Source organism: Panulirus ornatus, chromosome 6, assembly GCF_036320965.1.
Source record: "Panulirus ornatus isolate Po-2019 chromosome 6, ASM3632096v1, whole genome shotgun sequence".
NCBI lineage: Eukaryota > Metazoa > Arthropoda > Malacostraca > Decapoda > Palinuridae > Panulirus > Panulirus ornatus.
In genome coordinates, this window is record NC_092229.1 from 22460789 (window position 1) to 22532877 (window position 72089).

Below are 72089 nucleotides of genomic sequence, written 5' to 3' on the forward strand. Positions count from 1 at the left end.
AGGGCCAGACGCGTCAGGGTACGGAGGCTGCGGCCAGGGCCAGACGCGTCAGGTCACGGAGGCTGCGGCCAGGGCCAGACGCGTCAGGGCACGGAGGCTGCGGCCAGGGCCAGGGTCTACGCTATTCATCAGATCGATACAATGACGCAAAGCTGCTGCCGCTCCTACTACTGTACTTCTGTCTCGACGGCTCCTACCGTAGCATATTCTGTCTACCTCCCACAGTGTCTCTCCTCAATACAATACCTCACACTCTTTCTCCCTACAACATCTACTCTCACTGTCTCTCATAACAGCATCTCTCACTGGCTCTCAGTCCAGAATCTCTCACTCTCCCTACAGCAGATCTTTCAGTCTCTTTCCACAGCATCTCTCACTATATCATTTCAGTATCTTCCTACAGTACTTTCATCTTTAACCAGAGTATCTCTTAGTCTCTCATAACAGTATCTCAGTATCCCATTACAACCCCTATTACTCTCTCACAACAGCAACTCCCTCTGTCCCACGTTATAAAACCCTCTCACTTCATCTTCTCTTACTGTCTGACTGCAATATCTCACTCTTTCTCACCCCTGTATCTCCTACCACTGTCTCGCTTGAGTATCTCTAATCACACTGCCTCCTCACACAGCATCTCCCACTCCCTGCTCCGCCTCCGGGTGTCTCCCATGTACCCGACATCATTCACCCACCTTTCATCCCCCTGCGTCGGACCCCACCGTAACCCCCCCCCCCCCTCCGTACTGCTGACCCCGACCTTCCACCTTTTTACTTCTTTCCTGCTGGGTTCCGCTGGTGCCCCAGGCTCGTCGTGGTCGTCAGCACTCACCCCCAATTATCCTTCCATGATCATCTGAGGCCACTGTGGTCATCAGGTCGTCAGCAACTCCCTCTGCCTGCCTCCTATAGTTCCCTGGGGCCACCGTCGTCACCAGGTCACCAGCAGCCACCCCCGCCAGCCTCCCATGGTGCCCTGGGGTCACTGTGGTCACCAGGTCACCAGCAGCCACCCCCGCCAGCCTCCCATGGTGCCCTGGGGTCACTGTGGTCATCAGGTCACCAGCAGCCACCCCCGCCAGCCTCCCATGGTGCCCTGGGGTCACTGTGGTCACCAGGTCACCAGCAGCCACCCCCGCCAGCCTCCCATGGTGCCCTGGGGTCACTGTGGTCATCAGGTCACCAGCAGCCACCCCCGCCAGCCTCCCATGGTGCCCTGGGGTCACTGTGGTCACCAGGTCACCAGCAGCCACCCCCGCCAGCCTCCCATGGTGCCCTGGGGTCACTGCGGTCATCAGGTCACCAGCAGCCACCCCCGCCAGCCTCCCATGGTGCCCTGGGGTCACTGTGGTCACAAGGTCACCAGCAGCCACCCCCGCCAGTCTCCCATAGTAATTATGATAATCAGACGTCCAGCCACCAGACAGGAAGATGTTTACGATGGGATATTACCTAACATACATCTGACGAGGTTATTGTAATTATACATTAATTTCCAAGTTCATTTCCCAGTGATCCATATTCACTTTCCCTGTGATCCGTGTTCACTTTCCCTGTGATCCGTGTTCACTTTCACGGTGATCCGTGTTCACTTTCCCTGTGATCCGTGTTCACTTTCCCTGTGATCCGTGTTCACTTTCACGGTGATCCGTGTTCACTTTCATGGTGATTCATGATCACCCTCACAGTGATCCGTGCTCATTTTCTCGGTGATCTATGTTCACTTTCCCAGTGGTTCCTGTTCACTTCTCTGGTGACCCGTGTTCAATTTTTCTGGTGATGCATGTTAACTTTCCAGTTCATCCATGATCACTTTCCCTGTGCTCCATGTTCACTTTCCCCGTGATCTGTTCACTTCCCTTGTGACCCGTGGTGTAACTGGGGGTCGTGGTTATCGTTCCTGACCATGACGGGCCGCCCGGGATCTGGCGCATAGGTTCGAATCCTGATCGCGGCAGTCGGTCCACAGTCAACCCATTTGTTCATCCTTCCCTAGGGGCTGGTCGATAAACTGAGTACCTAGCTTAGGCGGCACACACAGGCAGCAAAGCGACCACCATCAGGGTACTAAAGAAAAAAGAAAGGTGTTTTGTGTATGACAAGAAAACAAATAAGAAGCGATGCCCTGTAAGTGTAAGCACACCAGTCGTAATCGTAAATACGTAATAACAAATGAGTGATACACACACCCATCTACTGGAAGGAAAAGTTCAGCTCACTAACTGGACAACCAAACCCCAAACTTAAATGTTTCTGTTGTCTTCACTGTCGTTAGATTTAATGTCTCAATTAAAGACACTCTTATTATACTTACCTCCTTCCACGCTAACTGTATCAGCCTCCCCTCAGCATGACTGTACTAGGCTTGTGTCTGAAGACCGACAGAGAAAATGACCAAATTACCAGTGAAGTTATAAAGACTCTAGTTCCTCTGGACTGCCTCAGGTCCCGGCCTCAGTATGTCTGATGGGACTGATGGAGTCGCTTAAACTGATGCCAGCAACTTCTGGGTCTACCTGCGAGGAGGACCCTAAACTCCACCATCCGCAAGGAACTTGAGCAAAATCTTTTCGACTCGAGACGAACCGAAATCAACACAAGCAGGTCCATCTACATCATAGTATCATACAAAACGAACGTGTGTGTGTGTGTGTGTATGTGTGTGTGTGTGTGTGTGTGTGTGTGTGTGTGTGTGTGTGTGTATGTATCCACTAACAGGATCCGTAGTTACATTGGTGTTGTTCGACAATGATTACTCATGGGAGTTTGCCCCTTCAGTTGATAGTGAAGTGAATAGACCAATTGTAAAACTTTATCGGCAGAATTAATCTAAACATCCTGCAACATTAGGTAGCTCACTCTAGTAAATCTAATGGATTCAAGAGATGATTCATACCAAACATCACAAGGCATATGTAAACATTTCTTCCACATAATGTCCTTACCCCACCCACACAACTCACCCTGACCCCTTGTCTCTCCCGGCAACCCTCCCCCCAACCCCACACCAGCTGTGAGGAGTTAGGAACCTTCTGCTTCACTATTGAAGAAAAAATCCAGTTTTCATTTATAGAGATAAGTAATGTATGACACTACTACTTCCCTCCACCTGTTGACGTCGCCACAGACCACCAGGACTGGTGCTTTCCCTTCTTCCCGGGTACATTCCTCCATTCTCGTTACATGCGTCAAGCAACTTTCCCCAACAGCCTAAGTCAGGGAGAACGTGATCCTCCGCAGCCTCTCTCTCTCTCTCTCTCTCTCTCTCTCTCTCTCTCTCTCTCTCTCTCTCTCTCTCTCTCTCCTGTACTCTCAAACTCGTCAAATTCCGCCTCAGGGGTTCCAAGTTACGGGATTCCAGCCTCGACCTGTGCCACTGTACCGCCTTAGCTTCTACCAACTCCATCTCTTGCTCTACCTGTTCTATCTTCACATGTCCTCACCTCTCCTCCTACCTCTACCATCTCTATCCGAACCTTACTTCATCCCTTTCACTTTTTACTTTCCCTCCTTCTCCGTCCACCAAGCTAAACTCGCTGTGTCTCAAGCTTCTTCCTTTGCTGTTTCTACTACTTCATTTCATCTCTTTTTTTGTTCATCCTACCTTAAGTACAGCAACCTCAGAGGGAGGGAGGGAAGGAGGAACATCTGCAGCACATATATACACTGCACTGTAAAGGTGGCGGGCAGTGTTCATCCTCCAGCCATGCTCTCAGTGCAGGATGAGTGAGGAGCGGGACACCAGATCGCTAACATAACACTCGCCCCACAAGTCAAGCCAATACAGCAGCAGCAGCAGCAGCAAGAGAACAAAGACTGGTAAGGAGGATGGTGGGAGGAGGGTCATGGAGCCAGAGGGAAGAACCAAGATGGCTTTAGATGCCATCTTATTTGCGCTTCCTAATTACATCCTAGGAAAATTATGTTACAACTACCTCCATTATCAGCTGTTGCTGGAGTTACCCCCTCTAGGTGTTACCACCTTCTTTTAAAGTCGCTATTGCTACCCCCGCCTGATGATGTTATTAGTGTAACCCCCTCATAGAATGCTGCTGGCGCTGTCCCTACAAGGAAGGAAGTTGGTGCTAACCCTACAAAGAATGATGATGGTGTTATCCCTCTAATGAAAGATATTGGCGCAGTTCCTCCAAAGACAGATGCACTGTGCCCCTCCAAAATAAGATGCCGGTGCTATCCCTGCAAAGAATGCTGTTAGCACTATACCTCCAAAGAATACTGCTGGTGTTGTCCCTCTATCTGAGCGCTGATGGCAATACCTTTTCCAGAATATGTTGTTCGCTTTAACCCTTCTACAGAACGCTAAGGGCACTACCAGGCACGATGCTGACCCCTCCACACAACGCTACTAGGGTTGCTCCCCCAGCAGAAGCTACAGATGTTATCCCAGCCAATGATCGCTGGAGAAACGCTGGTGGTGCTACCCAGCAGCTGGTACCTCCACTCTCCATCTATAAGAGGTGATACTGCTGCTATAGGTACCTCTTCCAGACAGTGTTACTGGAAGTATCCCAACTCTACACTACTGGAGGCACTCCTCCACCCTTCAGACAGTGCTACGGGAAGTCCCCCTACCCTTACAAAGACTACTTTCCAGACAGTACTCCAAGAACCCCCCCCCCCCCCACCGTACAGAGGTTAGTGATGGTGTTACCCCAGCTTCCAGACAGCGCTGCTCGAGGTACCCCCTGCCCGACAAAGATCCCCCAGAGACAAAAAAAAAAAAAAAAATCGGTTCAACGTTTAGCGGTTTGCGTCGTTGACCGTGACGCATTCGCGGGCCGCCCGGGTATAGCGTATAGGTTCGAATCCTGGTTATGGCAGTCGGTCCACAGTCAACCCAGCTGTTAGACCTCCCCTTGGCAATCGTCGTTAGAATGGGTATATGGCTTAGGCTAGCGTATTTATCTATGAAAGGCCATAATGAGTTGGCCTTGATTGGAGCATTCAGTTCCCCATGCCATCTCAGCTCAAAATTACTTTCCTCTCCAAAACAGTTTTGGGTCCGAGAGGTTCCAGCGTTCGGTCAATGGCTATAAGTATGCCAGGAAATTTTCCAGTATAAATCCAAGATCATTCCTCCCATTGTTGGAGTTCCAGTTTAATCTGGAACTCCAACACACAAAAATCTTACACGGCAAACCAGAGCCGTTCAATGTTTACCAATATGGTATGAAGCAATACGGAGGGAATACTGGTGCTGTCTGATGTGTGTGTCTTCCCCTCCTGCTTCCTTCCGCACTACATCCCCAGGGCACCATCACACTAGCCAAAGTACCTCCATCACCACCACCATGACATACGAGAGCAAAGCCCGGCACTACCTTCACCACACCTCCCTCCACCACCACCACAACCATCATCACTACCGTCACTACCTGTCCACCACTATACTGTCTACATCTCAACCACTAGCATGAATCACTACGTCTCAACCACTAGCATGTACCACTATACTGTCTACGTCTCAACCACTGTCATGTACAGTGCCACCGCATGACGTAACCATCACTTCCACCACTATCACCATCAAACAACGCCTCCGACCATCATCACAGGGAAATCCCTGCCACCACCAAGGGTTGGGTTCATTGCCCACACCCCGGCGAGACAGCACAGACCCATACTGATGCTGGCTGCTTCACTTGGGCCTCTAGTGGGAGCGACCAACACCCAGCGAGACATGACGTGTCCTGGCCAGGATGTTAGCTGCAGCAGAAGTTGGGCAGCAACTTGAGAACCAGCGTGAGCGGAGGACTCCTGCGTACCCCGGGGAAGTGAGTGGATCCTGGACACCCTCCCCCGAGACTGGCACGGGCAGCCACCGCCTCATGCCTCACCCACAACCCGGCCCAGGAGGCATACCTCACCCACAACCCGGCCCAAGAGGCATACCTCACCCACAACACGGCCCAGGAGGCTTACCTCACCCACAACCCGGCCCAGGAGGCATATCTCACCCATACCTATAGTATCAACATCAGGGTTGATGATCAATACCTTAAATTGATAAAATCTATGATAAATAATAACAACAACAAAATAGCAGGCAGTAGTAGGCAGGGCTAACTACTGGCAGGGGTAAACAACGTCACCAGTGGGTGGGGCTAACAGTTACAAGTTGGCGGGACGAATGCAGTTACCAGTGGTAAGGGCTAAAGAGGTCACCATTAGTAGGGGCTAACAATGTCATCAGTGGTAGAGGCTAACAATGTCATCAGTGGTAGTGGCTAACAATGTCATCAGTGGTAGAGGCTAACAATGTCATCAGTGGTAGAGGCTAACAATGTCATCAGTGGTAGAGGCTAACAATGTCATCAGTGGTAGAGGCTAACAATATTACCAGTGGTAGAGGCTAACAATGTCATCAGTGGTAGAGGCGAACAATGTCATCAGTGGTAGAGGCTAACAATATTACCAGTGGTAGAGGCTAACAATGTCATCAGTGGTAGAGGCTAACAATGTCATCAGTGGTAGAGGCTAACAATGTCATCAGTGGTAGAGGCTAACAATATTACCAGTGGTAGAGGCTAACAATGTCATCAGTGGTAGAGGCTAACAATGTCACCAGTGGTAGAGGCTAACAATATTACCAGTGGTAGAGACAAACAATGTCATCATTGGTAGAGGCTAACAATGTCAGCAGCGGGCGGGTCTAACATCATCAAAAGTGGGCGGGGTTAATAATATCAAAAGTGGGCCGTGTGAAGTACATCACCAGTGGGTATGGCTAACGACCATATCATCACCAGTGGGTATGGCTAACGACCATATCATCACCAGTGGGTATGGCTAACGACCATATCATCACCAGTGGGTATGGCTAACGACCATATCATCACCAGTGGGTATGGCTAACGACCATATCATCATCAGTGGGTATGGCTAACGACCATATCATCATCAGTGGGTATGGCTAACGACCATATCATCATCAGTGGGTATGGCTAACGGCCATATCATCACCAGTGGGTATGGCTAACGGCCATACCATCACCAGTGTGCACAGTGAACAACATTAGCAGCAGTCTTGTTATTTGTTCATGAAATATTATAGCGATGGCGTCACGACTTCTCTTATTCAGTCACCATTCTGTACACCCGAGAAAATGAATTTTCAACTATCCACTTACTGCAGGAAGCCCCTCAGGGCCACAAGGTCCCTACAAGAACCACAAGAAAAACGGAACCTCCTCAATTTTTCCTTAATCAGTGATCAAGTTTCCCCCGTAATTACACAACACCCCGCGCGGCCTCCGAGAACCACAAGCAGCTGTACCCTCCACACTCGACACGACGCTCACTTCAACACGTTTTGTTTCATCATTCCATTTAAACAACATATGAAATTAAGACACAGGTGAGGCTGCTCAGTCATCCACAATGAAGACACCATACAGGTGATGTGGAGGTGAAGCTGGTTACCATCTACAGGTACATAGAGACACAACACATAGATACAAGGGGTAGTGGTACACAGTGAGGGTCTACACAGGGCAGACCATGTGTAACTTCAAGGGGTAGTGGTACACAGTGAGGGTCTACACAAGGCAGACCATGTGTAACTTCAAGGGGTAGTGGTACACAGTGAGGGTCTACACAGGGCAGACCATGTGTAACTTGGCCACCCTAACATGGCCGGCAGTTCTTACTAAGCAGCATAATATTGTAACAAAATCAAAAACTTGATAAAATTCTGCCCTTTTTTTCCCCATAATCCTTCTATCTATTTTTCCTGCCTTTCACGTGAAGATATTTTTACTTCATAATTTCACCAGTTTTCCTGGTTTTTATCGTCAATAATCAATCCAAGAAACTAATGCAACCACGACACATTTCCGCTTCTCACCACGAGCGAATGATCCAATCAGCGCCTTTTAGCTGACCGTTTCACGCAAATTATCCAATTATCAACCAATTAGAGCGTTGTCTCTTGATGACGTCGAGCACTGACGTTGCATGAATCAATGTTATACGAACCAATGACTCGCTTTCTTAGCACTGACGTCATGGACATGATCCGGGCGCTTCATGGCAAATACAGTTGTCATACTTATCGCCATGCTAACATATCCATTGCCTTCACGTATTTATCTATAAATGATGCTATAAATAAACAATTCGTTTCTATTCCTCACCAAATTATCATGTTCCTGATATCTGACATACGTTCCTCTGTTGGCCGAGTCTGGCTGAATTTGAGCAGAGTCCATCACATGGTTTTTCACGAGTCTCACCTCACTGAGGTTTTCCTGTCACTAACTATACACTACACGTGTGGCAATGGATGGAACACATGCTCTGTATCAACCCACTGATATTACAGTGAGTTGTGGCTGTGTTCTTAACCTAATGTATCTCACTTACCACTGACATTACATAAAAAAAATTTATGTATATATATATATATATATATATATATATATATATATATATATATATATATATATATATATATATATCCTTACCAGAGAATGACACAGTCACTGCTCACCAGAACTCCACCCTGCTCTCCACACACACACAATTAAGTGTCACTTATACTTTCCGTTTCCGTCCAGCAGCACTCTCACTCACTCACTCGGGGAACACCATCATTTGAACACTAAATACTTATGACACCCAAACATTAGCCACATGCCACAGTGCTTCCAGCCGAACGTTATTGTTCTGATACGCCTTCCTGTCTCACCTCCTGCCGGAAGCAATATTCCCGGATGCATGACCCACGACTTCCCGTGCTGTCCTCACATGTCTCAAGCAACCAACTGTTTTATTTCGTACTTGTTGTTTCTCCTTATGTCTGATGCTGACCGTTTAAAACACCCACAACCATCCTCACAAGGAACAGTGCTCTAACATCTGCCATTTCTCGTCACAAAAGCTACGATCATACATCTTTAATCGCCAAATAATGACGCAATCCTCTTTCGACAACTTACTCTGTATTTTGCTTGTGCTCACTCAGTCGCTGATGACACACTCCAGCCTCTGGCCGGACTGAAACCATCGTCTCACACATCTATCTCAAACAGGATAGCTCACCGGTCCTTGCAATACCCGTCGCCCAGTACAGGTCAAGCCTCACACAGGTACCAGCCTTCTTATTTTCAAGCACTGCTCACCGAAAGTTGGCTGCCGTGGCCACGCTTCATCCTACAAAACCAACTTTTTGCAAAGTTGATTGAGCTTCTTTCCTGCTGCGTGTTCAACAACAGTCAACTCATGACCTGTCATGTGTTCATCATGAACAACACCCTCCGTCTACACAGCACTCTCACAGATTATTTCTAAACAATTCTTAACCATTCATTAAAAAGTAAGAGCAATGAGATCAAAAGTTTTATATATATATAGATAGATAGATAGATAGATAGATAGACAGATAGATAGATAGATAGATAGATAGATAGATAGATAGATAGATAGATAGATAGATAGATAGATAGATAGATAGATAGATAGATAGATAGATACATACATACATACATACATACATACATACATACATATATATATATATATATATATATATATATATATATATATATACCATATGTTATTCTACCCTTAACAGCTGCTTCCTCGCGGGACACACCGAATGCAGATGTTGCTGACTTGCAAAGTGGCCCAGAGGCGGTTGTGTACAAAGAAACAATCAACATTGAATCAATTACATGCCATTAATCAGGTAGTTACCGCTCAGCTGGAACCTCATGATCACATATCCGAAACGAGTAAATCGAAGGATAAGAACCACTGTTAACTTTCCCAGCCTCTGACCTGACTGACCCATAATGACCCATACCGAAAACTCGATAAATTTTGATCAAGTTTTTTCTTATGTTACGCCATACTTATGAATGATGACCGTTAGTGGAATGAGTGCATATAAATTATATGCTCACACAAACACACGCACAAAAAAAATGGGTATGTTTGAAGGAATAGTGGTTCCAAAAATGTTATAAGGTTGCGAGGCGTGGGCTATAGATAGGATTGTGTGGAGGAGGGTGGATGTGTTGGAAATGAGATGTTTGAGGACAATATGTGGTGTGAGGTGGTTTGATCGAGTAAGTAATGTAAGGGTAAGAGAGATGTGTGGAAATAAAAAGAGTGTGGTTGAGAGAGTAGAAGAGGGTGTTTTGAAATGGTTTGGTCACATGGAGAGAATGAGTGAGGAAAGATTGACAATGGGGATATATGTGTCAGAGGTGGAGGGAACGAGGAGAAGTGGGAGACCAAATTGGAGGTGGAAAGATAGAGTGAAAAAGATTCTGAGTGATCGGGGCCTGAACATGCAGGAGGGTGAAAGACGTGCAAGGAATAGAGTGAATTAGAACGATGTAGTATACCGGGGTCGACCAGAGCATGTGAAGCGTCTGGGGTAAACCATGGAAAGTTTTGTGGGGCCTGGTTGTGGAAAGGGATCTGTGGTTTCGGTGCATTATACATGACAGCTAGAGACTGAGTGTGAACGAATGTGGCCTTTGCTGTCTTTTCCTAGCGCTACCTCGCGCACATGCGGGGGAAGGGGATTGTCATTTCATGTGTGGCGGGGTGTCGACGGGAACGAATAAGGGCAGACAGTATGAATTATGTACATGTGTATATATGTATATGTCTGTGTGTGTATATATATGTATACGTTGAGATGTATAGGTATGTATATGTGCGTGTGTGGACGTGTATGTATATACATATGTATGTGGGTGGGTTGGGCCATTCATTCGTCTCTTTCCTTGCGCTACCTCGCTAACGCGGGAGACAGCGACAGAGTATAATGAATATATATATATATATATATATATATATATATATATATATATATATATATATATATAGATAGATAGATAGATAGATAGATAGATAGATATAAAGTACTTAACAATAATCATGGCTTCACTAACGGATGATTGCTTTTGTAAGAATACAATAGCAAGTAAGACTACAACATATGTACAGGGATTCATATGCAGATGTACACAAGTGTATTCATAAATGGTAATTTCTTTCCGCATGACGTAATGCATCCGGCCGCCAGCGGGGTCACCCCTAGGTGGCGTGGTGTGGCAACAAAGAAACCCACCCATGGCGTCCGGCCACGTCCACTGACCGTTCCAGCCCTGCAACCTTAGGCCGGCCAACCTCCTGACCTTTGAATGGATAGGCGTTACGTCCCGCATGACATATGGGTCGACCTTCCGTGCACGAGAACCAAAGTCCCACTTGTGGGCAAGTGGAGTGAGCGACGCCACGCGGGTTTTTTGGGTACCCAAGCCAGCTGACCCAGGCCTGCCAGACCTCCCCTGCATTACAGGGCTGCACACAGGAATCTGTCTCCTTCAAAGCGACTCACTGGCCACTCGTAAGCCAAGTGATCGGTTAGCTCACTGTACATAATGCGCTACAGGTGGTACCCCCTCATTTACAATGTGCCATTATCCTATCTCCCTCGTAACTACATGGCTATGGTGTGGCCTTCACTTAATTCCCAACGCAAGCTTCGTAAGGCCGTCCCTCTCCTTTCTTTATGGTAGTTGAGACGGCACCAGCAGCTAAATGTTCTAATCATGGCCATCGCGTATGTGCCGGTTCGTTAATTAGATCGTGTTCAAAGTCATTACCTGTCTCATCGTCACACTACCTCATGTGTAATCCTAAATTGAGAATTATATATTGTAATGCTGCTCGCTTCCCTTACCCGCATCTAACCCCGTACTGTGTTACACTATAAGATCACGGTAGCTTTTTCAGTGCTTCTGCTTGAAGTTTTTCCCTCACTCTGGTCAACATTAAGGGAAGCTGTGGTCAGCCACTCTCCTGCCTGTAGGAGGAAAAAGAACGATTTCACGTAATAAATTTCTATAAAACTTCGGTGTAGAGTTAAACATATTGCCTGTGATGTGATGTCGAGATAAAGTGACGTTTCCCTAATTATGACGATTTCAGAAACTCATTTCCCTGCCCAGTTCAGCTTCTCCAAGCAGTAACTCAACCTGAAAAATTATGCTACTTTATCCCTGCGTTATGAGCGATAGAGAGCGGCTGACCACAGCTTCCCTTAATGTTGACCACAGTGAGGCGAACACCTCAAGCAGAAGCACTGAAACAGCGCAGTTTGACGAACGATGACTGGTTGAAATCAGCCCGTTGCTGAGATACACAGTCCCATGTTAGTAACAAGAAGACACACATCATTCACTTACCTGTTGAGGACGTACTCTACAATTAGACTTTACCCCTCTACAGCCAGAATATAAAGTTACCTCTGAGAGAACGCAAGGAGAGAGACTATACAGCACAACAGAACGAAGAGCGAGCGAACGAAAACCAGACAAAGCTTTCAAAACAGAAGGGAAAAAAAAGCAGAATCAGAAGCAGGAAGTGCTGACATCAGTGAATCAGGCGGGTCATGATCATTTTGATATCAGTCAGAGTACCCGCACGCTACCCAGTTCTTACCAGGATAATCCAGAGGAATTCTCCAGTATTTCGAGGGCTTGGCTGAGAACTTGCGCTGGCCAAAACGCTGTTAGATCGTAATCATTTAGATGGATTTGAACAGTCAAGCGCGGTCTGCTTGCCTATCAATTTCCCTTTCATAAAATCGACAACAACCCGTATGATAATACCATCCTGTAAGATCATTTCTGAGAGTTACGGGGGAAAAAAAATGAAAGGCGAGAAAATCAGACACACAGTCTTCCACCGAATTTCCCCCACACGTTTTGTAAATGCACCATCACTGCTTCGGTACCAGTAACGCCAGCGGAAGAGTTACACAGTCTGACCTTGGCAATGATACTTCAGTCGGCCAATCTGAGAGTCCACATTATGCCTCCGGGAAAATGACCCAAATACACTGGCCATGTCTGGTGCTACTCTGGCACTAGTGCAGCAAGGTATGACATGTTGCAACCCCAGTGTTACGGGGACTTCATGATCAGGATAGCAAGTTCTATGTATGTTCATCCTCAGTTCCTCCAGGAGTACTTCTAAATCGCTGCCCTGTAAGTGCGCTAGGTGTGAGTGGGGTCACTTTATCTTGCTACTGATATAATATGTTGAGTCATGTTGTTGCGCAGCTGCTTAAATTACCTACGACGCAGAATAATGCGGCGTCCATACTCTCATGTGGCCGACCATGTTGTCGTGCATGACCCGAGTGTTGGTCATGAGACACGTGCTTAATTCATCTAAGACGGAAGTGCGCCGTGTAGCCACATCAGTAACGACCAATACCTTGCTCGGGTTCTTCGTAAAGCTGGTGCGTTACACAGTGTTGTGGAGAGCGGGTCAGCCCCTGTTATGGTGGACTGTTACACTAGTGAGCAAGTGCTACTCTGAGGCACTGGTTGGACTTACACTGAGTATCATTATGCAGATCATATCTAAGGACAGATGTGCGATGTAGCTATGTCATTGCTGGGGTACAGTGCCACTGCTGGGGTACAAAAACAGTTTCCCAATACCCGGTATCTAATTTCAGTTGGACCATGACTTTTTGGCACGGTAATGTTCACTGATCCTACTGGATTGCGGTCTCTCCCAAGGGAAGGTCCATCTGGTGTGTTTGAGAGTCACCAGGCACACGTCGTGAGTCAGCAGGCACACGTCGTGAGTCACCAGGCACACGTTGTGAGTCACCAGGCACACGTCGTGAGTCAGCAGGCACACGTCGTGAGTCAGCAGGCACACGTCGTGAGTCACCAGGCACACGTCGTGAGTCACCAGGCACACGTCGTGAGTCACCAGGCACACGTTGTGAGTCACCAGGCACACGTTGTGAGTCACTCTGCACGAAACACGTGGTGTGCCAGGTAAGTCGCCCAGTGTAGTAGATAAGACAAGTTTGGAAAGTGTTGTTGACTGGGATTACCATCAGTTAAATGTTATTTCAAAATGTGCAGTACATCAACTGCGCCACTAACAAGTCAGTATGTAGTGAGGAATATCTATGGTATTATGTTACCTCCTTTCATATTCGACATACCCTCTAATGATGATGTTGGGACTGCTCGTTAAGGCACCTGAGTTGTATGATAAAGGCCCAGTGAAGCGAACCTGGCCTTAAGGACTTTTGAGGAGACCAAGGTACTGGAGCGGCAAGAGGGCACCAGTCTCCTCCCCCGAGTATCAGTGTGATAAGTCGAGTGGAATTTTGAGAAGTTTCACACGTGGTTTCTACCTCACTGTTAATAACTGTCACGTGTCTAAAACTGTCCCTCCTAACTCTTGTCATAAGGAGAGGGTCAGGTTATCCCATAAGGTTTGAGGAGGATGTATAAACCGGAACTACGCTTGTCAGAGGCAACTTGTCTCTTGTGGTAAAGTTTATATTATTCCTGACCTGACTGTCAAACCTGTTCCCTTACCTACTCCGTCGGTTCACTTCTTAGTGTGTCTGAGACTCAGTTGATTCTCTTTCGGAATCTCGGGAGGTAAGGTAAATCTTCCAATAATACTGTGTATATGTACCTCGGCTACCGTGCTTTCAGTGTGATGCCTCACCTCCCAGTCTCTTGGATTCGTGTTTCCGGCTGTCACTCAGAGATGTAGGCCATCCGGCTCCAATCATGGATCACTTGCCTGATTGCAGGTTTCCTAATGAGATCTGTCACACTTAGTATTACGGTCTGTATTGTGTTATTAGAACGGCGCCTACGAGAACCGTGCTGTTGTCATGATATTCTACATAAGCCTCCAGTTATTCATAACAGTCACTTTCTCATTTTGGGGCGAGGTAGTGTAGTGGGAGTTTACATACGGGACTACTGTGTACTTAGGAGTTATACTGCACCGCCCTTTACAATCCCGGTGCAGCGCACTCCGTGGTGTGGAGGTCAATTCGACCTGCTCCACCCCCTTAACAATGTGCCCATCCAGTGCTAGCACGTTCTGTCTCTGCAGTACTTCTACCAAAGTGTCAACGATGCTTCCTTCCGGCAGGGTTTCCAATTACTCCAACCATATGATGTGGTGCGCAACCGGCTCGTTCCACCGAGAGCTATAGCTATCATCACCAGATGCGCCTGTGGCACCCTGGGGTGGCTACTGTTTCAAGCAGCCAAGTACTCCTTTGGTGTCGGGCGAAGCTCTGGCGATCCTCCGCCCGCCTTAGCAAAGATTGCTCAAAGGTCCTGTCTACCAGACCACACTGCCTCCCCTACCACACGGGAGAGCTTACGTTACTTGAAGGGCTCCAAGTGGTGGATGTATCCTAGCCGATACCGTGGTTGTGATCCTGGTCACAAGCCACACTGGCCACCACATCCCTGCTAACAAGAGGTACCTCATGGGGCAGCTGTTTGTTGGTCCAGTTAGAAGCTGTTCGAGAAAGCGTCATTGAAGTCAGCACATCTCTATACAATGATGCGTGTCTGCTACACGGGATTCAGACAACCCTGGATCATACGCAGGAGCTGCTCAGACAACGGTTCACCAGGGAAAGTCACTATCTGACGCCTGCTGCTCGAGCCCAGTGATGTGTTCATGGAAACGTGATCGCGAACGAGGGACCTCGTTCAAACCCATCACCCGAACCAGAAGCTACACTGCGATGTGTCTTGTTTCTTCTTTTCTTAACAGGGAGGCGTTGTGCCTGCGCCTTCGAAAAGAACTGAACCTATGAACTTTTCATGTAACTAAGGCGGAGCAACTAAAGTCAGTTGTGCATCTGAAGCGAACTATTTATCAGATTTACTCTTAAACGTATCTACAACTGCTTCAACTACTCGAATTAATAAATCATTCCAAGCTTAAAATTCCAGTTGAAGAAAAAGAACTTCGCCTCATTCGAAGTAAAACGTTTGCCCACGAGCTTCTATCCATTATCATGAATGATATCAGACGAATCCATTCCTAAATGCCTTACTAGACCGAGATTATCTAAGCCTTGACAATTTTGAATACATATATTAGATCATCTCTTAACCCTCTCTTTCCCAAGCTAAACAGATTTAAGTTTTGTCAAATCTCATCGGACCTGTTTCTCAATCCGGTACTTATCCGCGTAACTCGCCTCTGTACTCTCTCTAATCTGTCTGTCTTTCTTCAGACAGAGCGACCAAAACGGAACAAGGTATTCAAGATGGGGACGATCCAGTGACTCATAAAGAGAGAGGATAATCACCAGAGTCCAGTGAATCAAAAATTTGGTTCGCCTCTTTTTACTGCTCTGTGCATTGCTAACTTGTCTTTAGGTCACCGAAATTGTTACACTCAAGTCTTTTTCTTCATTTACCTTTCGTAGCTCAACAGAATTCATGCAGTGACTTGTCTTTTGCCTTTTTATTTCTACCAACGATCTGTCCAACTTTACACTTATCGATATCAAAATTCATTTGCCACCAGTGAACCCAGTCCATCAGTTCGTCTACGTCAGTTTGAAGCTGCAAACCTTCTATATGATGCAAATTTATTTCCCAGCTTAACATCGTCTACATCGTCTGCTAACTTTGATATCTTATGAAGTAGCCCATTATCAGTATCATTAATATAAAAGAGAGAACCGGGGCACAGAGCATGCTGATGCATGTGGTCCAATGGTGAACTGAGGTACAGTGAGGCGATATAAGAAGGCGTGGCAGGAGACCCCGTAGCACTTGGCCAGGAAAAGGTGTTGCAGGACATCTAGAGAAGAGCGTCAAAGCTTGGGTCTCGTTTTGTAAATAAAGGAGAGGTGGCATCTCAAGGTCCTGAAGCTGTGCAACGGATGGGAGGATTTCTTAATTCGATCCCGTAGTTTTGTTACTGGTGTGACAAACAGAACACCAATGTTCTGTAACATGAAAACTGTGCAACGGTTCCCTGGTTTGAGTTACGGAGGTGAGAAGCATAGCTGAAATCCTGTTAAAAGTAAGGAAAGATGATGACCTTGATGACGTTTTACGTGGCCCTTTTGGGCAAAGGAGGAAGTCAGTCACGTGAGTGGCTGTTCCTGACCAGATGAAGGCATTCTTACCTTCTCTGGGGACAAACGTGCATCGAGTCACATGACCAGGACGCAAGAGCACTTATGGTCTCAGGCAAGTTGACTTCTTAACTGACTTACGGCAGCGATATCTGGGTATTTGAGAAAAGACGAGTCAAACACGCCGATAGCGTTAATTGTATGGGTGTGTCCGTCAAATCCACTATGATGGGCCTCTGGAGAACTATAGAACCTCTTGTGAATGTTAGTGTCGTCTACTAGCTCAGGTCCTTTGCCTGTGACCTATCAAAATGACACAGGGTCACACGACGATATTTCTCAGCTACTTGATATTTCAGTGGGCCTGGTTGTCAAATGCTGACCATGAGTGATATCGAAAAAAAAAATTCGGGTCGTTGTCAAAGTGGCAAATCCTTGTGAGTCACGCACAAGCCTGCCCGGGTTTGAATCCGAGCACATCAGTCGGCCCGCAGCCACCCTAGATGTTCATCTTCCCCTCACGGCTTGTTCAGGCTGGGGTATATATCTATCTATATATAATTACCCCAAGACCTCTTTCTGGAAAGGTTCTGATGTTTCCACAGGACCTCTTTTCCGGGGCTGCTGCAGCCCATGGCTGCGCTACATGCAGTAGCAGGGACAGGATGGACTCTTTTGAAGTTTTCTGACGAGACTGTACTGTTTCATTAACTGACGATGAACAGCCTCGCCAAAGGTGACTTTCACTCACGGTGCAATCTCGCAGAATGAGTCTAGCAACACCGGCTTGTATATATATATATATATATATATATATATATATATATATATATATATATATATATATATATATATATGGATTTGTATGTAGCATTTATGGATCTGGAGAAGCATATGATAGAGTTGATAGAGATGCTCTGTGGAAGGTATTAAGAATATATGGTGTGGGAGGCAAGTTGTTGGAAGCAGTGAAAAGTTTTTATCGAGGATGTAAGGCATGTGTACGTGTAGGAAGAGAGGAAAGTGATTGGTTCTCAGTGAATGTTGGTTTGCGGCAGGGGTGTGTGATGTCTCCATGGTTGTTTAATTTGTTTATGGATGGGGTTGTTAGGGAGGTGAATGCAAGAGTTTTGGAAAGAGGGGCAAGTATGAAGTCCGTTGGGGATGAGAGAGCTTGGGAAGTGAGTCAGTTGTTGTTCGCTGATGATACAGTGCTGGTGGCTGATTCATGTGAGAAACTGCAAAAGCTGGTGACTGAGTTTGGTAAAGTGTGTGAAAGAAGAAAGTTAAGAGTAAATGTGAATAAGAGCAAGGTTATTAGGTACAGTAGGGTTGAGGGTCAAGTCAATTGGGAGGTAAGTTTGAATGGAGAAAAACTGGAGGAAGTAAAGTGTTTTAGATATCTGGGAGTGGATGTAGCAGCGGATGGAACCATGGAAGCGGAAGTGGATCATAGGGTGGGGGAGGGGGCGAAAATCCTAGGAGCCTTGAAGAATGTGTGGAAGTCGAGAACATTATCTCGGAAAGCAAAAATGGGTATGTTTGAAGGAATAGTGGTTCCAAAAATGTTGTATGGTTGCGAGGCGTGGGCTATGGATAGAGTTGTGCGCAGGAGGATGGATGTGCTGGAAATGAGATGTTTGAGGACAATGTGTGGTGTGAGGTGGTTTGATCGAGTAAGTAACGTAAGGGTAAGAGAGATGTGTGGAAATAAAAAGAGCGTGGTTGAGAGAGCAGAAGAGGGTGTTTTGAAATGGTTTGGGCACATGGAGAGAATGAGTGAGGAAAGATTGACCAAGAGGATATATGTGTCGGAGGTGGAGGGAACGAAGAGAAGTGGGAGACCAAATTGGAGGTGGAAAGATGGAGTGAAAAAGATTTTGTGTGATCGGGGCCTGAACATGCAGGAGGGTGAAAGGAGGGCAAGGAATGAGTGAATTGGATCGATGTGGCATACCGGGGTTGACGTGCTGTCAGTGGATTGAATCAGGGCATGTGAAGCGTCTGGGGTAAACCATGGAAAGCTGTGTAGGTATGTATATTTGCGTGTGTGGACGTATGTATATACATGTGTATGGGGGTGGGTTGGGCCCTTTTTTTCGTCTGTTTCCTTGCGCTACCTCGAAAACGCGGGAGACAGCGACTAAGCAAAAAGAAAAAAAAAAAAAAAAAAAAAATATATATATATATATATATATATATATATATATATATATATATATATATATATATATATATATATATATATATTATCTCTGGGGATAGGGGATTAAGAATACTTCCCACGTATTCCCTGCGTGTCGTAGAAGGCGACTAAAAGGGGAGGGAGCGGGGGGCTGGAAATCCTCCCCTCTCGTTTTTTTTTTTTTTTTTTTTTTTTTTATAAATTTTCCAAAAGAAGGAACAGAGGGGGCCAGTTGAGGATATTCCAAAAAAGGCCCAGTCCTCTGTTCTTAGCGCTACCTCGCTAACGCGGGAAATGGCGAATAGTTTAAAAGAAAGAAAAGAATATATATATATATATATATATATATATATATATATATATATATATATATATATATATATATATATATATATATATATATATTCTTTCTTTCTTTCAAACTATTCGCCATTTCCCGCGTTAGCGAGGTAGCGTTAAGAACAGAGAACTGGGCCTTTGAGGGAATATCCTCACCTGGCCCCCTTCTCTGTTCCTTCTTTTGGAAAATTAAAAAAATAATGAGAGGGGAGGATTTCCAGCCCCCCGCTCCCTCCCCTTTTAGTCGCCTTCTACGACACGCAGGGAATACGTGGGAAGTATTCTTTCTCCCCTATCCCCAGGGATAATATATATATATATATATATATATATATATATATATATATATATATATATATATATATATATATATATATATATACATATATATATATATACACACACACAGACATATACATATATACACATGTACATATCCATACTTGCCGCCTTCATCCATTCCGTTGCCATCCCGCCACATGTGAAATGTTACGATCGCTCAAAATCTTTTTCACTCCATCTTTACACTTCCAATTTGGTCTCCCACTTCTCCTCGTTCCCTCCACCTGACACATATATCCTCTTTGTCAATCTTTCCTTACTCATTTTCTCCATGTGACCAAATCATTTCAATATACCCTCTTCTGCTCTCTCAACCACACTCTTTTTATTAACACACCTCTCTCTTACCCTTTCATTACTAACTCGATCAAACCACCTCACACCACATATTGTCCTCAAACATCTCATTTCCAGCACATCCACCCTCCTGCGCACAACCCTATCTACAGCCCACGCCTCGCAAACATATAACATTATTGGAACCACTAATCCTTCAAACATACTCATTTTTGCTCTCCGAGATAACGTTCTTCCCTTCCACACATTCTTCAACGCTTTCAGAACCTTCGCCCCCTCCTCAACCCTGTGACTCACTTCCGCTTCCATGGTTTCATCCGCTACCAAATCCATTCCCAGATATCTAAAACGCTTTACTTCCTCCAGTTTTTCTCCATTCAAACTTACTTCCCAATTAACCTGTCCCTCAACCCTACTGAACCTAATAACCTTGATCTTATTCCCATTTACTCTCAGCTTTCTTCTTTCACACACTTTACCAAACTCAGTTACCAACTTCTGCAGTTTCTCACGCGAATCAGCTACCAGTGCTGTATCATCAGCGAACAACAACTCTCTTCCCAAGCCCTCTCATCCACAAGACCGCATGCTTGCCCCTCTCTCCAAAACTCTTGCATTTACCTCCCTAACAACCCCATCCATAAACAAATTAAACAACCATGGAGACATCACGCATCCCTGCCGCAAACCGACATTCACTGTGAACCAATCACTTTCCTCTCTTCCTACTCTTACGCATGCGTTACTTCCTTGATAAAAATTTTTCACTGCTTCTAGCAACTTAACTCCCACACCATATACTTTAAATACCCTCCATCAAGCATCTCTATCAACTCTATCATATGCCTTCTCCAGATCCATAAATGCTACATACATATCCATCTATTTTTCTGAGTATTTCTCACACATATTCTTCAAAGCAAACACCTGATCGACACATCCTCTACCACTTCAGAAACCACATGAGATGGCCTTGATTAGGGCGCTGAGTTGCCCGCACTATCTGAGCTATAATGCAAAAAATGATAAAGATTTCACCACCGCATAATGCTGGTATAACTGCATTTATGCCTCTCCACTGTTACGAGCTCTTGGTATCAACAAGTCATCTGAATTACAGTGTCATACCACCAGCTGTGGCTTGGACACCAGTGTTATATTACCAGCTGTGCAACAGCCTGACCAAGCTGTGGCTAAGACACCTGTATATAGTGGAGACAACATACATACACTGTGACGAGGAAACTATGCCACAACTAACATGCCACAAACTATGTCATGGTAACTGCCAAAACTATGACGGCTCTAATGGGGCTCGGCAAACTACGGCAGAGCGATCAAAGCTCAAACATCGAGCGGGACTCTGCGCCAGAACTCCCACTGCCTGGCGGGTGAGCGGGAAAGCACCCTTTGACGAGTTATGATATAACCGACTGATGACTGCTAGAGCAGAGCATCGTGATCCTCACCGCAGTCGTGGCAGCTCCAACACCCCATCCGACCCTGACACAGCAACGCTAGAGTCAGACAATTCCACTAGGGCGAGGAACTGCACGTTCTTAATCCCTTAGCACTACAGCTTAAGCCCTCAAATACCTCGACGTAAACCCTTAAATACGACGCTTAACCCCTTGAGTACGGCGCGGTGCGATGGCCAGTACGACGACGACATTCAAAGTAAGACGACTTCAACAACTGAAGTACTACGACACAAGCCCTTGAGCACGACGACTCAACACCTAGTGTACTACGATCTACCCCTTGAGTACGACGACTGAACAACTGGAGTACTACGACATTACCCCTTGAGTACGACGACTCAACATCTGATGTACTACGACACTACCCCCTAAAGTACGACGACTCAACATTTGATGTACTACGAAACTACCCCTAAAGTACGACGACTCAACAACTGGAGTACTGACGCACTATCCCTTGAGTACGACGACTCAACAACTGGAGTACTACGAGACTACTCCTTGAACACGACGACTGAACTCCTTGAATTTGATGAAAACTCTTAAATGCGGAGAGTAAAGTCGCCGTACTCGATCGTTAAGTCGCCGTACTGGGGGGATTAAACTCCGGACGCTTGCCAATGGCCTACTTGACTTGAATCTGAAATGCTGCAGCCGCTCCCGGTAAGTTATGGCAAGACTTGGGGCGGCGGCAACGGAATGAGAGTGAGGCGGTGGTGAAGAGGTATTGCAGTAATAACAGTGTGACGCTGAAGTGACGGGAAAGAGATGGTGAGGTGACGGAGATACATGGAGACGTCAAGATGCATCCCCCCCTAAGTGTTGGAAGAGTGATGCTGTGGTGTAGTGGTGAGGAAAATTCAAGAGTGAACTGATGCGAGGCTTAGCAATGGTGATGAAAGACGTGCTTGTGTGGTAATGGTGATAGGAACATAACGTTATGAGCTGATGGTGAACTGGTGACGGAACAGTAGTCAAGGAGGACAATAATCGTAATGTGTAGTGATAATGAAGTGTTGGGGAACTGGTGACGTGAAGTGACAGACTGAAGCTCTGAATGCAACGCGGGCCACCTGTAGTAGGCAGCCACAGGTATGAAGGGAAATCGCAAACTGAAACCCACCCAAAGATGAGGCAGACTTTATGGGACAACTTGAGTGACAAAATTTGATTCTCGTTAATTCTTCACTCTGGACGGTTGGTGAAAGGATGAGATGGGAGCTGTGAAGAATGGATGCTGCGTTTTCAGATCTGGAGAAGATTGAATCATTGAGAGTAATATCACACACTAGGCTTCCAGTCAAGGTCGGAGGTCTGGGGAGTGAGGAGCTGAAGGTAAACTGTGTGGAGCTGGACCGCTCCACTTGATACAGACACAACTCACAACAAATGGAATGTAAGGCGAATAATACCTTGGTGTTCAGGGTAAGGGAAAAGCCAAAAGGTATTAGTCTCGTGAATTTCTCCAGGACGTGTCTCACTTATGCAGGTTAAATCATGCTGTTATTATCAGCTAGCTGACTGCTGCTCGCGCTCATCCTGCGAACGGTAGCGTAAAAGGATTACAGAATTTAAAAAGGGTCTCTGCCAGACACCACCAGAGGAAAGATGATAATAGCATAAGGTGAGACACGTGGGATTCTCCTTACGACTGGCGTAAACACCTCTGACTGGCTAAATATTCTACTGGCAGACATCACCTGGACGGCATCGGTGGGCGTGAACTACCCTGCCCACCACCACTGCCCCACCCACCACCACAACCTGCCCACCACCATTACCACAGCTCAGACACTGTATAACAGGCCCAAACCGCATAGCGTGAGGTAACATCAACTTGGGTCACCTGTACAATCAGCAAAACACACGTAAGTATTTTCCACGTGGACTGTGTAAACGTTCAGTGTTTACAGGAGAAGCGATTTAGATTTTAGTTTGTTCGTTCTGTTTAAAAGTAGCACAGATAAAGTTTGCTCCGGGTCAAAACAATTTAGACAGCGCCCAGTGTTGGAGCGCCTGGATGCTGCACGTCATCCACAGCAAAGATACACTCTGGCCCCTCACACCTACAACTTTAGCGGCACGCTAAACTAGCCAGTGAAAGCAGGAAAATCGTGTATGGTGCCCCTTTTTTCCCTGAAGAACACCCTGCCTGGTCCTCGGGGAACAAGTGGAAGGCGTTACGCTACCTCACCGCCGTAACAAAACTCGCATAACCCTCGATGGTACGAACCTCGGGTACGACGGCTTGGCCTGAGACCCGACTGTTAAACATCGGAACAGCTGGTGGTAACGTCGTACTCATGAGGTTAAATCCCACGTGACAAGTACGTTAGCGCCTGGCAGTACTTGATCCAAAAAGACTCTTGGTAGCAGGAATATATCTTTGGTCGCTAGGTCGTGAGGGGTGGTATCCGACCAGAACGTCCCCCCCCCCCACCCACCCCCAGGTCCGACCAGGACGTCCCCCCCACCCCCAGATCCGACCAGAACGTCCCTCCCCCACCCCCAGATCCGACCAGAACGTACCCCCCACCCCCAGGTCAAACCAGAACGTACCCCACACACCCAGGTCCGACCAGAACGTCCCTCCCCCACCCCCAGATCCGACCAGAACGTACCCCCCACCGCCAGGTCCGAACAGAACGTCCCGGCTACCCACAAGGTCTTCCCGTCATGCTCACCACACACGTCTTCAGTCACTGTCCCCACAGCTGCTCCTCTGGCCCAGTGTGGCAACCACTCACTTCTGAACTCATTACCATAACACCTCTTTCCTTAGCCAAGGCAACTGTAACGTACGCGCAGCGAAGATATGCAACATCAATTTTAGTGATAAACGCATCACGGTAAAATGTGATAAACATATCACGAAGCCACAAAGGAATGCAAACCACAACAGAGCACTGGGTCCTGACGAGGCTGTTTGTGGTAGCAGAAGAGATCAGAAACTGAACACTGTGTGGAGAGAGAAGGGCAAACAAATGACTTCAGGAGAAAGACCCGCAAACTTGTTCATTTTCAATAAAAAGTGGCCAACAGTGTTAGTCGTGGACCTGATGCAGCGTATTTGTCTCGTCTATTTCTAAATGTATTCATGGTCCTCCTTTCAATTACTCTTATGAATAAATCATCGTGTTAACAATCCTGTTGAAGAATGATTACTTTGCCTCACTCGAAGTAAATTGCTTATCTACTAGTTTGTATCCATTACTAATGGATAAATCAGATTAATTTCGTCTTTAATATCTTCTGTGATCAACACTGTCAAAGTCTTTAGTAAGTTTTTGAATACTTTTATAAGGCATCTCTTAACATTTATTTTCTAAATAAGTCCAGGTTATTTAGAAGACATTAATGGAATATTTTTTCTCAGTCTGGGAATCAATCATCTAGTGAGTTCGCTGCTGTATCCTCTCCATTCTCTCTCGTCTTTTTCCAGCAGGTTGACCGAACCTGAACACACCAGATAACTGTAATGCCTGAGGGTTTCTTCCTCAGACGTCAGCAACGCTCCATCCATGAAACAAATCTTTTACTGCTTCTCCCCACTATTTACTTGGCTTTAGGTTATCATGGATCATCACATCTCTCCTTTTCCCCCATTCATGTAGCTTGAGTTCATATTGAAGCTTCTTCGTCTCCTGTTTTTACTGACAAAGTGTAAAGCAACATCAGACCTATTACGTTGTCTTTGTTCAGTTCTATCATAGCTTCACTTCCCTGTTTAGTGTCATCTACGAATTCTGACACCTTTCAACGCAGCACATTATTATAGTCAGTCGTACACATCACAAAGGGAACTGTCCTAAGACTGATCCCAGCGGCACACCACTTGCTAACCTAACCCAGTGTTTCCCAGGGGATGGACTACGATCCCCCAGGGGTTCGTAAGGAGTTTTCCGGAGAAGCCGCGAGCCGCGCGCACTGAGCTAACACAATATTTTTCTCTTACTAAAATTAAATCCCGAAGAATCACAAGAGTGAAAAAGAAATAAAAATTGCCAATATTATGGGCTGTTTTGATCTCTGTTGTAGTTAGCAGTGGGTGAAAAGATCTCGCTATGCTTGTGTCAGTTTAAACGTGTAGGGTTAATAAGGGGATCCGGTGAACAAAGAGTCAGGCGCTGGGGTCGTCGAGCAAATCCGTCACAGAAACACTGGTCTAACCATCGTCATCCTCAACCCTTGACCATTACGCCATTCACGGCCAGTGAACCAATTTTCCAACCACTGAAGTACAACCCATCTACACCATATGACAACTGCTGCTGGTAAACTTTCATGACGGAATGCATTTTGAAAATCGATATATATATATATATATATATATATATATATATATATATATATATATATATATATATATAGATATATTGGAAAGGATCACAATTTTGCGCGTGATCAAGATATTCCTGAGTCCACGGGGAAAATGAAACACGATATGTGGGAACTTACCGTGTTTCATTTTCCCCGTGGACTCATAGGAATATATATATATATATATATATATATATATATATATATATATATATATATATATATATATATATATACATATTCCTATGAGTCCACGGGGAAAATGAAACACGATAAGTTCCCAAGTGCACTTTCGTGTAATAATCACATCATCAGCTTCGTCTCTTCGATGTATATCAACTGACTGTTATATTTCTCTCTTGTGTCTCCCCTGATGATGTGATTATTACACGAAAGTGCACTTGGGAACTTTTCGTGTTTCATTTTCCTCGTGGACTCATAGGAATATCTTAATCACGCGCGAAATTGTTATCCTTTCCAATATATATATATATATATACATATATATATATATATATATATATATATATATATATATATATATATATATATATATATATATATATGCAAGTATAATGAATGAAGACACTATCGCCTACATTGTTTTATGTGACTTATACACAACGTATCCTGGATCGGCATATTCTACAAGGATATCCTAATTTTTCTTTTTCAATACACAACTATAATTCAGACACACCAATCACGTGACGACTTGCTTCTAATGGAACTGTCTCTAACTTCAAAAAAATTTTCTACGCATTTGAAAGATACAATATTAATCTCACGTCCACAGCTTCATCACGAATTTCTTTCCTTCTAACACCAACACTTTCTTGACTTTTCTCACACTTCACTACTCGTAAGTCTCACAATTCTACAATGTTCTTCATACCACCATGTTTTAATCTAAAGATACTTGAAATGCTTCCCGAATCTATACCGACAGCTTTTCTACCAAACGCTCTCTCGTTCCCCATTTTCTTCACCAAGTGTTCCCGTACCAGTGGCACGAGACAACAAGCTGATGTGTGATAACAAGCATCTCAGTAACACGTGACAAGCACGTTACAATGTAATGAGAGATAAGATCGTCACACTGGAATACGTGATGAGCACGTCACGGAGTCACAATATCATTAGTGACGAACAAATCACATGATAACATTAGTGACGAACACACCATAGCGTCACGGTAACATCAAGGATAAGCAAGTAACAATATGTGACGCATCACTGTGACATAATGAAAAGCACGTCACAATATCACTAATAACTACGTCACAGTTTACCTTCATTTCCGCGTCTGATCGTCAAATGCACGTCATGAAGTTTCATCGATTCCAATGGACAATGGAAAAAAAACAAAAACACTATATATAATAAGCGCCAACACACGCACACAGCCACGCGTTGCTAGTAGCAGACCCTAAACATACCAACATAAGCCAGAGCACTCCATGACACACACACACACACACACACACACAGAAAGGACACTTGGTTGTTTAACTTAAGTGGGTATCATCAAGATTATGCTCTATACAGCTCCAAGTATAACTAACACCAGAAGAACAACAGACCTGTAATACAGACATTTCTACCTTCTTGATTTGTATATCAAAAACAGAGATTTTACAGCCATCATTCAAGAATTTTTAGTGCATACCTTTCCGTGTTGGGACTGTATATATTTAAATATATAAATACAGGTTGAATATTCAAAGATTATTTACAATTCTGAAAACTAAATTTTCAGTATATTAAAATAATTTAGTTACTGTAGTACAGACAAATCATATCTTCGGTTGCACAGGGTCTTGAAGCATTGTCTGTACAATATGATCTTAAATCATTTCTTCAGTAAACCCGGCTTGTGTGTCGTGCAAACATTACGTATTTATATATATTACACCGTCATAGAAAACGGACTTAACCAGCAAAATTTACCGGACACTATCCTAAAAAGAAACATATTCAACCGCTGTTTGATCTTCAGCAGATTACCATTCTGCCATTTTCTTGGGCGCATACTGTTCACAAAATCATTTGCTATTCGAGATCATGATGGAAAAAACATAAAAAGCACGAAAAATCCTTCTGCAGACCTTCCCAAGAAGAAAATACAGGATTTAGCTCACTAATACAGAGTAACTGCAGTACAGTACTACATTCTACATAATGGTCTTAGAACACCTTTGGTGAATCTTACCATCAAATACTGTAAGTCTTACCTGTGAATTGAGAGGGTCGAGCGAAGAGGGTGACAGCGTCTTCTGTGTCCATTCAGCTTCCTCTTCAACGTCTCTCTCCCGTTTTCTTTCCTTCCTCTTCATATCCCCATCTTCCTCGTCTCCGTAGGGGTTGAGGCGGTAGAGGGGCGAGAGGTTCAGCTGCAAAGCATCATGAGTGTGGAACACTGACCAGTGCTCCAGTAACTGATGGCTGGTCAGGAAGTTGACCTGACACCGAGGGCACATGTGACCTTGTGACCCCACCTCCCTAGACATGCTTGCACTTGACCCGTGACCACTTTCACTGGCGGTAACTGATGAGGTGGTGGTGACGCTTGATAACCGGCTGGACTGTGACCCATCCCATGCCGGGTCACAGGGTAGGACGAGGTTGGGGCTCTGGCTCAATGTGTCGGAGGTCACGTTCTCGTAGGTCTCCTGGGGTGTTGTGTTGGGGGCCACTCTGAAGGAGGCCAAGAAATAGGAAAGGAAATCTAGGTTACGTACAGGGGGTTGGCTGTGGCTGCGGGAGGTGGTAGGGGTGGTGGGGAAAGGGAGAGTGCCGGCCCCATGCTGTGCTTGAGAGAGGCCGCGGGTCACGCTCGACGTGATGCTGCTGTAAGGACTGACAGCCGGCGTAGTGTCGCTGGAAGTCAGGTCAACAAGCGGAAGGTCACAGGACGTGACCTCTGACGTGCTTAGATAATGAAAAGGTAAACGAGATCCTTCATGACGGAGGGTGGATTCGGACGATCCTCGAGATAAGTCACTGTCGGACCTCTCCTGCTTGGAGGCCACTGAGGTACGGTGGCTGGTCTGGGCGTCGCTGGAAGTGACACTCCCAGCTTGACTTACAGACTTGTCGTTCTTCTTCTCGGTGAGGTTCCTTCTTGTGTGGATGACGTCATGGGTGGCAGTGGCGACGTGACCCGCACGGCCTCTGCCATCGTGGTGGGCGGGCACGTTAGCCCGTGCCTGGCCTGTGGTGGCCGCGCACCTCACCTCAATGGTGCGGGCAGCTGAAGCGGTCTTGTTCCCACTCTGAACATCTGTTTTACTTTCCTTACAAGCATCAGGAGGATGATCTAATTTTTTTTCTTCAGCCAAGAGAACAGAATACTTTTGCTGGAGAGACGAATCATTCCCATTACACGAAGCTCCCTTCCCAGGGAGCGTGTTGCTGCGACGGACGGGAATGCCCTTCTTCGACCCTCCTGCTGAGCGCATGGAAAACTTTCTGCCAAAACCTCGGAAGTATTTGGATTCCTTTTTTCCCGACCCTGATTCCCCCGCCTCCGTGTCCACTTTAGCTCCTCCTGCACTAGCCGTCGGAAGGGTTTCCGAAGATCCAGGCCCATATACCTTCCACAGGAGAGAAAGTTTCGACTGTGAACGACCGTTCGTCGGGGTATCCTTGTTCTTTCCAGTTCCTGTCCCTTTCATGGTCCCACCAGCAGCCACGCAGCGCCCTCCGTTCTTCTCCAGAACGTCTGCACCTTGGCCACGGCCATCTTTGTCTCTGTGGGCACCACAAGCCGCCCCGTTCTCAGGCTCTGCCGGGGTCGAGACTGGCGACGTCCTGCGAAGCGTGAGGGTGCCGCCCTCGAAGAGCTTAGGAAGCCTCATGGTACCTGACTAACACCACACAATCCGTCGCCTGGCACAGCTGACAGTAGACGCTGCTGACACTCGGCCTCCTCACTATAACGGTACACACCCAGCTGGAGAGGCGGGCACTCCACTTCAGTGTTACAGCCCAGCACTTACCTCAACACAACACCGACACCGGAATATCAATGCACTGCGAAATTTCCACTCAGTTAAACACCAACACGATATCTGTTTTACATCACAGCTGCCACTGATATCAAAAGCACTGTTGCACGTTAACTGTTGATGTGGCACTTCACTACTCTGTCGGGGTTGCAATGCAGCAACGGTAAGCGAGTGAGTGCGTCCTGTACCACACTTCCAGCCGGTCACTCACCTCTGAACTATCGCCATCACAAACACCTCCCCTGAAACAGAAAGCAAAAACATTTTAAGATTTCGTTGCAATGCAGACAGTATATATTCCATCAACCTATATATATATATATATATATATATATATATATATATATATATATATATATATATATATATATATATATATATATATATATTTCACGTGTGTGTGTGTGTGTGTGTGTGTGTGTGTGTGTGAATGTGGAGAGAGGGAAAATCGGGTGAGTGGGTCGAGGGCGGGAATATGGCATCGCTGCCCACACTGGGTTGTGACTCCCACCCCTCGCCCACGCTCGTGATGCCTTGCTTTCCTCACCTCGCTCCACCCACCATCTAGCAGACAGGGTGAACTCTCGTCCTGATCAGTTTACACTCATCATCGATCATCTAACTCTGAGGTAAAACGGACAGGTGATAACTGGAGACCTACCCCCGCAGTATTACCCCTGGTTTAATGACCTTAACACTGGCGGGACTGACCGCTTGAATGGCCCTCCTCGGTCATGGCATGAGCGGAGTTACTGCGAGAGGGCCTCCCCGACCAGCGCCACGTGAGCCACAGCTCTGGTACGAGGAGACGGCAGTACTGAAGCGCCGCCCACCTCACCCCACCACCTCCCGCCTCATCTCACCACAATCCCACACCGCTGCTGCTGCTTCAGGGAGGAACACTTCTGGCGGAACACCGGGTCCTCTGGCTCAGGACATCAATACCTTCTACAGCGCCACAGGTCTGTAGTGGAACCCACAAATTTAGGGTTCAGCTAAGGCACCAGTTACAGTAACACTGTACAAAACTTACTACATAAGCAAGAGGAAGAACAACAGTGCTTCATAAGTCGCCAGGTTTGCTGGCAGAGGGGGGAGGCGACCGAGGTGGGGCCTCGACAATCGTGGCCACCAGCGTGGGGGGGAGGAGATGGGGGAGGGGGCAGGAAGTTGTGGTGGTGGGTGGCGGCGGGCCAGGTGAGCTAGGCTACTTGCCACTTCCTCCAGCACCAAGCGGCCGCCTCCATCTGCACCACCTCCCCCGCCGACACTCACACTCTCATTACCTTCCTCTTCCTCCGCGCCATCAAACATCGCCTTCCTCACCAACCACGCCACCACCATCCACACACTATCAACATTATACCAGCCGCATCATTCACACCACACATACACTCCTGCATCATCTTCACCATCTGCTCTACCACACGAACCCGCCTCATCCAACACCCATGACACTGCCAGTTGCTTCTCTCTTCCAGCTTAGGTATCGCCACGGCTGCAAGCCTCACCCTGCAACACTCACCTCCTTTACTCTTAGTTACCAGTAGTTGGACGCTACTCAGCACACCTGTGTCTCAAGTGTGTGATTACTATTTGTGTGTTGCGGGAAGAGAGTTTTACACTCGTATTGCCCCGTCTCTTAATCTTATATGTATCGTCTTAATTCCTACCGATAAACACACACACACACACACACACACACACACACACACACACACACACACACACACAAGCAAACAAACAAACAAACACAGCAGCCTAAGCCAGTTACCCATTTACTGACCAGCCCCAAAGGGAGGATGAACACCTGGCTTGGGTGTGGGCCGACTGCCAAGCTCAGGATTCGAAGCCGTGCGGGTCCGACCCCAGGTTGGCACCGTGCTGGCTCTTAGAAAGAAATGCGAACCACTAAACCACGGAGACCCATGTGTGTGTGTGTGTGTGTGTGTGTGTGTGTGTGTGTGTGTGTGTAATTACCTCTTCAGACGGTTCTAGCCCCATCTCTACTTTTTTTTCAACCATCATACAACTTTTAAAACTTTTGCCTGATGACCACATCCACAATTTCATGATTCAGGTTAACCCTTTCATCTACTACTCCCATACTACAAAAGTGTTTCTCTGCAACTTTTTTCATCAACTGTTTTGCTTAATTCATGTTTCGGTCTCTGGTTGTTCTACCCTTGCTGCTTTTGATGAACGGTTCACTGTCGACCTTATCAAACCGGCTCATAACTTAAAGGTTGTGATCACGTCACCCCTTACTTTTAACTCTCCCGTGATGGACAAATTTAAGGCCTCCAACCTTTCCCTGATATGTGTGTGTGTGTGTGTGTGTGTGTGCGTGTGTGTGTGTGTGTGTGTGTGTGTGTGTGTGTGTGTGTGTGTGTGTGTGCATCCACAGGAATTAAGGCGACACATATAAGGTTACGAGACGGGGCAACGCTTGTACAAAACTCTCTCCCCGTAACACCCTGCTTTCTAAATTATGGTACATCTTTGTTGCTCTCATCTGGACCTTCTCTATTAGAACCAAACATGAGAAACATATTCTAGCTATGGCGTAATGTAAGGTGTAAACAGCTTGCTCAGAACTTCTTTGTCCATTACTCGAATACAATTGTAATGGGCGTCACCAGACTCCACCTGCTTGTGGTTACGACGCGATTAAAATGTCACATTCAGCTCAGCTGCATCATCGTCTGCTGGGGAATGGAAATATACACGCTCGTCCAGGAACTTATCACACGGAAAGATTCCAGCACTTCCCTGGGCTTATATGATAATAATGATAATAATAATAAAGATGATAATAATAATAATAATAATAATAATAATAATAATAATAATAATAATGATAATAATAATAATAATAATGATAATAATAATAATAATAATAATAATAATAATAATAATAATAACACTAATAATAATAATAATATCATATAAACCACGGACATTTTTTCCAGGAGTTCCTGCAGCTTCAAGACTGCGCTACAATCAGTAGAAGAAAAGACTGGGGTCCTTGAGCTCCAAAGAAGGCCTTATAATCTACCAAGATTATGCAGACCCTACCAATAACATAAAATTCATTAGCATGTGGCAAGCAATATGACAGATCATAAAAAAATCATTCTTCCAATGTGAAGAATACATTCAAGTTTCATTAAGCCTAAAACACTACCCTTAGGTCTGTCAGACTAGATGCTTCTCGAAGTTCGTCTGTTCTACGTTGTTCCATGTGTGTACGACCACATGGGTCCCTCTACCTTCAGTTTTTGTTCAGACACCGCCGAGGGCGGGTGTATTACTCCGTGCTCCTTTATATCTTATGGCGCTTGGGTCCAGCAGACCCGTGGATAATGAGTGTGGGAGATAAATAACCTTTAAATATCAGAAAAATTAATGGTGATGAAGGGAAGCTCTCAAGTCTGTCAGCAGGAAGCCGTTGGTTTGGAGAATGGACACCTCTATTTTAAGTCCTTATAATTAAAGTTTTGTGTGATGTTAAATGGAGTAATAATTTTTCATATTTTTTTTCTTAAATATCCACTTTCATCCATGTTTTCTTTATATCTTGATAATGCACAGCAAAAGAAAAAAAATCATGTACATTTTTTTGTGTTCAATAAATGACAATTCGAATTATCTTTTCTATTTATTTTCCCCGCGAGTTCTGAGACCCAAGGGCAGTGAAACCGTTCTGAACTCGTGACCACTGTGTCCTAGGGTTAGCCATTAACCACTTAGGTCATTAGATCAGGATCCAGTTATTCTACGACAACAACATAAGCCAAAATCCCGTAGTGTAAATCCTGCTGGGAAAACTGCAAAATTATGGAATGACGACTCAGTTGTAAAGTTAAGAGCTTGTTTTGGATGCACACGCTCGGATGTGTTTACAAATTACTGTGACACGCAAGATGAGTTTGTTGACACCAACTTTGAATACCTAAATTTCTGTGAGAATGATAATTAATTTAGCAGAAAACTATCACAGTTTACCCAAACTTTAAACAATGTGTAACAAAGGATGAAAAAAAAATAGTTCACAAGGGAAAGTATTACGCTTCTCACAACACACCAGAACTGACAGTCTGCAAAAACGGGAACTTGATGACATGAGTGTGTATAGAAAACGACGTACGCAAAATGTAAATCAATTAAAGACGTAATTTGAAACAGTGGCCGGGATGGCAGTCATGCCATACTGCAGGAACTCTGGATCACAGGGGTTGGGTGAGGAGCTCAAGAAAATCTTAAGACGCATTTCACGGTGAGACAGCCGAGAGACAAGTAAATAACCTAAAGGAAAACCTGAACAGAGGTGAATGAGGACACACTTGTGATTTGTACAGTAGACAAAAAAAAAAAAAAAAAAAAAAAAAAAATAAAAAATTGAACTCCAGAAAGCCAGCAAGTTCTGAGAACACGTTACTTCTGTTATTACAAGCATGTTTGTTATAAACAGGTGTCGGGTGTATATAGTTAACCTCTTTAATAGTCCCAAAAATGATCGTATATAAAAACAGCCAAAGCTGTACCTAGTCCCACCCTAAAAATTTGAATGATTATACACCTGTGTCATTGACATCTGTAGTTTACACACCTATACCACTCATGGTTGAACGTTACACACTTGTACCGATGACAGCTGTACCTTACACACCTGAACCACTAACAGCTTTATCTTACACACCTGCACCACTGACAGCTGTATCTTACACACTTGTATCACTGACATTTGTACCTTACACATTTGTACCACTGACAGCTGTACCTTCCACATCTGTACCACTGACATCTGTACCTTACACACCTGTACCACTGACAGCTGTACCTTCCACATCTGTACCACTGACATCTGTATCTTAAACATCTGTATCACTGTCATCTGTACCTAACATCTTTGTACCCTACACGTCTGTACCACTAGCATCTGTACCTTTCAACGTTTAGAAAAACCAATATAAAAAATTACAAAAATAACACAGCAGAGTACAAACTGGATGATCTTTAGTTTGCATATATATATATATATATATATATATATATATATATATATATATATATATATATATATATATATATATATATATATATGGTGAGTCAACTGATGATGCTGTGTTAACTGTAGTGAACTCAAGATTTGGTGTTACAGGACAACCTATTCTAGGTTACGCCGCGAGTGAAAAGTCACTTTGGCGAGGCTGTACCACTAGGGGTAAAGTCTCGTCAAAAGAACTTCTCATTCCAAAGGAGTCTACCTCTCCCTGAAACACACGCACACACACACACACACACACACACACACACACACACACACACACACACACACACACAGGTACCCAGGCGTTGTAAGAAAAAAATACTTTTATATAAAAAAGTTGTATATCAACCATAAAGGTGGCCCTTGTTGGCCTTACAGGCAGGCCGAGCTATGGAACATCTTAGTCAAGCAGGTCCTTTTCAATGGCATGAGGCGCCGTAACACTGTTCTATTCTCCCCCAGCCACTCTCACCGAGGGAGAGGGATGCTACACCTGCACTCGTGATCCCGAGCGCAGGTGTCCATACATCACAGCCACACTAAACTCTCAAGTTTGATTATTCACATTACTAATGACATCGACAAATGCCAGTTTGTGAGTGTTGTATAATACATGTGTACTGTGTGGGCCAAGAAACACAACATAGCACCTCTACCCATGTGTGAAAGATTCGCTAATCCACCGAAGAAATATGGTAATATACTTCTGGTTTTATACTGGAGGCTCCAGTCAAGGACAGAAGTGCACATCATGGCCGGGCATTAACTGAAATATAGAGAGGGGAACGAAAGAGGAAAAACAAGAGACGAGGGAAAGTGTTTACGATTCTTCCAGGAAGAGAAAAACCTGTTTCTTTTTTTGTTTTGTTTTGTTTTTTAAGTGTCAGGTCGTAGTTATTGGGAAAGGCATGAGAATGTAGAGAGTTCCAAAGCTTTTATGTTTCGGAAAAGAAATGGCTATTAAAATTGCCTACCCATAAGTTGCCAATGGCCACACAGTAATCATGTAACGCAACAGGTTACCGAGCATTGCGTGGTATAGCTAGTGGCAGGGGTACACAAGCAGTTTGTTCTCTGGAGCAAAAACCAACGTAATACCACAGAAGAGGGAACGCGAACCAACATTGCGGCGTATGTCAAGTGGGTTAAGTTTTGAAGTTAGCCTCGGAGTCGGACCGCCTTCGACTCAACTCTGTCAAGTAAGGATGCAGAGCCAGAACTATTCCAGATGAAACAGCAGAACTCCAAACAAGGACGGATCAATCCCTTGCAAGAACGGAGCAACTGTTCAGAAGAAAAGAAATTTCGACATGTAAACGGGACTCCCTGCTTTTTAGAGACAAACTTAGCTATTTCTATAATGTGGGGTTTCCAAGACAGTGTGGATATTACAGTAATACCAAGCACAGTTATCAAGAAGTGGAATTACTGAACCACAGATGGAGAGAGAGGAAAGATGTGAGGAATGTAAGGAAAGAGAGATTAAACTTAAACAGATTTCGTTCACCCCACTGAGATATCCTGTCCAGGTCCCAGTTTACTAAAGAACTTGCGTCAAGACGAGATGCAGATCGAGTGAGAGAAGAGGGAGCAGAGTTGAAGGATGTTGAAGAATGCAGTGTTGATGAGATATAATTTAGAATCTGCAACTTCGTTTCTGACTCATTACATATCCACACCGGAATAATCAATTGTGGCGCAGACAGAACGAGAAGTAGATGTTTTATCTTCATTTCCTATTAACCAAGAAGTACCTGCAACTCTATTTAAAAGTTTTGAGAGATTACTACAACCTTTGTTTTGATGGACATTTAAAATCAAAATAAATCAAAACTAAAACCGCCTTGAATAAACATCACCTTGTTTATGAAACGCGGATAATTTGGAAGAAAACTAAAAGAGGACAAAAATGAAGTAAACCAACATGACCACAACAGAAAATGAAATTCCTCAAGCAGGACTCGCTAAGCAGCTTTTCAAGTGACACAGAGATGACAAAATACGTGGGTGGAATTCTCTGTGTGTCGTCAGTCTTGGAAGTGATACTGACTGAACACTGTATACGAGTATGGCCTTGACCCCCAGCAGCTCCCTTGGTACGAGTCCACACGTGACGTAAGGTGATGCCACCCTGCCACGTGTTGGGGCGCTCTCGTGTCACTGTGTATGCAGGCACCTGCAGCCGTATGGTTATGGGTGACAGCAGACACAACAGAGACAGATCTGACCAGCCAACAGACCCGTGACGCCGCTGGGACAGCTCTCGGCAGACCAGTGGAGGCTGTGTGACTCAACCCGCCTCCCTAAACCAACTTTCTCCACTCATTTGGTACCCGAAATTATAAACACTGAGTTTCTTATTCACCCTATAAGTCAGTAATCACTTCTCATCTCAAAAAAAAAAAAAGACATTCTCGTCTGGGAGAAATGTTAACCTGATGCATTTAAACTTACGTTTTGTTGTACAAGGTTACAGACAGAATGCATGTGGGATGAGCCACACCTAGGATAGTGCATTGACCTGCCCTGCATAAACACAAACCACAGTTGAACCTTCTGGGAGAAGACGACACATTCTGTATACCGTGTTCCTGCAGAGTTACAAGTTATGTGTATATGAAACACATGTGCGGTGAGGGATGTCCTCAGCGTACGTAATACAGAATAATAGTGTGCTGTCCCCACGTATGGAGGGCGCTGGTTACAAGATCCGGACGAGCGAGCAGCGAGTCTGGGCTCCCACAAGTGGGAGAAAGATGAATTCCATATGATAAGCAAAACAAAGGTAGCGATGAAATTAGAAGAGAAAGATCGGAGGTAAGTGAGGACTGGGTCGTTCATAGAGGGACTACTTATGAACCAAACTTTGTTATGAAGGACTTAGGAAGACTGCGATGCACTTTCCCAGGTAATGGTACTCTGTTACGATGAACATGGCACTCAGAAAAAAAGATAAACATGGGTTAAACGTAAGCCATGTACAAACATGACAAGTCAGACCTCGTCTCTATGTCATTTTCCGCATGGTAGGAGAGGTGATGGTCCCGGGTATATTCCAGTACACGGTTACTCCTAGATTGAGGATGTAAGAAGCGCAGGTGGGGAAAACGATGTTAAAAACGAGAGGTTACTGAAATTTTCCCTTGAAAAAAAGAATTTGCTGTTTTACCTTTTAACGCTTTGTATGTTTCAAGGTTAGACTTATCAAAGTGTGAATGGCTGAGAAATGAGAAGTAGACGAGAAAGTAATGTTTGAGGTGGCTAGCAAGATAGGCGGAGGCTTTCTGAGCAGAAACAGACCTTTGTGAATGGCAGCATCTTGCACTGACTGCAAGGTGTGTTGTCACTGAGAGCAGGGGGGGGGGGGGGGGAGACAGCACGTGCCCCTGGGCAAAATATCTAGCCCCTCACCAACACCCCTCCCCCCTCCCACCCCCACCTCCCGTTTCTCACTGTTTTGTAAGTGTGAAAAACTTACAGTAAAGAATATGCTACACTGGAGCAGCAACCAGCTCATACACAAAGTCACAACAGCAGCCGGTTTTAGTACAACAACGTAAGAAGTAAAAATGTACACTTTCAAAAATAGATCTATTCAATCTAAGTATAATGTAACACGAATTATTTGAATCATTCATAATGAATCAAGCGTCCATATACGGAGGCACACCACCAAACACGATGCACGTCATGACAGCATACAGCTCGAGCCTAAAGCTGCTTTACAGTACATGGGACCCTGACTTACCTGGCCCACCTCCCGCCGCAGGCGCTGGCCCCGCGCTTGCAGGAGTGCAATCAAGCAGGCAGGGAACAGCCGGGCGTTATGTGCTGTAATGCAAGTAGTGCATCAGGCAACGATGAGGAAGTGAGGACGAGGGTGTTCGCTCGACAGTTAAAAACAGGTTTGAAGTGGGATTTCAAAAAGAGCGGAGCTGAGGAACCAACCCCCCCTTTGGTGGGACCCTGGACGGACCCAAGGAAAGGACACCCCTCCCTCCACCCACCCTCACTCCATCTTTCATCGGGCCTGCCTCAGAGACAGACTAACGATAACGACTGAGGGTGGGGGTGATAACGTAATCCTTAAGGACTCCAGGATTTCCACTTTGATTATGTTGTGATTAAAGTGAACAATGGTGTCTCTAACACGGATGCTTCAGTTGACGCATGCGGATAGTGGGTGGGAGAAGGAGGAAAACCTCCGTGTGAAATTCAACACATGTAACCGACCACCTTCATCCTCAGTGGGTGTTGTTGTACACATCGCAGCTTAGATTTTGAGGAGCCATCTTTATGACTTGTAGACTATGGAGCTCGGCAAGGCAAATGGCGGCGCCTGTCATAATGAATCAAAACCAGCGTTTTGTTGAGGAGACAAGGCGGGGGGGCTACCGCAGTCAACACTCAGGCGTCGGTGTGCAGTAAGAGATGGATATGTTGTACGTGAAGAAGGAAGATTTTTCTTTTTTTGTCTGATTACAAGTTCCCACTGCGCTGGACCACCACAGAAAGAAACCATTTATCTTTCTACTTCGAACTGCTGTCCCATCAGCTTAACTTAGGTTTCATGAAGTGTTAGAGACTGTAATCAGAGACCAAATTCTTGAATCCCTACAAGATAAGAGCGATAACCAACCAACAAGATGGAATTCGGAATAAAACAGAGTTTACCGAAGCTAATTGACTTCTTCAGCCAAATATGAAATAAATGGGATTTCAAAACACCCTCTGATAAATATACTTAGACCTTTGTAAAGCCTTCGAGAAAGGATATCTGCTAAGTAAAACTAAATCTATGGCACAGAAAAAAAAATCTACACATGGTTAGTGAAATGGTTCTCTGATGTGAAATGGGGAGGAACACGACTGGTCTCCTGTGATGAGCTGCGCTCCCTGGACTAGAGGAAATACGCCGTCATTACCAGAAGTAAGGTGTCAGTAACAGTAGGCAAGTGTCAGCAACCTCCATCAGTACAGAGAACGTCAGCACCGACATAAAGTATAATATCATTTCACAGAGTATAACGTATGAGCTTTGATGCCACATCCTACAGATGCACCCAAGACCCAGGAACAACAGGACACTACATGTAGGACAACCACCCAAGACCCAAGCATAACAACCATCCAAGACCTAGTAACAACAGGACACCACAAACATAACAACCATCCAAGACCCAGTAACAACAGGACACCACAAACATAACAACCATCCAAGACCCAGTAACAACAGGACACCACAAACATAACAACCATCCAAGACCCAGTAACAACAGGACACCACAAACATAACAACCATCCAAGACCCAGTAACAACAGGACACCACAAACATAACAACCATCCAAGACCCAGTAACAACAGGACACCACAAGCATAACAACCATCCAAGACCCAGTGACAACAGAACACCACAAGCATAACAACCATCCAAGACCCAGTACCAACATGACACCACAAGCATAACAACCATCCAAGACCCAGTAACAACAGAAAACCACAAGCATAACAACCATCCAAGACCCAGTAACAACAGGACACCACAAGCATAACAACCATCCAAGACCCAGTAACATCAGGACCACACGAAGGACAACCTTCCAAGACCTAGTGGTAGCAATGACGCTACACACAGGACAACGTCTCCAAGGTGCTGTAACTCCTGAGTGAGAATGGTGCACCTGACTAATGCATCCCCGACAACTGATCAAAGCTTGTCAACTTCTGCCTGACTGTTGTGGTGGCACGTCAGCCACCAGTGGCAGTCAGTGAAAGCAACAGTGAACACATCACGTGACGGGCAGGGTACAGAGCGTGACAAAAAGAAAAATGAAGAAAATATACATAATGAAAGGCACTGCCAAACAGATCAATCAACTATACATTTTCAAAAACAATGGCAGCAACACCTGCATGAGTTTTAATACATTGTCGTACTTTCAGTGTAGCACAGTAAACATTTTCATTTGAATTTCCTCTTCATCAGGTAACTGTGTAGAGCAGTAAGTTACCTGGTCGTAAGAAACTTGATGTGAAAGACAGAAAAACTGTCACACAAAGTCTATTTCTCACCGCTGTATTTACAGTCAGGCCACAATCAATTTTACCCTTCAGTGTCGGCGAAAAATTCCCAGCAAAGCTTCACACTGGTACTCCTACTTTCCTAATAGTAGATATACGTGGAGCCACCAGTGACACTGTTCCTGTCACTTGCCATAATGCAGTGAGGTCGTAGTCAAACTTACCAATCCTAACGAGAGGACAAGAGAGGTAGCGTTCACTTTGAAATCCATTTGCTCTGGCCGTACATATTCCTTCACAACACCGGAGGATAGAAAGGTGTCGCACTGACTTCAGATATAAAACAATTTGAAATTTACCATCTACATGTTAAGAACATATCGTCTTCCTTGAATTGTCCCATGATTAAATATATATATATATATATATATATATATATATATATATATATATATATATATATATATATATATATATATATATATAATACTTTGTCGCTGTCTCCCGCGTTAACGAGGAAGCGCAAGGAAACAGACGAAAGAATGGCCCAACCCGCCCACATACACATGTACGGTATATACGTACACGTCCACACACGCACGTATACATACCTATACATTTCAACTTATACATATATATACATACACAGACATACACATATATACACATGTACATAATTCATACTTGCTGCCTTTATTCATTCCCGTCACCACCCCGCCACACATGAAATGACAATCCCATACCCCCGCACGCGCGCGAGGTAGCGCCAGGAAAAAGACAACAATGGCCACATTCGTTCACACTGTGAATTCAGTCTCTAGCTGCCATGTACAATGCACCGAAACCACAGCCCCCTTTCCACATCCAGGCCCCACAAAACTTTCCATGGTTTACCCCAGACGCTTCACATGCCCTGGTTCAATGAAATAGGATAAGTTCCCAAGTGCACTTTCGTGTAATAATCACATCATCAGGGGAGATACAAGAAAGAAATATAAGTCAGCTGCTATAGAACTAAGACTTGTATTTCTTGTATCTCCGCTGATGATGTGATTATTACACAAAAGTGCACTTAGGAACTTATCGTGTTTCATTTTCCCAATGGACTCGGCTATGCTTGATCACGCGCAAAATCGTGATCCTTTCCAATATATATATATATATATATATATATATATATATATATATATATATATATATATATATATATATATATATATGAGGCAATACTGAAGTTAAGCTGCATCATTAAATCAAACTACATTACCAAATGGTTATTTACAAGCGAGATTAACATATCGGAAATCATACAGATGTTATAAAATAGTTAAAATACGTGTTTTAGCAATATCAGTCCCATGAAATCTAAATGAGTTTAAGCCGAATTATCATATTTTTCAAAACACTCCGGAACAAAAATGCTGTGAAAACGTATGTATGCTAATCTAGATTATTACTCACTCTAAATTTATGCAAATTGTCTTGATTAACTTTAGGCTGTTCCTTCGATTGCAGATTCTAGCTTGTGCGTAGCTCAGTATATACACGTATTATGGCTGGGGTCCATTTCCTCTTGAGAACAAACTTTTGAAATGTGAATCTGAAGTATTTCTATGACTTTCATAAGATACTGCCACTGTGTTCCCAGGTGTAAAGACCCAACAAATGTGTGATAATGCGGTATGCATTTCTTAGTGTGAGAAATAATCCTAATATGAAAGTTGACAGGAAACATTTGCGAAGGGGAATGTGTGAGAGGACGATGTACCCCTTCACATCCTGCCACCAGGAGGCAAATTGGACTAGGCTTTTTAAACGGACAAGTTGGGACAAGGCTTTAAAAAGTACCCAGGCTTTAAGAGTACAAGTTGAAACTAGGCTTTACAAATACAATCTGCGTGGAACGGGAGAGAGATGATTCTCCCCGGGGGTTAACAACACTGCCCTCTACGATACATGACCAAAGAATCCTATCAGCTGCCTAAGTTTCCGGGAGTAGTTACATAAGGCCCTAACGATCACCTGATGCGGGCGGCTACTTACTAAACTCACATGAGTATCACCAGAGAGGCCTTACCACAGATCAGGTTCCACCCCCTTCGCCCCCATGTGGCTCAAGACCCTCAGTAGAGCGTTGAGGGGCCCTACTACACGTTAATAGGTTGACTCCATCATGAGTAAGCTGGCCAGCCAGAGCCGTGGCGACACAAGATGAGCGGGATCCCTCCCAGTGGAGGAGAGTCAGCTGGGATGCGCCGCCAGAAGGTGTGTCCCTCCCTCTGCCACTCTGAAACAACTGCTGCGGTACTAATATTCGCACCGATGCTTTAGTTATTCTAATTCATTTCCATAATAATTACCCTTATCAGATACCTCGTTAATAACTAACTTTCCCTGAGACAAACGCCATAGCTGGTGGGTGGGAAATAAAGTGATGGAACTAACTTGTGACTTAATTGAATTACCAGAGAAAAGAAAATCTCTTGCAATTATCGACATTTTTACAAATATCTTTTATAAGGTTTGTAAAGTAGAGCTCTTGACTTTCACAAGATATTCTAAATTATTTCGACATCTTTGCAGTCATGTTTTGCTTTAGTGTTCCATGACGATCAGTTAAACTACAATCTAGTGTTGTGAGACGCGCGTTACCCTCTCAATGGTTACCACGTGGGTCTTCTGTACTATTTCATTAATGATTTAATACACGATTAATGATCTAATAAGATTCTATTACATGATTAATTATCTAAGATTATAGTACATGATTATCTAACAAGGTTCAAGTACACGATTGATTATCTAACTAGATTCGATTACATGATTAATGATCTAACACGATCTAGTTCATAATTAGCGATCTAACATTATTCTAGTACACGATGAATGATCTAACATAATTCTAATACATAATTCGTGATCTAACAAGATTCTATTACATGATAAATGATCTAACAAGATTCTAGTACACGACTTATGATCTAACAAGATCTACTTCATGATTAATGATCTGACAAGATTCTAGTACACGATTAATGATCTAACAAGATTATAGTACATAATCTTTATCAACTAAGATTCTATTACGTGGTTTATGATCTAACAAGATTCTATTACAAGATTAATGATATAACAAGATCTAGTTCATGATTAATGATCTAACATGATTCTACTTAGAAAAGCAAATGGATTTGTATGTAGCATTTATGGATCTGGAGAAGGCATATGATAGAGTTGATAGAGATGCTCTGTGGAAGGTATTAAGAATATATGGTGTGGGAGGAAAGTTGTTAGAAGCAGTGAAAAGTTTTTATCGAGGATGTAAGGCATGTGTACGTGTAGGAAGAGAGGAAAGTGATTGGTTCTCAGTGAATGTAGGTTTGCGGCAGGGGTGTGTGATGTCTCCATGGTTGTTTAATTTGTTTATGGATGGGGTTGTTAGGGAGGTAAATGCAAGAGTTTTGGAAAGAGGGGCAAGTATGAAGTCTGTTGGGGATGAGAGAGCTTGGGAAGTGAGTCAGTTGTTGTTCGCTGATGATACAGCGCTGGTGGCTGATTCATGTGAGAAACTGCAGAAGCTGGTGACTGAGTTTGGTAAAGTGTGTGGAAGAAGAAAGTTAAGAGTAAATGTGAATAAGAGCAAGGTTATTAGGTACAGTAGGGTTGAGGGTCAAGTCAATTGGGAGGTGAGTTTGAATGGAGAAAAACCGGAGGAAGTGAAGTGTTTTAGATATCTGGGAGTGGATCTGGCAGCGGATGGAACCATGGAAGCGGAAGTGGATCATAGGGTGGGGGAGGGGGCGAAAATTCTGGGAGCCTTGAAGAATGTGTGGAAGTCGAGAACATTATCTCGGAAAGCAAAAATGGGTATGTTTGAAGGAATAGTGGTTCCAACAATGTTGTATGGTTGCGAGGCGTGGGCTATGGATAGAGTTGTGCGCAGGAGGATGGATGTGCTGGAAATGAGATGTTTGAGGACAATGTGTGGTGTGAGGTAGTTTGATCGAGTGAGTAACGTAAGGGTAAGAGAGATGTGTGGAAATAAAAAGAGCGTGGTTGAGAGAGCAGAAGAGGGTGTTTTGAAGTGGTTTGGGCACATGGAGAGAATGAGTGAGGAAAGATTGACCAAGAGGATATATGTGTCGGAGGTGGAGGGAACGAGGAGAAGAGGGAGACCAAATTGGAGGTGGAAAGATGGAGTGAAAAAGATTTTGTGTGATCGGGGCCTGAACATGCAGGAGGGTGAAAGGAGGGCAAGGAATAGAGTGAATTGGAGCGATGTGGTATACCGGGGTTGACGTGCTGTCAGTGGATTGAATCAAGGCATGTGAAGCGTCTGGGGTAAACCATGGAAAGCTGTGTAGGTATGTATATTTGCGTGTGTGGACGTATGTATATACATGTGTATGGGGGGGGGGGGGGGTTGGGCCATTTCTTTCGTCTGTTTCCTTGCGCTACCTCGCAAACGCGGGAGACAGCGACAAAGTATAATGAAAAAAAATAATAATGATTCTAGTAAACGATTAACGATCTAACAAGATTCTACTACATGATTAATGATCTAACAAGATTCCATTACATGATGAATGATCTAACAAGATTCTTACATAATCAACAATCTAACAAGATTCTAGTACATGATTAATGATCCAATAATATTCTAGTACATGATTAATGATCTAACAAGATTCTAGTACGATTATCTAACAAGATTCTAGTACATGAGTAATCATCTAACAAGATTCTAGTCCGTGATTAAAGATCTAACAAGATTCTATTACGTAATTAACGATCTAACAAGATTCTAGAACATAAATAATGATCTAGCTAGATTCTATTTCATAATTAATGATATAACCAGATTCTACCACATGACTAATGATCTATCAAGATTCGGTTACATAATTAATGATCTAACAAGATTCTAGCACATCACTAATGATCAACAACAATCTAGTGCATGATTAATGATCTAACAAGATTGTTACATGATCAATAATTCAAGCACATGGTTAATGATCTCAAAAATCTATTATATGATTAATCATCTAACAAGATTCTAATACATGATTAATGATCTAACAAGATTCTAGTGCACGATTAACAAGATTCTATTGCATGAATAATGGTTTAACGAGTCTAGTATATGATTAATGATCTAACAATATTCATTCTAGTTCACAATGAATGGTCTAACAGGATTCTAGTACATAACTAATGATCTAACAAGATTCTACAACACGATTACTTACATAACAAAATTCGTGTACATAATTAATGATCTATCAAGATTCTACAACACGATTACTTACATAAAATTCTAGTAAATATTTAATGATCTAACAAAATTCTAGAACACGATTACTTATATAACAAAATTCTAGTACATAACTAATGATGTACCAAGATTCTACAACACGATTCATGATATAACAAAATTCTAGCACATGATTAATGATCTAATAAGGATTTAGTACAGTGATTAACTAAGGTTTTACTAAACGGGGTGAGGGGAATCTCATTGGACTGTACATTGGTGATACACATTTGTCACGTGTTCACAGTCCATGAGCGAAAAATCCTCCAAAAATTCTCCAATACTTTGTCTCCCAGCGATCTCTCCTGCTCGCCCTCAACCATTATTGGGTAAAAGATGTTTACATTCTGATGTTCGTGAGTTTAAAAAGGCAAGTTTGCAAAGCCTTGCTCACTTATTCCCGTGGAAGCTACCTTGTGCGTCTGTACAGTGTGGGGTATGGGGCAGTGCTCTGGAAGCTGTGTTCAGTGGTCACCTTCGTGGGAATGGTGAGGTGATGTAAAGTTTTCTTTTGATGATTCTGAATTGTTTTCTTGATCTACACCCTATCTTTTCTCTCCTTTTAAATGAGGACAAAGAAGAGAGAAGAGCAATGGCGATGGAAGACGACCCTATCATATACCCTCACCTGGACACGAGGAGAAGGTAACCCACCCAACCTCCACAGATCTCCAGTTCAGGAAATGAAGTTGAGGAAAGAGAACCTGCTTCCGTGCGGTTCAAAAATTTTTGAAGAAAAGTCAAAAGCCTTGAAATATTTCGTTCAGGCGAAGAACAAATTCGCACCAAAAGTTTCTTAATACACCGAATTATGGTTATAATACTTTTCACAATGAATCATCAACAGTGGACTGTGCTTAAAGATTAAAAAAAATAAGTAGTAAAGCATACAAATGGGTACACATGAAAATAATGCGACACAGAAAACGAAATAGAAAGAGAATTTTAGTACAATTTGCCAAAATTTCTCAAAATAGTACCAGAGTAACGAGTAAGCAAACTATTTATAAAGACGGAAAGGTGTGGGTAAATGAAACAAATTGCAAAACAAATGTGTTGGGGAAATTTTATCAGCAAAGCTAAAACCAACAAACAAGCAAATGAATTCCTCCTGTATGAGAGTGTTCAAGATGATTCAGTCTCAGGTGTCCTCACTACCTCATACCTCAATGTCAAACAAACAGTAAAGTTGGAGCAAGTCAAGAATTCCACAAAATCAAATCAAATTAGTCATTTCACATGGTTTCAGTATTTTTCTGAACTAATTTAGACTATACAAACGCGTAGGTTTAACCATTTACTTCTTTTTAAACATGTTTCATTAGTTATCAAGCTTTCATCTCAGTTTTTATTACATTTGAATAATGATTCATTATTTCAAATTTTCAGACATTAACGTGGCAAATAATTGAAAACCTATCCCACACAAGGTCTCCTTTTCCGCGTGTTTCGTTTCAATTTGATTTTCTGCTACTGATTATTTAAAAATGTTGCATGATTATCTGTTCTTCCTCAGATGATACCAACGGGTATAACTGTGAAGAAATCTATCCCAAATATGTATTTCTTCTGCGCATGCTTGGCCTGAAATGCTGCTTCAACAAATAACATAATCTAACTATTCCCAGTAATATGTGTTAATGTCTTACTACTAATCTATGAAGGACGTTCCTATCTATCCGTCCGTCTTCTGTAGGCACGGCGAGGACACATGATAGCTAACCACCAAGCACATCTGCTAACAATTCGTCCATTTCCACAACAAAATAGAAATTGCTAGCTGCTGCGAGGATAAATTTTCGGGAAATAAATTACTGATAAGGGAAGGCTTTGCCGGCAGTATTGTGGGTATGGAGAGGGAAAATGGCGGGGCGAGTGGATGCAATCACTAAACAATTATATCAACAGTCAGTTTTTGGTTGCCAGGGAGGGAGTGGCGTTGATCAGAGGGTGTGGCAGACATGGAGGAAGGGAGCAGTGATGTTGAGGGAGGGTGTGGTGACCTGGGTGGAAGAACGTGGTGGTGGTGGAGGGTATGGTAACCTGGGAGGGAGGTAGTGGTGGTGGTGATGGAAGGTGCGGTGGCCAGGGTGGAGAAGCGTGGTGGTGGTGAGGGTGGTTGTGATGCCCAGGGGGTGAAGGAAGGCGTGGTAGCCTTCCACAGAATGGAACAGACGCCGGCCCGAATCTGTTACTGACTCGAGAATTCGCTGGTCATAAACGGTGCGCAAGAGACTTAGTCTCGCACGAGCTAGTGAACCTCACGAAGCAAATGCCGTAAGCGTTGGCCAACTTCAGTAAGAATCCATCAAAATACAGTAGTTCCTTGTGTGTGTGTGTGTGTGTGTGTGTGTGTGTGTGTGTTAAACCTATTTGAGTGTACGGGGAGGTTGCCTTGCACTTGTAGAGATACTCCACTTGCCCTTGCTCTTAACATGAAAGATTTTCAAAATATTACATTTGGACTAGTGTATATATCCTGCTGCGTGTGTTACCCAACTGTAGCAAGTCTATTACATCTGAATTATCCTGTGACGCCAGCATATACCTTTCTTCCTCTCTTTGTAACTAGTCGGACATGCATTTTTACTACCCTTTTCATTTACACAGTCTTGTCAACATTTACTGTTCTTCCCCTTTATTTAGTTTGAGTCACACGTCCACATCTCTTGCTAAGGATATGTGTACGTGTGCAACTACTTTGACATTTTCATGGCCCAGTGTTGTTGTACTGTCAGTTCTCGGTGGTCTTCGATGCCAGAAAGGACTTGAATACCCGAAAATTTTTTTTTTTTTTTTGCTAATTTATTCTCTGGAAATTTATTAGACAGTCCAGCAGGGTCGTTACAGATCGACAAAATAGTCATTTTCAGAACTTCCGACGAAAGGCAGTAAGGACCTCAATGACTTCAAAAATTATCTCGCTCAGAGAAAGTTGATCAATCCAAAAAAAAAAGAAAAAAAAGTGAAGAGGGTTTTAACCTAGCATGGCGCTAGAAGTAAAACGAGTCAACCAAGCCGAACACCATAGCCCAAATGGAAGGCAAGCTTCCCCCAGACTCCCTTAGTAGAACGAACACACACACACACACACACACACACACACACACACACACACACACACCACACTCATGTCGCTCATTGATAAAGAAATATCGAACACAAACTGGCCCACGTCCGAGACAAGAAGGACAAAGCGAGACTTTATTACAACTTTTTTGAGTTCCTCAATGGACATGATGATGTCTACATGGCGCAACGTTTCGAGACAAGGAGGAACCTATGGACTTGACACAAAACTAGAAAAGACGTGAAGAAACATCTGTGTGGCAACATAATTAGGTTCAGGGAAGCAGTAAAGGCAGAGGACAATAAAGATCAGTGAAATCTTACGACAGAAGATGGAAGATTGAGACTTTGAGCTCCGAGATTCTAACACTCCCTCCTATATTCGCATGTAGGTAATAATAGACAAGAAATGATCCACACACATCTATACGTGTACATAAACACACATACAAACGCATATACATACGTACTTACGTAAAATACTCAACAAACACACACAGACAGACATCTACCGAGCTACTAGTCTTCCCCAGCCTAACAAAGAAAGGAAGAACAACATGAGTCAGTGGTTTAGATCCATTGGCCTAACTAGGTAAGCCAATCCCGCCATTCAGGAGGGATTCTGGAAGAAGCTTAAGTGGACCATCTGTAGTCAATAACACCAGCACCGTGTTGGAGAAAAGGATGAAAAACGGGTCCTGGAGTAAGGTGTCTTAAGGACGGGAACTGCATGACGAAGGATCTGAATGGAGGCAGTTGGATGGAAGATGGCGGTGGTGGGGAGTGCCGTAGCCACAGTGTCCTCAGGACATGATGAGTGATTGATGCTGCTGCTGCTGCCGCCGCATGAGGGACACCAGGAGGCTCCCCTCACTAACTTAACCTCCGTCTCTCAACGTCCGCCATCTTCTCTCCTTCGTATCCCTATCCTCCCACCAACCTAGCCTATCTTATACCAGCCTCCCCTGACCATTGCATCCCTACGTAGACAGGTGAAGAGCACCAGGGTTACACTACCGGCTGAACAGTTATACACCGAAGACGGCGAACGAAGAATAAAGACTAAAAGACAACGATGTAAAGTTTCAGGTGAAGAATGGCGCAGAGTGGTGACGTCAGATTACAGCTCCATATCTAAAGATTTTTCTTCTCAGTTTGGGGAGGGTCTCTGTTAATGACAATGCGAAATGACTCAGATGAGTGCAGCGGCAGAGTAAGGCAGCCAATGGAACTGAAAATGAGAGACGGAGGAGCAAGAAATCAGAAGCTAAAGTGACAAAGAGAAGGATTAAAACAGCAGAGACAATGTCACTGTGGCATAAAGAGGGACTGAGTTCGAGACATGGAAACCTGGATAGTAGAGAAGAGCTTGAAGGACAGACGACGGAAAATGGTAGCAGACAGGAGTGGAAGATGCAAGTAGGTGGCTGAAGTTCGTAAAAGGGCGGGTACAAGTGGCAGGCATGGACAAAGGTACCAAAGAGGTTATAACTGAGAAATAGTTTAGCTGGAGTGGCAGAAAGAAAGTCTGGGTAGTAGAAAGAGGGTTGAAGAGGGGCAAACAGAAGGTTAAAGAAGGAAAGAAGATGGCAGACACTGGGAAAGCATTAGGAAAAAGGACAAAGGTACCAGAAGGATGTGATTAACTGACAGAGGATCTACGTTGGACGGAGGAGAGGCTGGAGGGCAGAGAGAGTAAAATGTGCTCCTAGACAGTGTGTTTCGCGGCAGACAGAGGAACTAAGGTCAAGGAGAGTTGAGATTGCAATAATAGGAGCCAAGATGACAGGTAGAGGAGCTGAAGGGTAGAAAGAGGAGCTTAGGGGGTAGAGGGAGGAGCTCAGGTGACATTAAGAGGAGCTCTGGGGGTAAAGAGAGGAGCCATTGGCGTCAGAGAGAGGAGATAGGGGGGGGGTAGAGGAAGGAGCTCAAAGAGACAGGAGGTGAAGGGGTAAACACAGAAGCCGAGATAGCAGAGAGGAACTGCCGTGGCAAATAGATGAAAATTGGTCGAAAGAGAGAATGGGGCGACAGACAAGGCTGGAGTGGCATACAGCAACAGAGGCTGCGGTTAGTAAACTAGAGATGTGGTTCAGGAACAGAGACTTTAATGGCAGTCAAGAGTTCCCCTGGGTGGCAGACACAGGCTTTGCGCTTAGTAGATAGAGGGGCTGGCAGATCTGTAATAAAGGAACAGTTAAAGCGGTTGAGAGTCAGCTATGACGGCCAATAAAGAAGCTAAAGTGGCAGGTGTGGCAAAATGATGGGGGAGGTGCTATCTGAAGGTTAGGTAGTAGACTGGAAGGCGAAGGATTGCTGGGACGGCAGCCAGAGAGGACGGGAGTGGAGAGCCTGCTAAGGTGATATAGACAGAGAAGATGGGGTGAAGGTGTTGCCGAGATGACAGACAGAAAAGAGAGGGGCGGAAGTGCTTCTGAGGTGACAGAAAGAGGGGTAAAAATTTTAGGTAATTAGTGTCTTCGGTGGATAAGTGGGTGCAGTGACGTCAAAGGGAGTTATCTGCCAGGGAGGCAGGAAATGATGCTGCTTCCTAATTTCATACAAATTATGTACACCAAACATTGCCATGTGGTTGCCTGTTATTTGGATCCATTTAGATTCACTGGTGCCATGTCATATATGGCTTAACAATTCTTTAGAGACAACACTATCTGGATCACCACGCAGAAGTTTCATTACAATCATTAGATTGATTTCAAGTATTGTGTCTTCATTGCTGGGAATACCAAGTTCTTCCTGCATTTTGAGTACTTTAGTGGACCTTGGGCAACCAAGATCCACTTTTTGCATCTAGTCGGTAAAACTTACCAAATGAAACTATGTAATGCATGTACTGAAATACGAATTGTATGTGATATCAACCCACTGAGGTCTGAGTAAGACCCTTTGTGACACCTGTAATCCTTCTGCGCTACCGTTCACAGGACAAGCATGGGGTGCACCATAAATATGCCGGGGTCACTGGCACAAATCAGATCAAGAAAGAGGGGGACAAGGGGTGAAGGAGTTGCTGCGGAGGTAAGCAGAGACACGGGTGGAGGACCTGCTGAGGTGGCAGAGGGACGGAACAAGGGGGTGGAGGAGTTGCTGAGGTAGCAGACAGAGGAGACAAGGACGGAGGGATGGACTGCAGACAAGGGGTGGCTGCAGGTTATAACGAGATGCTTCCGTCTTCATTCTGCCCTCTTGTGACAGACGGTGGCCGGGAACAGTTTGCTCAATCCGGATACTTGGCTTTCGTTTGCCACTATTTCTCTCACATCTCTAGGCAGTCAACTTTCATAAGTATAAAAACATGCTTAAAGTTGCCGAAAACAGTGGTTTACGTAAGCAGTTCCTATGGATATCTTCACATGTCGTACATAAGCGTCATGACCGCGTAGATAATCGCGCTAAACGTGCCTGCTTGCTCTCGGGCCCCTACACCAGACTTGGTAAAACTAAAGGCATAGTCTGCAATGACTAGACCGCATTTGCCGGCAAAGAAGATCTCTCGAGAGATTATGAAAGACCAGGAAGCTGTGGTAATGTGCGATCATTTTAGGATAAAGAAACATCAATATGCAAGGCATCGTACCCATACTAGACAGAGGGATATCGTAATACGCCTAGGGTACAGGTACCCTATGACTATGTTCAGCACCTGATGAACATAAACTAGGACACTATACCAGCGAACACCTGATGAACCTAAACTAGGACACTATACTAGCGAATGTCACCAAAATCAGTGATTTCAGACCTCAAGGCTTACAGTTTCGACAGCTTTTTGATTACTTCATTGATAATAATATCCATGACGAAATTCTGACACTATATACAATTTCCGCCATGTCCTGAGCTGTATAAACACCTCATATAATCATGCCAAGTACTAGCACGTTTTGTAACGACAGTGTTCAGTGGATAATGTACTTTGACCTTCTTTACATTATTGTCCAAGTAAACAACATGTCCAGTGCCAGTAAATGTTATCTGATCCCGTAACATACATCTGCCACCTGAGCCATGCGACATACACCTGCCACCTGAACCATGACACACATCTGCCACCTGAACCACGTGACATACATCTGCCACCTGAACCACGTGACATACACCTGCCACCTGAACCACGTGACATACATCTGCCACCTGAACCACGTGACATACATCTGCCACCTGAAACACGTGACATACATCTGCCACCTGAAACACGTGACATACATCTGCCACCTGAACCACTTGACATACATCTGCCACCTGAACCACGTGATATACATCTGCCACCTGAACCACGTGACATACATCTGCTACCTGAAACACGTGACATACATCTGCCACCTGAACCACTTGACATACATCTGCCACCTGAACCACTTGACATACATCTGCCACCTGAACCACGTGACATACATCTGCCACCTGAACCACGTGACATACATCTGCCACCTGAACCACGTGACATACATCTGCTACCTGAAACACGTGACATACATCTGCCACCTGAACCACGTGACATACATCTACCACCTGAACCACGTGACATACATCTGCCACATGAATCACTAGACATACACCTGCCATCTGAACCACGTGACATACATCTGCCACCTGAACCACGTGACATACACCTGCCACCTGAACCACGTGACATACACCTGCCACCTGAACCACGTGACACATCTGCCACCTGAAGCACGTGAAACATCTGCCACCTGAACCACGTGACATACATTTGCCACCTGAAACACGTGACATACGTCTGTCACCTGAACCACATGACATACTTCTGCCACCTGAAAAACGTGATATATATCTGCCACTTGAAACACGTGACATACACCTGCCACCTGAACCACGTGACACATCTGTCACCTGAACCACGCGACATACATCTGCCACCTGAACCACGTGACATACATCTACCACCTGAAACACGTGACATACATCTACCACCTGAACCACGTGACATACATCTGCCACCTGAACCACGTGACATACATCTGCTACCTGAACCACGTGACATACATCTGCCACCTGAAACACGTGACATACACCTGCCACCTGAACCACGTGACATACATCTACCACCTGAACCACGTGACATACATCTGCCACCTGAAACACGTGACATACATCTGCCACTTCAACCACGTGACATACATCTGCCAACTGAACCATATGACATACATCTGCCACCTGAAACACGTGACATACATCTGCCACCTGAAACACGTGACATACATCTGCCACCTGAAACACGTGACATACACCTGCCACCTGAACCACATGACATACATCTGCCAACTGAACCACGTGACATACATCTGCCACCTGAACCACGTGACATACATCTGCCACTTCAACCACGTGACATACATCTGCCAACTGAACCATATGACATACATCTGCCACCTGAAACACGTGACATACATCTGCCACCTGAAACACGTGACATACATCTGCCACCTGAAACACGTGACATACACCTGCCACCTGAACCACATGACATACATCTGCCACCTGAAACACGTGACATACATCTGCCACCTGAAACACGTGACATACAACTGCCACCTGAACCACGTGACATACACCTGCCACCTGAACCACGTGACATACAACTGCCACCTGAACCACGTGACATACAACTGCCACCTGAACCAAGTTACATACATCTGCCATATATTCATACTTTTCCGAAAAGCTATGTACATACGTAAGTCCATCTACATTCGTGTGAGTTAGTGTCAGCCACACATCGCCCTGCCCGGCATAGTCATCACTAGCTGAGTATATTGCTCTCATCACCACACCATCACCAGCCTCACCCTAACATGGATTCCTTCTTCATGGTATGTCTTCTGTGTCGCCGCTTTTGATTCTCTGGTTCAATAACAAGCATGAAATGATAGAATCACATAATTTCTAAAAAAAAAAAAAAAAATATACATATAAAAGAACGTAAATCATCTTAAGGAAATCATTACGTTGAAAGACTAACAAAACACAGGCTTCTTTGTGTCATTCTAACCTTGTGACAACCGAGCAAACGCCGCTGTCCCTGGATGGTGGGAAACGTCTGGCCCTGCTCTGGCTGCATCAGCTACGACAGACTACCTCTCTCATGACAACCCCGGACAGGCAGGTAGCGTCAGGGACAACGCTGACGGAGCAGGGACGGAAGGCCGGACGGTCAACCGTTAACAGGTAAGTTTCTTAGCAATAAATAATGCTTGACACTGTCCATACACTGTGTGTGTGTGTGTGTGTGTGTGTGTGTGTGTAACCACTAACCTCAAGTGGTCGGTCTCGACTGATAACCGTCAGCAACCTCACTTCTCGACGACACCAGACAGGGTAACTCAACACCACCACCATCATCAAAGACCTTGTATCACCACATGATGGAGTACGGCGTGTGTCCCTGGGATGTGGTCAACCCTTCCTCCGGTCTCGACCAGTAAGGTAAACAAACCCTTCTGCTTCTGGCGCTCACACTCCTCCGGCCACACCGGAACCACCGCCAACACTCGCCCCATCCGCCAGTATTTCACACCGACACTGTGTTCAGTATAAACAGCTCTATCACGATAAAAGGCATATAACTGTCACTTTCACTGACGCATTTGAACTCATTTGGTGACGAGATAACAGTGGTTACAATGATCAATAAGCTGGAGGTAGTAAGTTCCAGCCCGGCTCACCCCTACATCGAAATGTTCGCTCGCAATGCACGAGCTGTAACTGGTTGCTAGGTCCATGGGCAGGAGGCACTAGAGGCAGCCTGACGCAATACTAGCCTCATTACTGCCTCGTGGACCGTCAGCTACGCGTCTGGCGTGTTCAAGCCACGCCAGACGCTGGTGACGCAGCTTATTCTCTGTGCCTCGTGGTTGTTGACAAAGACAGGGAAGTACTGTGACGAAACTGGTCGGTGGGCAACAGCCTCTGCCATCCGAATCCTCGAATCACTTTCCCCAAGAAGCTTTGAATCACTATCTCGTGAACCGCTGTGTCGCTGTCCCACCCAGCTTCAAAGCACAACAGTCCAAGGAAGCCTCAACTACCGTCTTTATCTCCACACGTTGTGTGGTGACATACTGTAAACACCAGCATCAGTATTCATAACCTGAGCCTTTCGTCGAAAATACAAAAAAATCAAATAAAATGACTCGGATCAAATGTGCAAGCTTCACAGTCAATGCTTCAGTGAGTGAATAAGGAAAGCCAGCGAGTGCATTAGGAGGCCCAACGCTCTCCAAAGGCAGTGTGAGTGATACACCGTCTCAGTGTGCTATGAGAATTTCTGCCACCAGCTGGCTGACGAGGAAAAGACAGCTGTGGAAGGACAGGAAATGCGACGATAATAAAACCCTCCCTATCCTGATGTTAAAATGTAACTCTCAAAATAACATAACTTAGGGCCTTCAGTGCTTGTAATGTACTTATTCTATTTTCTATTATGTTCAAAATAACATAACTTAGGGCCTTCAGTGCTTGTAATGTACTTATTCTATTTTCTATTATGTAGATTCCTCTACTGCTGATCATTAATGTTTCTACCCACATCATAACGTGGAACCTACGTAACCTGCATGAGAATGTTGCAAGTCTACTCCCTGACACTGACCAACACACCATGTACTAGTGTTTCCCTATAACGTAACATCAGTCTCGAATTTAGAACAAAACCTCAAACCTGTAGCCACGTGTATCCTGTTTACTGTACCTGAGTTCCCAAGCAGCTTGGGCTGTGAGGGGCTGGCAAGTACGTGCGTCATACACTAACGCACATCCAGTGTACTGGAATTTATTGTTTCCAAATTACCTACCAACTTCCACAGCTACTCTTGTTCCTCTCACTATGGTGTGCTGTGTCAACTGGCCTTCATTATTCAAGTGATGTATCACTTTAATTTCACTTCTATTTTCAGCAGCCACTGTACAGCATATCAACTTTCCAGATCATCCCGGGACCAGCATCGCAGTGTATCATCAGAAAACTGATAAGCGTGTGGTATTGTGGCAACGTGAGCACCATGTGGTTGGTTAACACGGGTCCAAGCTAAGTACCTGTAACCCTGCCCAGTGACCGCGATACTGCCACCCGACCCGGCCTGGCTGGGCTACTACCCTCACCACAGATCGCTGCCGCAAACTAGGCATTATTTTCCTATAACTGTTCTTTTGCTGGACAATCAATCCAGCAGCAGACAAGGCCGTTGAATACCTACCATTATAGTCTATTTACAGTCAGTTGCCGGAAGTCCATCCCTGTGAAGCCAGACACACACAGTGACCGTCATCCGTGGTGTCACACCAAGGTGAGGACCCGGTGCAGGACGGTGAGGCAGGAGGCTCTGCCGGTAGTGAAGGCTGACGGCGGCGCGTAGCGTCTCCCGGGGCGGCTGTGGTCGCCAGCCGCCGTTTGTTTACACTGGTACAATTTACATAACTCCAGGTAAGCCTCTGCCTCTCCTACCTTGTTAGGTTAGGCTGTCTTCAGCGGCCTGCTTATTGTGCCGCCCTTACACACCATGTGAGCGGTAACACAAAAGGAATACAGGGGTCATAAAAAAAGGGTGTTTATCAGACCCCAGTGGCCAGATGTTAAAATTACATTCTACAAAGCTGTTCATTTACATAACTCTACAGTTTTCGTACAGAAGAATCACCTGACACAAGTAAAAGCACATGTAATCACAGAACTTCAGGTACTGTTAACAATGAGAAGCTGTGCCATTTATTCTCGGGATTTGTCTGGACACATCACTGAGGGTTTAAATTTTCTTGCAAACGAAGACACAGAGTTCCACAGATTACCCCTGGGTTAGTGTAACCCTGAGTCTGGCCCCGGAAGGCACAGTCTACCATGAGAGATCACCCCTGGGTTAGTGTAACCCTGAGTCTGGCCCCCCCGGGGGGAGGAATCAGTCTACCGTGAGTGTTCACAACATCCGGAATTCTCCGTCAGTTGGCGGCGTCATGGACATAGCCGGGAAAATGAGGCTGAGAATAAAAGACGACTGGGATCAAGGAAGGGAAGCATGTGGACTATCAAGAAACGACAGGAAATACAAGAAGAATAATAAAGGAAGAAGAACAAAAAAGGGAAAATGGGAAGCAATAGTTTACATTAGCAGAAATAACCATAGAAAACGAGAAGGCACAACTAATAGCAAGGGAAGCCATGAGTGACAATGGAGATGATCAGGTGATCCACAGCGGAAGGTTGTATGAGGAAAATACACCTACGTTCAGGTGCAGGTGAGAGGGACACCACCAGATGCTTGGACTGAAACTGGAGAAGCTCTCAGCCTTGGGCAAGGGAGAGGTCGTCCTTTGAAACCGTGACGCAACGCCTGGCGTAAGGGACAACTGTTCCTTAACACCAGGGAAGCTCGGGCCACCACTGGGGGGATATCCAGGGTAGACACAAGGACGAAGCTAAGATGTAAAAACTCACAAGATGAAATGAGTTTACAAGTAAGTCTTGATGACTCCTGGGGTGACTATCAGAGATCGCACGGAGGGCCAGGATTAATCTTAGGAAAATGACTGAATCAACCCAGGGTAAGGAATGAGGGAAGGGCAGATATGACATTAGGGGAAGATGAAACAATCACCAGGAGTAATTACAATTCGCACGAGGGAGAGAGAGAGATCTCGCTCAAGGAAACGTAAGGCTGACAATGGACGATAAGGCTCAGCGAGCACTGACGTTGGGAAAGGTAAAACTCTCGCAATGGGAAAGCAAGATTGACAAGAAGAAAGAGTTCGGATTCCCATGAAGGAAAGTTGGAACTAAGACAAGGCAAGCTGTGACTAAGGTAAGGGAAGCTAGGACTGTGGCAAGAAAATGTTAAGACCGAGGAAGGAAAGCTTGGACTGAGGCAAGGGAAACTAGGACTGAGAAAGGAAAAGCTAGGACTGAGGCAAGGGGAAGCTAGGGATGAGGCAAGAAAATGCTAGCAGTGAGGAAAGGAGGTGGGGCGGGACCAGCGTTGGCGGCCAGTGTGACTCAGACGGAAGATACAGAAGCATCGCTTGCTCCACTTACCTGCTCAGCTGCGTGGTGCTGCTCCTTTATGCCAAGCGCAAGACCCAGGGTTTGTCTTACATATGCAGTACAAGGGTGAAGGCATGTACAGAGCATCAGATTGGAGAAGAGCAGTGTGGTTTCAGAAGTGGTAGAGGATGTGTGGATCAGGTGTTTGCTTTGAAGAATGTATGTGAGAAATACTTAGAAAAGCAAATGGATTTGTATGTAGCATTTATGGATCTGGAGAAGGCATATGATAGAGTTGATAGAGATGCTCTGTGGAAGGTATTAAGAATATATGGTGTGGGAGGCAAGTTGTTAGAAGCAGTGAAAAGTTTTTTATCGAGGATGTAAGGCATGTGTACGTGTAAGAAGAGAGGAAAGTGACTGGTTCTCAGTGAATGTAGGTTTGCGGCAGGGGTGTGTGATGTCTCCATGGTTGTTTAATTTGTTTATGGATGGGGTTGTTAGGGAAGTAAATGCAAGAGTTTTGGAAAGAGGGGCAAGTATGAAGTCTGTTGGGGATGAGAGAGCTTGGGAAGTGAGTCAGTTGTTGTTCGCTGATGATACAGCGCTGGTGGCTGATTCACGTGAGAAACTGCAGAAGCTGGTGACTGAGTTTGGTAAAGTGTGTGGAAGAAGAAAGTTAAGAGTAAATGTGAATAAGAGCAAGGTTATTAGGTACAGTAGGGTTGAGGGTCAAGTCAATTGGGAGGTGAGTTTGAATGGAGAAAAACTGGAGGAAGTGAAGTGTTTTAGATATCTGGGAGTGGATCTGGCAGCGGATGGAAGCATGGAAGCGGAAGTGGATCATAGGGTGGGGGAGGGGGCGAAAATTCTGGGAGCCTTGGAGAATGTGTGGAAGTCGAGAACATTATCTCGGAAAGCAAAAATGGGTATGTTTGAAAGAATAGTGGTTCCAACAATGTTGTATGGTTGCGAGGCGTGGGCTATGGATAGAGTTGTGCGCAGGAGGATGGATGTGCTGGAAATGAGATGTTTGAGGACAATGTGTGGTGTGAGGTGGTTTGATCGAGTAAGTAACGTAAGGGTAAGAGAGATGTGTGGAAATAAAAAGAGCGTGGTTGAGAGAGCAGAAGAGGGTGTTTTGAAATGGTTTGAGCACATGGAGAGAATGAGTGAGGAAAGACTGACCAAGAGGATATACGTGTCGGAGGTGGAGGGAACGAGGAGAAGAGGGAGACCAAATTGGAGGTGGAAAGATAGAGTGAAAAAGATTTTGTGTGATCGGGGCCTGAACATGCAGGAGGGTGAAGGGAGGGCAAGGAATAGAGTGAATTGGATCGATGTGGTATAGCGGGGTTGACGTGCTGTCAGTGGATTGAATCAAGGCATGTGAAGAGTCTGGGGTAAACCATGGAAAGCTGTGTAGGTATGTATATTTGCGTGTGTGGACATATGTATATACATGTGTATGGGGGTGGGTTGGGCCATTTCTTTCGTCTGTTTCCTTGCGCTACCTCGCAAACGCGGGAGACAGCGACAAAGCAAAAAAAAAAAAAAAAAAAAAAAAATGCAGTACAAACCCTCCCGTGTAATGTTGGATGTTGCATAATATTGACTTTAAAGGAAAATAATCACAATATCAGAGAATGTGTCCAGAGAAAACCTCACATACGTCAGGCAATGACCCCGTCCTCCCTGCTAGGTATTAGCGGAGCATTATGCTCATGTGAGCGTGAAGGGTGACTGGCCATGGGGGTGTGACCACCGCTTTACCTGTTGTCCAGGCAGCCTCACCCCTGCCGGCCGGACGACTTCATTCCTGCTGCCCAGTGAACATCACCCCTGCTGGGGAGGTATCACATTACTTTTCATACTGGAAAAGATGAACTCTGTTTTTCGTTCCAGTGTTTCACAAAGAAATACAGCGAATAACCAAGTAAATCATCTTGTTCACAAACGCCATACACGACTCGGTATGTCATTCTTTTATAGAAAACGGTCCATCTTAGTATCCTGGCTCGCGTGTGTATCCCGGGAGCAATATGCCGTGTTGACGACCGTGTCCTCGGCTGGCGAGTGGTCAGGCAGGCTGGTCACGTCTCCCCAGGTACCGGGAGGCTGATCACGTCTCTTCAGGTACCGGCAAGCTGGTTACTTCTCCCCAGGTACTGGGAGGTTGATCACGTCTCTTCAGGTACCGGAAGGCTAGATACTTCTCCCCAGGTACCGGCAGGTTGCTCACGTCTCTTCAGGTACCGGTAGGCTAGTTACTTCTCCCCAGGTACCGGCAGGTTGATCACGTCTCTTCAGGTACCGGCAAATTGGCCACGTCTCCCTAGGTACCGTCAGGTTGGCCACGTCTCCCTAGGTACCATCAGGCTGGCCACGTCTCCCCAGATCCCGTAAGGCTGATCACCTCTCCCCCAGGTACTGGCACGCCACCTTCCAACCTCTCCCTCAACATACCAGCCCTTACTGCCTCCTCACATACCAAAATTATAATGACCAGTCTCTAGTTCCACATCCAAAGATTACATTAGGTAAGTCTAGTACACTCCCTTGGTAGTAGTGTCACCCGCCCCACCCCTGTTGGTTATGGAACCTGCATCACCACGGCCACTCCAGCACACACATACACACACACACTAGCTTGTCCTCGTCTACAGATTCCTAGCTTTACATGCTGGGAGAGGGGAAGGGAACTAGTGTCTTCAACTTCTTACTCCCACATCAGCGTCAACTGGTTCACTAAAAGTATCTCCCTTCGCGTGACCCTGGGCATCAAACAGGTGCAGCAGGCAACACATGTGTTACCTGTGTTAGTTGGTTCACCTGTTTAATAACAGTGGAGGCGGAGTTACAGGGTCTTGAGTGACCTGACACAGGTACGGGTTTCAGGCTACCACGTGAACCGTATCGCCCCTGCCTCGCTCCGTCGCACTAACTATGCGTGTATTTGAGAACGTCTTCTGTCCAAACGAAACAGGACAGACTGACAGATCAAAGTTTCCACTGCAATGATCATTACATGAAATTCATAAGCCAACTTAAACCCATTAGTTATGATAATTCCAACTTTTCGATTCCTAAGACCAATTATGTACATCCTAGGCTATTTTGGTCCATTATATGTTATTAACTCAGTCATAAAATCCTATACACGACCATTTACGTCTCTTGTACCAATAACCGTCATGTACACACGGCTGGGAATTCCAGTTCATTGAGTATTCACAGCTGCCAAGGACTGTAGGACAGTGAACATTTCAACGTAGAGCTGGACATTCAATTTCCCCTAAACTAATGATCCAGGAATTAATAGGTTCTCCCCTCGCTTACTGGGATGAACACAAGCTGGTGACGGCTCTGTGGTGCAGGGTGGGTGAGGGAGTGGATAAATGACAGGCAGAGAAGAAGACAAGAAAGTAACACGTGCAGTCACAATAAATCGAAACTCGCATGTCCACCTCAACACAACACGGTGGAAGATGTGGGTACATCGACGGTGAATTGTTCATGACGCGAAGGACGATACAGTCGCACCCTGGCTCCGTTGCTCATCATTCATCAGCCAACCCCTGGTGCCATACTGGAAACACGATTTCCTCAGTTTTTCCACGCCGTGCCCTGACCTCCCGTCATGAGATTCTTTTCCCATGTTTTCCACCTTCCGTCGATTGTTCGTCGTCCTGGGTAGTTACATACAAACACACTGTACCGAATTTGATGACCTGCTGTAAACACATCCTCGACCCCGGCTATGGTGTAGCGCTTGAACGAAAAATAAGTAATTGAGTTATACTGAGTTATCCGTTAATATTTATGATCAGTAAAAACGTCAGGGGGGAAAAAATGCCCGTTTGGAGGTAGGATTCCCCTGATAAACTGGCAATCTTTCTGTTATGTTTCCTCAAACGTTCGTGCAAGTCACGAATGAAAGGTGACCATTAGTACCTGGCCATAAGAGCTGAACTACGTCAACACCAACCACGGCAACACGAACAACAGCAACTACGACGGCATCAATGCAGGTAAGAGCCCTCACGCACGACATAAACTTCAAATGAAAGTGGATAGAAAGTATTTCCCAGAGGAAGCAGCGTCGCCAGGTGGAACAATGGTGGTGGAAGCAGCATATGTTTTAGTCAGTTTTCGGGTCAGGAAGGGCGTGGTGACCCCATCTGAACCATGACACAGTAACAAGGTGAGACGGAAAAGGAACGCTGGACTTCACTCTGCTTAAACCCTCAGTACGATGTTACGATTCCTCATCTCAACGATACAACCTCAGAGCACAAAGGTGTGATCCTTGAGCACAACGGTGCGATCCCAGGGCACAACGGTGTGATCCAAGTGCACACCGGTACGAGCCTCCAGTATGTTGGCTTAGCTCGTCACCTGACCCTTAAAGAAAGGTTTCAAAAAGGCCAAGGCATCACACCCAAAGGTTGTACTTTTGTGTTCAAGGGGGATTAATGTCGAGTGTTATTCAGCCTGGCATTTGAAACAGGGAAATGAGAACACAAAGCCACACCTCTCATTTGATATTTTGAAATCAAATAATGAAGCACACACGAGTGGTGACAGTGTGACGTCGTCAATTCTTAGAGTTATGTCTAAGATTTCACGAGAATCTAGTAAATATTCTACGCAGATTCTAACATAGCATCAGGCAGGAGTACCTGCGTCAACTCTACGACCCACAACTACAGGACACAAGCTATCTTAATAAGTTTACTGAGCGGTTGATAATTTTAAACTGTCAAGAATTCCGGGTATTTCTGATCTTTCTAGATCCTTAATTATACAGCGAGTATAATATTCAGAAAACAATCCAGTCAGCAGCCACGTCCAAGTAAATATACCATCACCTACGCAATGAATGCTTGCCCAGGATAAAGCAAAGCTCACTCCCGTACCCAACACCCATACCTCCAACCTCGAGTGTACAGGAGCTTCAGTACCACGAGTCACCACTACATACCTCAGTGACGTCTCCGATAACCTTACATTACTGACTACCAGCTACAACAGATGACTCCCAAACCCATACCAACCACTTCTACAGACTGCCTCCGCAAACAATGCTGTTATCATTTCATCTTATATCGTGTACGCATGTGTGTGTGTGTGTGTGTGTATTTATATATATATATATATATATATATATATATATATATATATATATATATATATATATATATATATATATATATATATATATATATATATATATATATCGCTTCTCCCGTTTTAGCAAGACAGCGTCATGAACAAATGAACAACAGCCTCATCCTCATAACTCTCTAGCTGTCAAGTATACTGTACTGACACCAGAGCGTGGGTCCACGGCCAAGCTCCAGAGACTATTTCATGCTTTAATTTGACAGCTTCATACGATTAGTGACAGCACGTCGCCCCCCCATATCCCACATCGATCCAAATCATTCTATCACATGCACGCCTCTCACTCACCCGATTCCCAAAAGCCTTTTATTTCCCTCTCGGTCTCCCAGACCCCATCGCTCTCTCCACTTCTGTCATGCGGATCACCTTAATCAGTCTTTCTTCGCTAATCCATCTAGTATGTCCACAACATTTCCACATACTCTGCTCCAACTCAGACCGCGCTTGCTAACACGCCTCTTTTTCTTATCACCGTCCTCCCTTACATCATCAACCCGCCTCGAGCCACATTTATCCTCAAGCACTTCATTTCTAACAAGTTCATGTTTTCCTTTCTTTTGCGTTCAAAGCCTGAAACTCATCTATGCGGCCCTATGGGGACAATTATACCTTCAAACAATCCCATCTCTGCCCTAGACAATGACTCTCCTCCCACACACTTCTTATCCCTCCCAAGACGTCAGCCTCCTTTCCCACCCTATGATTCTCTTGAGGCCTCATGGTTCCATCCGCTAACAACAAATGAAACCACTCCACTTCCTCCAGGTTTTTAACATCGTAAGAATCAAACTTTCCTGTCTACTCATTACCCTACTGTACCTCATTACATTACTTTGGATCACAGTTACCCGCATCTTTTTTCTTCCACACATTCTCAAATTATGTTACCAGGTTCTTCATGTAAAAAAAAGAAAAATATATTCTATACCTGTTCGCAGATTCCAGGCTCAAAGAGATTACAAATTTTTTGTATTGGCTTCGGCTAATCTGAAAATGAACGTCTATTATCTTATAAACACCTGATAGACGCTTACAAGAACAGGGAAGGTCGTTGCACTGAGCGGAGAGAACGTTTCTTGAACGGCAATGATCATAAATTTTCATTTATTGCATTGAAACTGAACCGATACTGGGGATACAACGTGTTGTGGTCCACAGCGTCCGCCGTTAATCTCGAGCAAACCCTTGTGATCTTGTCGCTCAGGCTCTTCCGCAGGACACTTGATGGTGAAATTCGAATGATTGTCGCTTCCTCAATTACCAGTAGCAATCTGGCGAGGCGAAGGTGAGTTATAAAACGAGATAATATATGGAACACCGGACGTACTTCTGAGGTTGGAGGGAACAAGGCCGAGTCACCGCAAAATGAAACTCGACATGCGCCAAGCAACCAATATTTTAGTAAGAGCCTTATTTCAAAATGACAAAATTACATTAATACTTAGTAATTCAAATATCACAAATCACATACATACACACGATAAAATATGTTAAAAATAAAGTAAATACGTGTAACCCAAACTTCGATTCACATGCAAGCAACATGTGAAACAAATCTTAAATACGAGAAGGGCGTCACCTGATTCCCACTGGACTTCGCTTCACTTTCAGTGAAAATCCATTATAATAATCCGGTTCCCAAGAACTGCAACTTCTTTTCTTTTGTAAACAACAAAATATTACACTGGCGCAAGGAAAGTACGCAATCATATAACTTCATTTTCTTCATACTTGTCCGCCGTTTTCTGCGTTAACGATGCAGAGTCCGGAACATGAAATACAGGCCGCATTCGCTCACATTCATTCTCTAAATGCCAAGTGCAATGTAACGAAACCACACACACACACACACACATATATATATATATATATATATATATATATATATATATATATATATATATATATATATATATATATATATATTCTTTTTTCTTTCATACTATTCGCCATTTCCCGCGTTAGCGAGGTAGCGTTAAGAACAGAGGACTGGGCCTTTGAAGGAATATCCACACCTGGCTCCCTTCTCTGTTCCTCCTTTTGGAAAATTAAAGAAAAAAAAAAAACGAGAGGGGAGGATTTCCAGCCCCCCGCTCCCTCCTCTTTTAGTCGCCTTCTACGACACGCAGGGAACACGTGGGAAGTATTCTTTCTCCCCTGTCCCAATCAGGCATATATATATATATATATATATATATATATATATATATATATATATATATATATATATATATATATATATATATACATATATATATATATATATATATATATATATATATATATATATATATATATATATATATATATATATATATATATTATCCCTGGCGTCCTAGCTACGTCTCTTCGTTGCATATCAACTGACTGCTATATTTCTTTCTCATGTCTCCTCTGATGATGTGATTATTACATGAAAGTGCACTTGGGAACTTAGAGTGTTTCATTTTCCCCGTGGACTCATAGGAAGATATATATATATATATATATATATATATATATATATATATATATATATATATATATATATATATATATATATATCTTTTTTATTTTGCTTTGTTGCTGTTTCCCGCGTTAGCGAGGAAGCGCAAGGAAACAGACCCACCCACATACACATGTATATACATACACGTCCACACACGCAAATATACATACCTATACATCTCAACGTATACATATATATACACACACAGACATATACATATATACATATGTACATAATTCATGTCTGCCTTTATTCATTCCCATCGCCACCCCGCCACACGTGAAATAACAACCCCCTCCCCCCTCATGTGCGCGAGGTATTGCTAGCTGTCATTCAATAATGCACCGAAACCATAGCTCCCTTTCCACATACAGGCCCCACACAACTTTCCGTGGTCTACCCCAGGCGCTTCACATGCCCTGGTTCAATCCATTGACAGCACGTCGACCCCGGTATACCACATCGTTCCAATTCACTCTATTCCTTGTACGCCTTTCACCCTCCTGCATGTTCAGGCCCCGATCACTCAAAATCTTTTTCACTCCATCTTTCCACCTTATATATATATATATATATATATATATATATATATATATATATATATATATATATATATATGTACAATGGCACTATGCACGCATTCCGCCAATCCTCAGGCACCTCACCATGAGTCATACATACATTAAATAACCTTACCAACCAGTCAATAATACAGTCACCCCCTTTTTTAATAAATTCCACTGCAATACCATCCAAACCTGCTGCCTTGCCGGCTTTCATCTTCCGCAAAGCTTTTACTACCTCTTCTCTGTTTACCAAATCATTTTCCCTAACCCTCTCACTTTGCACACCACTTCGACCAAAACACCCTATATCTGCCACTCTATCATCAAACACATTCAACAAACCTTGAAAATACTCACTCCATCTCCTTCTCACATCACCACTACTTGTTATCACCTCCCCATTTGCGCCCTTCACTGAAGTTCCCATTTGCTCCCTTGTCTTACGCACTTTATTCACCTCCTTCCAGAACATCTTTTTATTCTCCCTAAAATTTAATGATACTCTCTCACCCCAACTCTCATTTGGGGATAAGAGTGAGTGCTCAAATTACAGAGGTATAAGTTTGTTGAGTATTCCTGGTAAATTATATGGGAGGGTATTGATTGAGAGGGTGAAGGCATGTACAGAGCATCAGATTGGGGAAGAGCAGTGTGGTTTCAGAAGAGGTAGAGGATGTGTGGATCAGGTGTTTGCTTTGAAGAATGTATGTGAGAAATACTTAGAAAAGCAAATGGATTTGTATGTAGCATTTATGGATCTGGAGAAGGCATATGATAAAGTTGATAGAGATGCTCTGTGGAAGGTATTAAGAATATATGGTGTGGGAGGAAAGTTGTTAGAAGCAGTGAAAAGTTTTTATCGAGGATGTAAGGCATGTGTACGTGTAGGAAGAGAGGAAAGTGATTGGTTCTCAGTAAATGTAGGTTTGCGGCAGGGGTTTGTGATGTCTCCATGGTTGTTTAATTTGTTTATGGATGGGGTTGTTAGGGAGGTGAATGCAAGAGTTTTGGAAAGAGGGGCAAGTATGCAGTCTGTTGTGGATGAGAGAGCTTGGGAAGTGAGTCAGTTGTTGTTCGCTGATGATACAGCGCTGGTGGCTGATTCATGTGAGAAACTGCAGACGCTGGTGACTGAGTTTGGTAAAGTGTGTGAAAGAAGAAAGTTAAGAGTAAATGTGAATAAGAGCAAGGTTATTAGGTACAGTAGGGTTGAGGGTCAAGTCAATTGGGAGGTAAGTTTGAATGGAGAAAAACTGGAGGAAGTAAAGTGTTTTAGATATCTGGGAGTGGATCTGCCAGCGGATGGAACCATGGAAGCGGAAGTGGATCATAGGGTGGGGGAGGGGGCGAAAATTCTGGGAGCCTTGAAGAATGTGTGGAAGTCGAGAACATTATCTCGGAAAGCAAAAATGGGTATGTTTGAAGGAATAGTGGTTCCAACAATGTTGTATGGTTGCGAGGCGTGGGCTATGGATAGAGTTGTGCGCAGGAGGATGGATGTGCTGGAAATGAGAAGTTTGAGGACAATGTGTGGTGTGAGGTGGTTTGATCGAGTAAGTAACGTAAGGGTAAGAGAAATGTGTGGAAATAAAAAGAGCGTGGTTGAGAAAGCAGAAGAGGGTGTTTTGAAATGGTTTGGGCACATGGAGAGAATGAGTGAGGAAAGATTGACCAAGAGGATATATGTGTCGGAGCTGGAGGGAACGAGAAGTGGGAGACCAAATTGGAGGTGGAAAGATGGAGTGAAAAAGATTTTGTGTGATCGGGGCCTGAACATGCAGGAGGGTGAAAGGAGGGCAAGGAATAGGGTGAATTGGATCGATGTGGTATACCGGGGTTGACGTGCTGTCAGTGGATTGAATCAGGGCATGTGAAGCGTCTGGGGTAAACCATGGAAAGCTGTGTAGGTATGTATATTTGCGTGTGTGGACGTATGTATATACATGTGTATGGGGGTGGGTTGGGCCATTTCTTCCGTCTGTTTCCTTGCGCTACCTCGCAAACGCGGGAGACAGCGACAAAAAAAAAAAATATATATATATATATATATATATATATATATATATATATATATATATATATATATATATATTCACAACAAATAAGTTTTGATGAGAGATCTACGCCATGATGCATGATAACGGCGCCAGAATTCCGGCAGCGTCCACACCACTGACGGGAGTCCCCCTGTCCACACTAGAATGTCAGCCCGTTGCCCCCATCACCCACACGCCACCAACCCACCTCGCCACACACACACACACACACACACACACACACCAGCCACACCCACTCACATATTTGTAAATAATCTGGGTCTCTCGTACCTCATGATAGCTAGGGAATCGCTTGCTATTCTACCATTGGCTTCTCTTGTACGTTAAGATCATCATGAGTCGTTCCCATTCATCTCGACCACTCTACACAACTGCACATGTTCGACACTTCTCCCCAAGTTCTACACCACTCCCCATGTTCTACACTGCTACCCATGTTTCCTTCTAACCCCTTGTTTTACACCAACCCCCATTTTCTTTTATACTCCCATTTTCGACACCGTTCCTTATGGTCCACACCGTCCCCAGCGTTATACTGCCTACACCGCGCCTCGTATTCCACAGTTTTTCTTCCTTTACATTTTTCATTATACAAAGCCCTTCAAGTTCTACATTACTCTCCATGTTCTATACCATTCCCCATTTTCTATCCTGCTCCACCAGTTCCTACACCGCCTTACCATGTCCGTTCAAAGCTTCCCAGGTTGTACGTTGCTCTCAAAAGTCCCTGCGTCGTTCCCAGTGTCCCCATACCGCTTCTCATGTTCCACATATTTCTCCACGTCCCAACACCATGTCCCGTGTTCTACACCACTCCCCATGTTCTATACCATCTCTCATGTCTTCTCACCTTCTTCCTCGTGTATTCAGATAGTCCCACCATATCCTTACATGTCCCCTCCCTTGTCCTCTCCAGATCTGTGCAACGCTCTCCCCATGTCCCTGTATGTCCCTTCCACTGTCCTTCTCATATCTATGCACCGTTCCCCCATGTCCAGTCTTCCCCTACATTGTTCCCATGTCCCTACACTGCTTACCCATCCTCCATGTCTCTCAGCTGTTTAATTTCAACGGCCTCACCCAATGACCTTGTTGAAGCCATCCATCGTGCCGTACACCACACTCAGCCGTTCCGTGCCCGTTCGTTCGCCACAGTCAGTTGTTCCTTGCGGACAGTATCGCCGTTCATCACATTCAGCAAATAACTCAGTCGTTCCTTGCAGCCTAAACCGCCGTTCACCATGATCGGCCGCTCACTATAGTCCGTAGCCCCGTTCACTACATCCAGCCCATTATTACATCAAGTACCGTCGTTCACTAAACAGCCGATAACAACAGCTAGTACAGCCGTTCACCACAAACCGCCGTTTATCCGATTCATATTCACCGTTCGCCACACTCAACCGTTCATGAACATCATCCGTTTGTCATTCATTACAGGTCAGCCTCATCGTTCAGCATAACCTGCCGTCTGCCGTTCAGTACAAAAAGCTACTCACCATATCCGTTCAAGACCATGAAGAACGTCTAGCACAGGGAGACCCGTTCAAAGTAAATCCTTTGAATACATCTAACTGTCCAAGGTAAGCAGTTCACCGTAGAGTCGTTCAGTGCACTGAACCCCGCCGTTAAATAAACTCTGCCGTTGAGAACAGTGAGCGCCGCCGTTCACCGCACACTCTGGATCCCCCCACCATTCCGAGCGCAACACTCCGCCGTTCACCAGGCCACACGTGCTCCAAGACTGAACACCACTCGGCCATCATCCCTGGACCGGCCAGCTGAACGTTCTCAGGTTGTTGTACCCGTAAGCCTCCCCCGCCCTCCTCCTCCTCCAACCTCCCCACCCCCGCCCAACCCCGCTCCCACGACTTCCTCCCTGGACGATCTGGTAGTCACTTAGCCAGCCAGCCACACAGACAGACAGACAAGACAGGCGAGCGTTTACACCCCTCACCACAGGTGTGGTCAACTCCTCCACGTTTCCTATATGGTGAAAATCCACCACACGAGGCGAGCCAGGATCATTATCATGTCCAGTGCATGAGGGTCACATGAGGTTGCTCAGTGCGGGCTCATCTCCACGTCCAAACGTATCATGAGTATTATCGCGAATGTGTCGCCCACCACCACCACCCACCACCACCGCTGCATCTATCACTAACTAATGAGCCGCCAGCGTCTGCTGGAGTTTCATTGGTTTATCATAATGGGGTTCCCAGTGGCACTTAGGATGCAGCTGGTGGGTCTGGAGGGGTGAGATAAGTGTGCCTGACTTACGAGACTCCAGGACCCGCCAGGTCACAGGTTAACTCGTGACCTGGTTCGAGAGAGTGACTGGGTTACCCTGACTTCATGCCGACCTGGACTTATTGTTGGCTTCCTGGGGGAAACATATCAGCCTATCC

At 44.8% G+C, this 72089-nt stretch overlaps 1 protein-coding gene across 1 annotated transcript; it reads right to left on the bottom strand.

The window, feature by feature from the left end:
• Positions 1–13506: 13506 nt before the first annotated feature.
• Positions 13507–56137, bottom strand: LOC139748892 (uncharacterized). Its single transcript, XM_071662256.1, has 5 exons — positions 55669–56137; positions 28132–30149; positions 17075–17236; positions 16421–16653; positions 13507–13816 (listed from the first exon to the last, which is right to left on the bottom strand). The coding sequence occupies exons 2-5, from the start codon at positions 29755–29757 to the stop codon at positions 13507–13509; spliced, it is 2331 nt and encodes a 776-aa protein (XP_071518357.1). The 5' UTR covers positions 29758–30149; positions 55669–56137.
• Positions 56138–72089: the final 15952 nt, after the last annotated feature.

Excerpts from the sequence above, each read along its gene's own strand:
- LOC139748892 (XM_071662256.1), bottom strand. The coding sequence starts at position 29,757 with ATGAGGCTTCCTAAGCTCTTCGAGGGCGGCACCCTCACGCTTCGCAGG. Across the intron at positions 17,237-28,131 it reads TCGACCCTCTCAATTCACAG|GTCACAGGCAAAGGACCTGA; the intron begins GTAAGACTTACA and ends TCATTTTGATAG. Across the intron at positions 13,817-16,420 it reads AAATTTGCATCATATAGAAG|AGTGACTCACAACGTGTGCC; the intron begins GTTTGCAGCTTC and ends TGTTTCGTGCAG.